The sequence below is a fragment of the Diplotaxodon limnothrissa genome, linkage group LG22 (genome assembly GCF_057381915.1).
Source record: "Diplotaxodon limnothrissa isolate DT_005_m linkage group LG22, D_limnothrissa_male_GT1.1, whole genome shotgun sequence".
In the NCBI taxonomy this organism is placed as follows: domain Eukaryota; kingdom Metazoa; phylum Chordata; class Actinopteri; order Cichliformes; family Cichlidae; genus Diplotaxodon; species Diplotaxodon limnothrissa.
The window spans coordinates 13196366-13265463 of NC_140616.1; the positions used below are offsets into that span (position 1 = coordinate 13196366).

The window sequence follows — 69098 nt, forward strand, 5'->3', positions numbered from 1 at the left end:
TCAGTCATTTTGGTGTAACTAAAGCTGGGCTTAGTCAACACAGGTGCAAAGCTGAAATGGCTGAAATTGGGTAGAAATAAATACCTTTCTGACACTGCTGTGATCTTTGAAAGAGTTGTAAATGTACCTGTTTTAGGTCTTAAAGTACAATCAAACCACCAATTTTTTTTTTAAATCACCTGGTTCCTTGAGAAAACTACATCCTGTGAGTCACCTGCATGTGGGGATTTGCCTACGTTTGGGCGTGATGCTTTTTCTGGGCCCATGCGGTCCTCTCGCCTCCGAAATACTTGTGTAGTAAGAGGGCTGTCCTGGCTCATGTGGAACAGAATGCGGAGGCGAAAGGTAGAAAGGTGCACTGGTGTTTCCTCAAAACTTTTTTTTTCTCTGTTACAATGGCATATATGGGCATTTGTTTATATAACTGTGCCTGCAGCAGCCCACGCCTCCCTCGCAAATGAGCACCGGCAAAGCAGAAAGCATTCACAGGTTCAAATAACTAAATGGAGCGGTTTGGGTTTTGAGTTGTTTTGAGCTAGATCGCTGTTTATTAGCCATGGTGCATGCTTGTTAATTACTCTCACATTCGCTGCAGGCATGCACTCATTTGCACAGTTGCTGTTATGGCCTCTGAGCAGCTCTACTTTAGTAGCTGGAGGTGAGGAAAGGTCTGGTAAGCAGTAGACAGTGAACAAACATGCTCTACATTTATTTGCCCAGACTGTCTGGAGTCTTCCAATCAGAATTCCTACCACTGTTTACCTTTTTAGTCACAACCAGCATCCACTCATCATCAAAATTCACAAACTCTCCTGGCCCTTTAAGTCTGCCATCCCCAGTAGGCGAGCTTAATGAGGGAGGGTAGTTGTTGAACAATGGGTCAAACTTGTCCCCAGCTTCTCACATGCTGGGACGTCTAATGGCTCATTTGATCACACAGCTGGACGTATATTTGGTATTTCCACTCAAAAGCACTCTGCTCAGACAGCAGAAGAAAAGAAAGTATAATCTATCCGAATAAACGTGACATAAATGTATTACTGAAGGGGTGAAAAGTTATGGGACAATGTATGCATAGAGGATGCTTGCTATGGGATACAGCATCCACAGCAACAGGAGAGCAGACAACATGTAGCTTTATGACTAAATGCAGGTTAATGGCAGGGTTACAGTGAACTCAAAGAACTGCCATTACTGTAGACAGTATGATATGATGATAATGGATAATGTACAGTAAAAGGGAGCCCGACTTGTGTTGTGTAACAAGTGGCTTTATAAATGTCGAACATGGCTCGTAATATGATGCACAGGATGTTGTTTTGCAGTGACAGTTTGTGTCACCCATGTGTAAAGAAATACAAACGCTGTTGTTCCTACTCATAACGCCAGCGTCACAAGCCTGTGTGCTGACTTCAGTCCAAAAAACAAATACAAATTTGCTACAGCTGTTCTCGTAACTCTGTGAAATGTCATTAAGTGTAAGTCGCTGAAGGGATTTGGCAAGACGTCCTACACACGCAAAAGAGACAGTTCAGACAGTTTCCGTGAAAAGAAAAGACGCTGCCTTCAAATGTAGAGTTTCAAAGCCCTTACAATTAAATGTGTGACACTACACAAAGAGCAAAAGTAGTTTACGAGCCAATTAAAGTCAGCTCGGGTTTTATTTATTGTTGTTAGACGCCTTCAATTTTATTTTATTTCCGGTGCTCTAAAATCCATACATTTAGTTTACTTACATGGAACAGTTATTAAAATTATTCATAATAAAAGCTGAAAACAGAGAATGTTAGGTATTTGTGAGTGGTGAATAATCTGCAAATGATTATTTAAAATTTAAAATTTTCTCCACAAAAAATTAAAAAAAACGGAAAAATAAAGCTTAAGTGATTCAAACAGTGACAAAATCCAACTTTGTCCCAGTTATGCGAAGAGTTATAAAGGTTATTTTAAAAAAACGTGTTGTCTGGGGGGGGGGTTCGTTTTTTTTACACTGTTTATGATCACTCTAGTCATTTTTAGTCTCATTCGGAATCCAGTATGTAGTTGCATCTTGATAGAGGTGCCATGTCTGGCTTTTTAATTGCATTCTGAAAATGTGCAAAACAGACCATATTTCCAGATTACTCATACAAAAAAACACATTCAGCTCTGAAGGTCACCTTAACCACAAAACTACGGGGTCAAGTTGGTCCCTTCCTGACTTGAATATGCGCCACACACACACCCCTTTAAATGTACTACTTTGTAAGTCTGTGGTGACTCCGCACTTAAAGAAGATTCCCATGCCATCACAACACAACTCAGCATGACTCCTCCCTCCCACTAACCGCGATGAAACTGCGGGACAGAATTTAAAAAATACAAAAAAGGACAATGACTGATGATCAGTTGTTGTAGCTCCTCTGCTTTACACTTCCTGAATCATGCTGTTTGGGCAGTCATTTATTTATTCCGATCTCTTTTTTTCTGTCATGTAGTTCTGCTAGGAGAGGAATCAAGCCAACATTACACCAACAGGCAGACACCCACATTAGGTTATCCCTTTCACACTTCGAGAACTACCCAGATCCACCCACATCCCCAGAGAGAGCGAGAGTGAGAGAGAGAGGGAGGGAGGCGAGGGGGGCGCCTAGTCGTGTGTGTGTGTGTGTGTGTGTGTGTGTGTGTGTGTGTGTGTGTGTGTGTGTGTGTTTTAGCGAGACAGACAGACGGAAAGAATGTGCGCGCCCGTATTTCCTCCTGCATTACCACACCGTCTGCACCACACCTCGACTTTTAATTGGTCGAGGAGATACCGCCGTTTGCATACATCATGTTCGATGCACGTGTGAGCTTGCAAAATACCCCCACATGACCGTTTAACAACTTTTACTTTTCCCTTATCTAAAGTAGGGGATCGTCCCTCGATGAGTTTCCGCCACAAATCAAATGTGTCTGACATTAAAAAACATAATCATGTTCGCTATATGATATTAAATGTCATAATATAATTAATATAATATTTATTATTGTAAAGCCACGTTTTTCAAAAACGTATCTTTCAATGTCCAGCGTTCGCGCACACAAAGTCTTGTGTTGCGTTCATGTTTATGTGAGGACAATTCATCTCTTTATGTCGTCCCCGTGGCTGCACACCTATTTCGTTGATCCTCTTTCCGGTACCTTTGGCTCTGCGTTGATATCTGCGTAGTTTGGTGTTCATAATCGTTTGTCTCTGTCTCCCTGCACAAATCCATCCCCTCTCTTCAGGCTCCCTCCCTCCTCCGTGCGCTGACATAGTCACTCTCACACTTTAGCACGCACGCGCGCACGCACACAAACACGTCTCCCCCGCACACTCCCCCCGTCTTGGTGCTGTCTCATTCACTTCAGTACTCCATCCACGCACAAACTCCAACTTGAAGCAGGGGGGGCGGGGTTGGATATATACAACCAAGAGCAGGCCACAAGCTACACTCAGACTGGACCCACTTGCAGTGCAAAGACCACAAGCAAGAAGACTCCGAAGCCGGGAGTAGAAGTACCAACATTTATCCTGGAGCTTAGAGCGAAAAGACAAGCGAGACCACGGCGTTTGGTTCTGCGGACTGTCTGCTGGAGCTCCGATACAACCAATTTGTCACTCCGCTATACACCAGTTTCTCTGGATATAGCAACTAAACAAAGTTGGTAGTAAACTCTTTGGAGTTTGGTTAGAGTCGCTTTATATTTCTTTGCTTGTGAGATTGGACTGCACTGAAACTTGGGATCGACCCTCCTGGGTCGGGCTGGACCTGGCGCATCCTTTTCGCGGCGTCAAACACTGCGAAAGTTTTGGCCAGAGCGCAGATCTCAAGACTTTGAGTCGGGTCAGACTTTGAGATATCCTCAGCAGCTGCTATCCGTGTCCAGATTCCAGATACCTGGGCGATCGGTTAGAGAGCCACTGACCAGACTTCAAAGAAAACGTTTTCAAGGTAAGAAAAGAGCACAAGTGTTTTTTGTTTTTTTCGTTCTTTCGTTGCTTCATCTCTTAAACGTGCCTTATGTGAGTGCGGGCTTGTTTTTTCTGTGTTTCATAACTTAACATGCTGTTAAGACACTGAACACTGAAAGTTACAAAGTGATTGTGTATGAGTGTTGTCCTCCGGCAGCGGAGTTTGTTGTCACTTGTAAGTCGCTGTCTGTGGTGCTGAAACTCTCGCCTGTCAGTGATCTGATCTGCTCTGTTCGTGCAAAGCGTTTCTGCCGAATCGTTCTGTTGTTGTTCTTTGTAGTTATTCAGCTCTTGTGTGTAACCCATGTTTGTTCCTTTAACAGCCCCTACAGCTGATCCGCACAGCTGCTCTGAACTGTTAGAAAGTTCTAGCTCAACAATCCTGGAAGGGTAGCGATAGTACCATGTCATGCCGCTCTGATTTTGGCAACAGGTTGTTTGACAGAAGTTTCTGGTATAGCTGTATCTTTTAGACTACATGGAAGATTTGGGTGTGGCTGTGAAAGATGTTAGAATCTTTTGAACTGTATAAAGCAGAACATTTAACTATTGCAGATGCTTTTTAAGTGATGCCCTCAACAGCTTACATCGTCTGACTACTCCATGTAGCAGGATTTCAACGATAACTAAGACAGAGACTTTGCACAGCAAAAAGAAATGTCTGCATCCCTGAAAAAAGCCTACAGACTGAGTTTATTTAACACACATGCACTCTGCAAACTGTGCCTCCAGGTGCCTAGAGTCCATGTGAGCAATCGGTTGAGTTTCGCTGTTTGATATTTTTACTGTAGCAAAGCCATCTCCAGTGGTCTAGTTTCCTGCACACGTGTGCAACTACTTGCAATGGGTGCAGCAAACAAAAAAGCGAGCAATTTGTGGATGAAGCACAATCAGTAATGGCTTCAGAAATTGCTTTTCTTGAGTTCGGTTCAGCAAAAGAGAGCAGCTTGCAAAGAAAAGACAGAGGTCGAGAAATACTGATTATCTGTTTGTTATCCTTCCTCTACTGCACTCAAACATACATACACACAAATCTACCAGTGAAGAAGGAGACAGATTCCATCTCAAACAGCATTCAGACAGAAAAGCTTAAGTTTCACATTTCAGTTGATACAAATCTAGATAACTAAACGTATCTGATTTCAAAGTGTTACATCAGATTAAAAGTAATTGGTTTGTCTTAATGGATTTTAATATTAAATATCTCTTCTGGGAGATAGTATTCTGACTAATTTCAACACTATCCTCTTTATCACATCTTAACCAAATCAGAACTCAGTGCTTACTACAACCCATGGAAATTATCATAACTTTCTGATTTACACAGTAATATAGTTCTTTATTTATTCAGGTAAAAGTCTCATTAAGATCAAAACTCTCTTTTACAAGAGAGACCTGGCCAAGACTCATGCAGATGTCTTAAACATCTGCAGGTGTTTCTTAACAGCCTGTGCAAATGTAACATTTCATCAAATGGATGCTTTTTTGCTTTTTGCATTAATAAGTATAATTGTTTCTTTGCACCTGACACGAGTAATGCAAAGCTTGCTGTATGTGCCATAGAGGAACTGTGTATGCCAGCAAAAGCAGACAGCATGCTGCGGATTGTTATTTTGCACTTTTTATGTGTTTCACACTGATCTGCAAAAAATAACCCCGTCTCCATAACGACAATCTGCCTGCTTTTTAGGCTGCCCGCTATGCAAAAATTTTGTTGACGACAGCAAATGGAAAAAGCAAGACGAAAGGGGCAGAAAGACTGGGTGTGGGGTGGATGGGGAGGGTGAGCAGGGAGGGGGGGGGGTGTTGAAAGAGAGCAACACAGACTTTTTCAAAGACAGCTGGACCTTTCTTTTCACTCTGTGTCTCATCCGATGCCCATTCATGGAGCTTCCGGTTGTTGGGAGGCGGGTGGGAGACACCCACCTACACAAAGCAGAGGTCTTTGCTGCGCTGCTCAAAAAGAGGAGAGGGAGGGTTAGCGAGAGGCAGGGATGGATGGAGAGAGGTGAAACGAGATGTGAGGAAAGTAATTATGAGTTCTCTGCCTGAAAAGTGCAGGTGCCTCTCAAAGTGACTGCCACTATAGGCATCAATTGTGTGGCTGTGTCGCTGCCCCACCTTTATGATTAACCCTATGGCAACATGTAGCCAATACAGGCTTTTACTGAAATAACATGTTTAGTATCCTGCATACACATATCTTACAATTCCTGATCACAGCTTATGTATTAAATGTCGCAGTGGATGATAGCTTCAGTGAGCTGCACTGACAACAATCAGTCAAGTATAGCTGAACATGAAAAAGAATAACCCTAAAAGGTGTTGCTGAGCAACAGTGTTTTGTCCTCCCGTCTGAGCTCAGGGAGCATCTTGGCCATTTCTTCTGTGAGTCCAGTCGACTACACAGACTTTGTAGTGACTGTGCACTGCTTCTCCAGGCAGGATTAGTCATATAGTGGCAAAGGTTGGAGTCTCTACAAGATAAAGCAAGTTCTGTACAAAGTATGCCTGCAGGATTAGTAAGACAAAATAAAGAAAAGTAAAGAATGCAGCAGATGTCTAATGTGCATGCATATAGCTTTTCAGCAGAGCAGAATTAAATGGTTCACTAGAGTGGGTTTCAGTGATTCACAGGTATGATATGTGCATGCACCTCGCCTAAAATGCATGCTTTTTCCCTAATTATGCACAAAAGACAAGCATTAGTCACCATAGCTGCATAGATCATTTCACTCACTGCAATGGTATGTAATGCAAAAGCAATTTTAGAAATGCCATAGCAGGATATGAAGTCACACACAGACTAACCATTTCACTTGTTTAGCATTCAATAGCAGGGGCGCATTGCACAAATGATGGAACTAATAGGCGTCTGTGGTTGCCAGTGGCAATGCTTGTATGAACGTCAGACTGACGCACACGATTCGCAGTACAGTTTAGTGTGTGGGAGGAAAGAGCAAAAGCTTGGAGATACCAGCTTGCTGTGAAGGACTGTAATTGCACTGCCTGAGTAATTATGTCCCAAAGAACAGGGCATTTTAGATCACTGAACATACCCCGAAACGCTGTGATACAGATCAAAGGCAGATTCCTGATGCATAAATATTAGTCTGACAATAGGGCCAATTAAAATGCATATCATGGAAGTGGAAGAAATGCATTGTATTTGAAGAAAGCGCCTCTCATGCATACTAATATGTGGTGTTTTGTTTTGATTAGTTAGATGTTAGTGCATACTGACAATTTTTTTCCTCTTCTTCATTTCTCTGTTTTTCTGCAGCTTCCTCTTTGATACAGACATGGCACATTGTCTGAATTGCTAAAACTTAAGCATCCAACAATTCTTGAGAGGGGTTGTGAAGATAAGTAAGAGATCTGAGTGCAGTAACTTGCAACAAAGAAGTCAAAGAAACGACCTGGTTAAACCAGAAATCACAGCTATATCAACAATATCCTCTATCTAAGCCGACCCAATGGCGTGGTCAGCTCTTACCGGCCCCTGTGTGGCCCTCGTCCTGCTCTTCTTCGGTTTGACCTCCTGCACTCCTTCTGGACCTGCCTCTCCCACCTGTGCTACCCTGGAACAGAGCCGCTTCTTTGGTGTTTTCACTTCCACGACCACCCTGCACTCCACACCATGCTCCTGGACCCTGCAGAATCCTGATCCTCGCCGTTACACCGTCTACATGAAAATCACCAAGCCCACCGAGTCCTGCGTGCCCCGCCAGATCCGGACCTTCCAGTTCGACTCCTTCATTGAGACCTCCCGTACCTACCTGGGCATGGAGAGCTTCGATGAGGTTGTTAGGCTGTGCGATGGTACAACCACTGTCACCTATCTGGAGTCAAGCAAGCAGTTCCTGCAGATGCGCAAGGTTGCTCCACGAAACGGCCTGCAGATTGTGAACGGTGAGAATGATGTCAGTGAGTTCAAGGCTGAGTTTCTGGTCGTGGGGAAGAGGAACCCAAGTATGCCTGCCTGCCAGATGCTGTGCCAGTGGCTGGAGAAGTGCCTGTCCAGTAGCACCCATGATTACCCCTGTGGCATCATGAACACCCCCTGCCAGTGCTGGGAGGTCCCAAAGAGGAAGCCAGGAAGCTGCTACAGAGGCGGTGTCTATGTTGAGAAATGCCTTCCCATTCCCAAAGACAATGGACGTGATGCTGAGATTATCAGTAAGTTTGTAACTTGAGTGTTTTGATTTGTGCTCAATCCCCCTTTTTTCCCCAAGTATGTTCTGGCTTGCTTATTATTTGCTTAGCAATAATCAAATAGGTCAGACTGTTGTTGGGGTGGTTAGATAATGTTGTGCAAGACCCCACAGCTCTGCATGCTTTCTACAACTCGTCTGTTAGCGTGTGTGTCTGAAGAGGAGCTAAGGTAATGATCCTCGTCTGCAGAGCGGGGCCATAGGCAGAGGTTGTGTACTTAACCATCGCAGAGTAATGAGGGGTAAATCAAAGGTGTTAGAGAAATTCGCCAGTGCATGTTCACACCTAAGTGGCAGGACCTCCTGAACTGCACACACAGTCAGCTCTTCATTTTATCTAGATGCTTGACAAGGAGGCTTAGTCTTAGGGGGAGATAGAGGGCATGTTTGTCTGTTAGCCCGGGGCAGAGAAGAACACAAAGAACTCGCAGCCAGCTGGCACCAGAAATCGAAGTGCCGCACTTGAGGTTGTCATAGCAACGCACCAGTCAGGCTAACACACACACACTGCTCTGCTGTGGTTCACACCATGTGGTTAAAAGCAAACATTCATCATTTCAAATTGAACTTGTATTGCTTATAAAGAATCGTCCTTGCTCATTGTCTTTACATAAAACATATATTACTCACTTCCTGTTCTTTTATTGGAAATGTGATTGAAAATCAGCTACATTACAACAGTTTAAGTTTCCAACTTTTGCTCAATATCTCTCTCCCTCTTATCTCTTCCTGCAGAGGGCTGGTCTGGTTGGGGCCGCTGGTCCGTATGCAGTCAGGAATGCGGTGGCGGAGTCCAGGTGCGCAGCCGAGCCTGCCAGCCTGATGATACCGCGTGCGAGGGAACAGTGGAGGAAGGGCGGGCTTGCAACTCTCAGGCATGCATTGGTAAGCCCAGCTCTAATTTAGTCATGCAACTGAGAACGATGGTGCAGATGATGCAGATTAAGTAGTGTAATGGCGTAATTTTCAAACTCTTTCAGGCAAGGAGCGCAACAAGAGCCAGGGTCTGCGGGCCATAATTGGGTTGAGAAGGGACAATGCTGATGATTCTAACCATGGAGTTGTTGCCACTCAAACAGGTGAGATAGCAAGCACTTGTTAACACTTTTGCACACTGTGATCCAAGCCAAAGGTGTTACTCAGGGCATCTAATTATCATCCTAACATTTCTGAGTGTTAAGGGGCTGTGATGACCCTCTATTATATCATGTTCATAGATGCTACTACAGATGAGTGGACCCCCTGGAGTGCATGCTCAGTTACCTGCGGGGAGGGCTGGCAGGGCCGAAGCCGTGTCTGTGCTACTTCCTCATTCACCACCCAGTGCACCGGACCCCTGCGCGAGAACCGGCCATGTAATAACACAGTTGTCTGCCCTGGTGAGTCCCTGGTTGATCCTCTTTAATGTTGCAGAAGGAGAAAAGAAAAAAAACAGAGAGAGCTGTAGAAAATTGGAGAGACACCTGACGTCTTTGAAGTGTATAATACAAGTAGAAGCCATTATCTCTTAATTAGGTTCCTTTATGCAACATCAATCACAAAAGTAAAGTAGATGACGAGATGCAGACAAGTTATAAAAACATCTCTGAGCTCTCACAAACTGAGATTTAGAGCCTGAAAAAAAGGGCTGACTGTCATCATCAAGGAAACTTCACTATCTTCCACCTAGCTGACTGCCCCACCTAGTGGAGAGTTTATAAAATGTTCCAGGACATTAAAGCTTACATTTTCATCCTGTGTTCTATAATATCCTTCATCAAAATACCCCCTTGTGTTACCTTTGTGCAGTGGATGGTGCTTGGGATGAGTGGACCCCCTGGAGCCTGTGCTCATCCACTTGTGGCCGCGGCTATCGTGATCGTACCCGCACATGCAAGCAGCCCCAGAATGGCGGAGAGCCTTGCCGTGGCCCCTCAAAGCAAACCAAGTTCTGCAACATTGCTGTTTGCCCAGGTGAGTCATGAACCTTTAGACTGTAAGTGCTTATTTAAGTGTAAGTATAAAAAAGACATACGTAATCCTCATCAAATAAGTTCTACTGGACTCATGTTCTTTTACTACCGTCCTTAAAAATCTATGACAACTGACCCTGGATATGCTATTTAACCCCCCTTGGCGAAGTGATTCATAGACGGGAGCTAATTAAGCCACTTATTGGTATCACCACCATCACAAACAGCGACTGCAGTGGCAGGTTGATATGACATCTGACGCATCAGAATAAAATCCTCTGTGGGCATTAGTCAGTAGCTTTATAACAACTGCCAGTGACTCATAATATGCTCACGGTCATTCAGCCACCTACACATGTACTGAAAAGATTTAACTCATTTTGAAGTCACAGCAGCAGTTTGTTAGTTTTTCCCTACTTTGTTCACAGCTGGTTTAGTCTGTGTTTTTCCTTCTATTTTTTAAATCAGAATAAAATCTCATTGCAGTTGCATTTTACTATCAGCAGATGTCTCTGTCGTCTACAGCTAAATCACTGCTAGTGTTTGAAACAGAGAGTTGGCAAAGTCATTTACTGAGAGGATTATAAATTCAATTTGAAACTGAAATGTTTAGGAAATTAAGTCATCCTTAGCTGCCTATTTGCTGTAATTTAATTCTTTATTTTGACCAAATTTTCTAAAGACCACGAGGAATATTACATCTATTTTATCATTTCAGGACAGCATTTAATAACAATTTTGATTCTTTCTTTTTTTTTTTTTTCAGGGTTATTATGCTCTTAAATATAAAAATAGGATGTGAAAATTGGTTTCTGTTGTCAGTCAATCTTCAATCTTAGTTGCATTTCTGAGTAATTTATTTAAAAATACATTACAAGAAAGATGGCTTCCGTGGTCAGTGTAATTGCGTGTGTTCTATTTAAGGAGAGTGGATCTTAGAGGGTGAAAGGTACATGCAGTCATGCTTGAAGGGCAGATTACTGAGCTCCAACTTTCTGTTTTGTTTAAACTCAAAAAAGTAGTTCATGTGAAATGTTAATGTACTGGTGACTGTGCTATGATGCCTCTGGCCTGAGGGCCTGTCACGTCTTCACAAAGTTATAACTTTCCGGCGAACGTGCTCTTCTGCCTCCCTCTAGTGGACGGATTCTGGAATGAGTGGTCTGCCTGGACTCCATGCTCTACCACCTGCTCCAATGGCACCATGCAGAGAACCAGGGAGTGCAACGGGCCATCTTACGGGGGTTCAGAGTGCCACGGCAGCTTTAAAGAGACAGCCGACTGCTTCCTGAAAGAGTGCCCTGGTAAATATATGTATATATACACATATATATATTTATATATGTTTATATCTATATATCTAATTCACTTAAAGAAAAAAAAGAAATGAATCAGGCATTTCACAGTACAGAGTTAATGCTGTAAAATATTTTGTGTGTAGTTGATGGACGCTGGCATGAATGGAGCTCATGGGGCAGCTGCAGCAAGACTTGTGGTGGAGGCAACCAGCAGAGGCAGAGGGTCTGTGAAGGGCCTTTCTTTGGAGGAGAACCTTGCCCTGGTGATTCTAGAGAGCATAAGCGCTGCAATGACAAGAGATGCCCTGGTTAGTGGTCTTGATACAATAAATAAACATAGTCTCAGTACAGCGCAGCCCAAATACAAAGAAAATAGATTTCCTATCTTATCTCACTTGATTCATTTACCTGTCAGAACCCCATGAGATCTGCCCCGAGCAAATCACTGGAGATGTCGTGTGGAAGCAAACCCCCGCTGGAGACCTGGCTGCCACTGGCTGCCCTGCTAATGCCTCAGGTAGAGTAACACTGATGTTTGATGTGATTTGTAGTTTTTATTTCCGCCCCTTAGGTGCTTAAACTATATAACCCCCCACTATGCCAAAAACAAGATTTTGCTTTCTCTTTACAACAGGTCTGATTCTGCGCCGCTGCACTCTTGATGCTATTGGCCTCGCCTCCTGGGAGAACCCAACTTACATCAAGTGTGTCTCCAAGAACTATGAAAACATTCAGATGCTGGTAAGCCCTGAAAAACATGCCCCAGTTAATTAAAATCCTAAATGCCTCATCTGTTTTTTGGGAGCGCAAAGGCTCAGACTAACCTCTTGACTCTCTGTTGTAGTCGAGGGACTACAACGCCAAAGCACAGATGGGGCGAAGCGTGGATGGGGTCGCTGAGGTGATCTCACGCCTGAGAACCTCCTCTGATAAAGGGGCAAGTTACAGCGGCGACATCTTGGCCATCATGGAGATCTTGAAGAACACCACCGAACTCTACAAAGAAACTAGGCTGAGACTGAGCAACTCCGATATAGAGGTGAGGCCTTAAGATTTGTTAGCAAGGAATTCAAAAAGCACCGGTGTTGGCACCTTCTTACACCTCTGCCTCTATTTAATGATCTGCAGAACTACGTCCAAACCATCAGCAACTTACTGAAGGAGGAACATCGTGACAAATGGGATGAAGCACAGCTGGTAGGTGATAAGGGGGTTCATACACAAGTGATTCACAGTAGATGCGAGCAAGCTGGAGAAAAAGAGTCTATTTTCATGACATTCTCCAGATGGGATTATGTACAAGAAAATAATTAGAATTATGGCTCTAACATCTAGAATTTCTCAATTTGTTTAAATATGTTCTTAAGTTGTTCTTACAACAGACCGGGAAGAACATATTCCCCCCTCCCACTTCCATGATGCTCTGTCAGTGTTCCTGCTAAAGCGAGTGATGAAACAACTCCTACTAATTGAGTTCCCAAAGAGAGACAAGACTTTTTAGATAGAAAAGTTCAAAAAGAAGAAAACTCCCACCGCATCTTGCAAACACGTGTTTGTGTACAAACTGAAAAACAGGAGGGTGGATTACTAAGGCCATTGCGACACAGAGAAAAGCACGTCAAGGTGACAGCAAGGGAGAGAGAGAAACTGAATCAGGGAAAATCACTACTCCCACTTGGCAATCTGTGAGCCTCCATCCCATCCTACATACTGATGGCTGTTGTAGGGAGACACAAGCTGTACATCTCATGCAAGCACACACCTTGCGCCCACATCGCTGCAGTTGTGCGTCAGAAACACGCAAGTCGGGCAGCCCTCCCTTCCACTGAGCAGGAGAGAGTGGACGAAAAAACCTCAGTATGAATCAACAGCCTGCCCATTTATGGCCTTAAGGAAGTTCCGAGGTTGCATAGCAGCAAGAAACATTTTTTCTCCTCCTTTTTCAGTCCACTGCAGAGCACTCTGAAAGAATAATCACAATCCTAACAGTCAGAGGGACAGGAAAACTAGATATGAACATGTAATTAAGGAACTGCGACTTTGCCTTTCTACACAATTAAATCCATTTGCACGCTTTTTATACAATCAAACTCAATCAACTGAATTCACCTGTTATTGACTCCTATCCTTCTCTCTTTTGTCTTTTTCTTAACCAGATGGGTGCCACTATTAAGGAATTCCTCCGCCTCGTTGAAGAGTTTGTGAGCATGATTGGGATGCAAATGAGTGGCTTTCAGGAAATTTATGAAACCACTGAGAATTTAGGTGAGCCCCAATTTCCTCTGCCAGCCTCTCTCTATCCCTCTCATGTCTGCTCAGAGTGATTTGTCCTTTCTCCACCCGGAGAGTCCATCAATCTTAATCTCGCCGCTGTGTATCTGAACATACAAACGGCAGCAGGCTGTCATCTTCATCAGCTCCAAAATGCTGCGGCAGTATTTTTAGCATAACATGCGTGTGGTGCCTTTTGCACAAACTTATCAAACTTTCAATTAGCACTACAGCGTGAAATACAAACGTCACACGCTGAATCACTTTCTGCAATTTGCATGGCTGTTTTGGCTCAGTGAAGGTGACATTCTCACAGAATTTAGTGGGAAGTGACTACTATGGTCAGCTAGCACTACACACGAAACTGCAGTGTCCTTGGCGCAGTTTGCATCAGTTCATTCAGACAGTTTTTCAGCTGTTGCAGTATAAAATAAACAGAGTTGAAATAGATGACCTCTGAGTGCTGTTTACTAACAAAAAGCCATAATGTCTAAATTTCTGTTCCTCTCAGTGCTGAGCATTCACAAGCGCTCTCCGGCTACAAGCTCCAACTTCACCTTCACTTTGAAGGGCTGGAGAGACACGTCTGACTGGGTCAGGACCTCTGAGGAGAAGGTCACAGTGTCCCGTGATGCTCTGTCCGTTGAGCAGTCAGGTGAGAATTAACAAACGTGTAGCGATATCATTTTTACATAATTTATTTTATGGGGGAGATCAGCCAACATGCAGCCTTGTGAACATGATTTATTTTTTTTGCTTGTTTTTTTCTAGATGGCAGCGATGCGATTGTGACTGGCATGGTCCTCTACAGAAACCTTGCATCCATTCTGTCCTTCCATAGGTAATACAATCTCTCTGCTTTTATGTGTATGAAACTGGCCTTCCATGAAATACATTTTGTAGCCACTAGATGGCGCCCCTTTGACTTTATCCTCCTGTATTTTCTTGCATTTATGAGTCATTTTTACTGCTAAGCCTTACATCAGACCATACCCGCGTTCGTTCTGCTGTAATGTCTCATTGAAATGTCCTCTTTCTCCACAGCAACACTACCCTCCTCAATTCTAAGGTGGTGACGGTAATCGTCAAGCCCAACCCAACTCTGCTGTCATCCCCCGTTGAGATCGAATTCCCCCACCTTCATAATGTGAGTCCCTAATGGTTCTCCAAACTAATGGAGCCTCACGAATAAATATCACCCCCCTCTGGCTGTTTGCTCACTACAGCGCACAAGGCCTGACATTTTACTGACATTTTCAGTGACACTGTGACTTTTACTTTACTTGTGTCAGTTGAAATTCATGGAAGATCACAGCACAGCCAAGTGGTCGGCTGCTGATGATGATGGTGAATGATGATGATGACAAATCATGCGTAATGATTAGCCTCTTGTGCTGATAAGGAGCTGTTTTTAGTTTCATGCATGCTTTTACAAGAGAGTGTAAGAAATGTGGGCAGGTGGCTGGCAGCAAGCTGTTGCATCTCACACATTTATAGTAAGGTGTCCCAACCCACGCGTTTCCCTTTTCTGTAGCGATTCCTCACACTTTCTTCTCCATCTGCCTCTTCTTGCAGGGCACCATAAACGAGACGTGCCTCTCATGGGACGAAAGCGAAACGTAAGTGGTGACTAAAGTTGTTTTTCTTCTTATATGTGCGTCTAACCATCACTCACATGAAGTCCTGCATGGTCTCGTCACCTGATCTGGTGCTAGCTGCTGTTTATCTCCTCACGTAGAGCTGACGTCCCTACAATAGCTATTCAGCCCCCTCCACTCCACGGGCACTACCCACTGTTAATCTTACTCTCACCGCAGAGAGAGCAATAATTTCTCATCCATTTTTCATGTCAATCACTTTGACAGCAACACAGAGGAATGCCACAACATGTTCATTTTTTTGAGCCCCATGCCTGAAGCTTTAGGACTCAATCAGCTGTCTTACACACTTACTGCAAAGCACACAGATGCGAGAAATGACAGCCCTAATGAGCCACACTGGTTGCAAATGAGTGACACTTCACTTTGATCTAACAGTCTCCTTCGTCACTTTAAACTAACCACATCCCGAAGAGGGAGAAATACAAAGGCGGCACCTCTAACCTCATTATTAGCATCACAGTGAGCTCACTGCTGCACCTTTAGGTCAACTGCAGAGTGTCAGCGTAAAGACGATGGACACTGTCCCTCTCCTTCCTCTCAGTTATGCTCATCCGCCACCGCTGAGGTTAATGTCTGTGGCATTTGGAAGTTTAGTTTTTTAAAGATGCTTACATCCATTTGAATGACTTGCCCTGGATCAGTCAGCCTCCAGACCCACTATGCCACTCTTGAGCAATACACAGGTGGACAATTTGCATATAGATAGACTTGTATACTTCAGAAAGACTGATAAGAAAATACACCTGCACCTCACATAATAACCAGAGTCTGAGAAAATGTAATTAACTCGTATATTTTCAGAGAGAAGGCATGTGCCTGTAGTCAAATTAGATTCTTTTTTGACAGCGGATGTGATTAATGGCAGGATAGAGACGGTGGAAATGGCAGAAGATGGAGCTCGGGATGATGGCAGAGTTGGGGGGGGGGTCGCTGTTTGCTTACAGAGCTGCATATGTCTGAGAGTGCTCTCATCGCAGGACATGGTCTTTTTCTGTGACATTAATGGGGTCACACATGCTTTTTAAGACCTGCCTTTCATCACAATTCAACATGCAACCTTTAGCCTATCACAGCTCAAACAGAGTGCACATTAAAAAGTGCAGCCCAGCCTACTTAGATGTAGACAGTCATAATAGTTTTACCCTGCAGCTGTCCTCCCATGGCAATCTATACCAGACTGGACCTGCTGGCTATAATACCCTTCTCTGTTTACCACCCAGTCAGAGCCTGAGGGTGCTGGACATTGCCTTAAAGTCCCCTGTGCTCTCTGGCATCTGACATGTGGTGCTGAGGTGTAGGTTTCCTCAAAATTGAGAAAGGATCACAATTCACATCGCCTCCATATTCCTGTCCTTCTATTTCTAAAGAGGGAACATCTTGTCCTTTGTCTTCTTATCCTCCATAAGTTGGACATCTGTTTGCCTTTTATCTCATGTCTGCTGAAGAAAGATAGTATGTAGCAAGAACTGTTGGAGATTAAGACTTTTATGGTCTTTTATCACTAATTATGTCACAGATGGACCCATCAAAAAGAAAATAACCTGCAAATAAGTTCTAAAATAAAACAGTTCAGTCGTAGTATGTTATAGAAAAAATTATTTATTCACATAAACGGTATTTGAATGCATAGATATGTTTTATATATACATATTTTCCCACCACTTATATAACAAAAACCATAATAGTAATCCATCAAGAGACATTCACACGAGAGATTTCTCTGATCTCTCCTCTCCTAACCCGTTGTTGCCTTCCCTCTCCTTCTCTGTGCAGTTCCTCTCTGCTTGGGTCTTGGTCTGCTCGGAGCTGCAGAGCGGTGCCCGTTCATTCATTCAGAACCAAATGCGTGTGTGACAGCCTCTCCACCTTCGCCATTTTATCGCACGTCAACTTCGACTCGGTAAGTTATCCATCTGATCATAAAATAAGCTTCTTTATTCCCTCCGATGTACATGTTAAGTGTTTAGTGCAGTGTGCGCGTGAATGCGGTGCAGTGTGAACGTACAGTGCTTGTTTTTCGAGCGCTTTGCTGTAGCGCTGCCTGCCAGCGCTCCTTTGTCTCCGTACAGGTGCCGCTGATCGGAGAAATGCAGCTTTTTCTGGGTTATGTATATTTAGCGGGGGATAACCGAGCAACATGTTGATGTGCGCGGATTGCGTTTAGATTTTGAATTCAAAACCTTGCGAGTTGCGTTTCGGGCGTGCACATTTTTATTTTGCTCGTGCTTGTTAATTTGATGATGATTTGTTTGCTGCAGCTACATAAATTATATTAAAAAAATAGAAAAGATATATGTTTTATCTGTAGTATGAAATACGTTAATGCCTAGCTGCTTGTATTAGAAGAAAGATCGCCTGCGAATGATTAATTCAACACCATAAAATGATTTTCTGCCCGTCGGACTGCATTTATTGTCCGATTATGGTTATGAATAATGCACGTTTGTCCAAACTATACGGAGTTAGTGCAGCTTGCATGCCCGATGCGCTGATTACCAAAATGTGCCCTTGTGCATCGCTTTATTTCATGCGCAAAGACAATGTGTAATTTTCCCCCTTTAGACTGTGTTGCCTCTAGAGCATCTTCCTCTCCAGTTGCCTTGGTAACGGCTTCTGCAGCGCAAACTCGGCCTGTGTGATTTTTGATAACTGAGATGCTGAAGGGGGGAACACACAGTCACATCCCCTCCTCCTCCTCCTCTCTGCTATACCCCTCAGGACAGAGGAAATGGTCTGTCCATCTCCGATCTGATAAACAATCAACAGATGTCCATTAGTCTGAGGAAATGTATAGTTTAAATACGCAAATTTTTCTTATTTCCTTAAGTGTGCAGGCAGGAGTAAGACAAACAACCAGTGAATTTGGTATGCAGTGTTTTTCTGCTGCTCAATCCCCACTGAGGATTGTCATTTTTTCCTCCCCAACCTGTTGTTTACATCCTAGATTTGATTTGCTTTGTTGTTGCCAGTCTAAATAGTCCCTCCAATATTTGTTACAGGCTACACACACACAAACGCACACACACACACGGCCCTCCCCTCATTCCCCCGCACCACTAAAAATGCAGCTGCGCCAATCATTTCGTCTGCCAATATCTCTGAATTCTCGATTACATCCATTCCCCTCCTCCTCCTCCTTCTTCTATGGCCACAACACCAAGTCTGAAATGCCAGAGAGGCGACCAATGAGAGACAGACGTCTGGTCATGCACTGATGCACCCCCCCCCCCCCCCCAATCCATCCTTTGATGTGCGCTGTGGACATTTTCAATAACATCTTCCTGCAAACTGTATAAACAACACAAGCGAAATGCACAAGGCTGAAATAGAGAGTAGCGGAAAAACAGCCAGACACTGCAGTATGTTAGCTCTCATTCGATGGTATCGTTTCACGAGTTCTGAGGCAGGTGTTTGAAACACCATGGTCCTGTGGGAACAGCCCACAGCTTGAACAGCCGATTCCCTCGACCACTACTTAGTGCTAGTAAGGAACACCTTAAAAATGTGCACGAGCTAAGATGTTCCACATTTAGATTTCTTCACAAGTAGCTGATGCGATTTGGTGAAGGGCAGGCAGAAGACATGCCTCATATGTAGGTCAAGCTGGCTTTCTAAATTCTAGTCAGTGGCCCATGGTAAAGATTCAACCCAGATATAGAGAATGAGAAAGAAAGGGGTCAGGACAAACTGTATGAACCCTTTTGTTCTCTTTGCCTGATTTAGTAAAGTCTGGGGAAAAAATACAATGCACTTCTATCTGCCATCTGTTTTGGGCCCCTTCTGATGTAGCTGGATAGATTTTGAAACAAATTTGCCACACTAAATTAGTCTTTGGCTGCCACAGGCTGGACTTCATGGTAGTGCTTTAATATCAGGGGGGGGAAAACCCTATGTGGAGCAAATACTGAGATGAAGAGGAACAATCCCTCAAGGCTCTGTATTGTACCATTTAAATTTGGGGGCACAGTGGTAAACGTATTAGAAGCTGTGCTTCTCATGTGCCCTGCAATACAAGAATTTATCACCATCATAAATCAAATGAAGGCCAAAGCAGACTCTATCTCCCTCTCCTCTATCAGGGCTAATTTGATACCTGCAGATTCATTTCATTTCAGGACAGTTTTCTCACTCTCCCTTTGCAGCTGTTATCCGTCTTTTCCCTGTCAACACATTATTAAAAATACAATCACAGCATTTGTCAAAGACAGATTTTTTTTACCAGTAATCACACGCTCTGTGGTGATGACAACTTGATCAGAGGTGTTAGATTAACTTAAACCCTTATTAAAGCCACGAGGGTAGGTGTTAGACAGAGATTCCGGGCACACAAATTGTGCGAAACTGCACAATTATCTTGTGGGGGCTTTGCAGGTGCGTTAGCCAAGCAGCAAGGGTGTTTTGAAGTCTCAAGGAGATGAGATTTGTGTACACAGCGGTGACCTATTGGCCCTCTAGGTGATTGAGCAGCAGGGACGAAAGACAAAAAACAATCCCTCCTCTGTTTCCCCCACCAGAGGTTCGGTGACAGGGCTGTTTGAAACATGGGATGGTCACCGCCGCTGGCAGTGGCAGGCACCAAGCTGCTGTCAGAGATCAGAAGGGCAGGTGGTGGCAGATTAATGCACAGGTGATAATGGTCCACCTGTTCACCCCTCCAGGGATGGATGAGGAGCTGCTGGTTGGCACAATTATGAACCAAAATTCGGAGGCACAGCTAACAGGGGAGAGAAAAGACGAGCGCAGGATGTCTGTCAGTGATTAGACTGTCGCTGTAGCAGCTCAGACTAATGACTGATTACGGCAACCCTACCTGAACTGCCCTGGGATTTGAGCAACCCCGTTCTTGCCTAATGGAGAGAGATATCTGTGTATTATTTTCACCTCATTTGCTGACTCAAATGCTCAGTGGAGAAATGCAGTGACCCTGACCATTTGTCTAGCTTGCTGCTCCATCTTTCTGACATGTCACCTTGCCTCAGCCGTGGCCTGATTGTGCCATTCAACTGTTTGCCTGTGGGGAGCTGTCTGCTATTCCAGATAGCGCATACCCAGAAGCTTAGTATCCTGAGTGTGTATGTCTGTGTGTGTGGCTTTTATTGCTGGTTTCTTCTCTGCATAAATGTGCATGTATGTTCATAATCAGCTCTAAGAGGCATGCGTGGTCTTGTCTCCTCTCTGTAGATCATGGACAAGGCACTGCTCCCGTCCGTGACTCTCATCGTTGGCTGTGGGGTCTCCTCTCTCACCCTGCTGCTCCTCATCATCATCTACGTCTCCGTGTGGAAGTAAGTATCCCTCCGAGCAATGATCAGCCATGCTAGCCTCTAATATTTTATGCCGTGTTCTGTGTTTTTCCCTTCCTTCTGCCCGCGCATTGCCAAACTCACTCTTTTTTCCTTCCACCTTTCCCAAACTCTAGGTACATCCGCTCAGAGCGCTCCGTTATCCTTATCAACTTCTGCCTTTCCATTATATGCTCCAATGCCCTCATTCTTGTTGGACAAACTCAGGCTCGCAACAAGGTAAGGCACTTTTCTAAGCAATCCTACCCTCTCTTTTTCAAATTTACTGCTTAGGGGATTGACACAGATTTCTCATCTTTCTATCTCTCCCTTCCTTCCGGGCTCCCACAGGTGGTGTGCACTCTCATCGCTGCATTTCTGCATTTCTTCTTCCTCTCTTCTTTCTGCTGGGTGCTGACCGAAGCTTGGCAGTCCTATATGGCTGTCACTGGTCGTCTGCGCAACCGCATCATCCGCAAGCGCTTCTTGTGCTTAGGCTGGGGTAAGCGTCTTCACGCTCGTGTCGCTCTCTTTTTTTTTTTTAAATCTGTGTTGCATCATTTGTTTTCTCCATAGCTTTTTATCTTTGATGATCTAACTTTTCTCCCCCTTTTCTGTCTTGCAGGCCTTCCTGCACTGGTGGTGGCTGTGTCTGTGGGTTTTACAAAAGCTAAGGGATACGGCACTGTCAACTAGTAAGTCTACTCTAAGCCTTCTGTTTTTGTCACTTCTCTTTACTCTAGAATTTCTTTTGAGGGGAGAGAAAACTCTTGTCTTAGCTAAAGAATTAACATTCTTCCTTTTCATTTCTAGCTGCTGGCTCTCTCTTGAGGGTGGACTCCTCTACGCATTTGTAGGCCCTGCTGCAGCTGTCGTTCTGGTTTGTATTCTGACTTTGACATCCCAATCCATCACAATACATAGCTGTTTGTAAATGCATCACCCATGATCACACTGTTTCATCCATGTATTTTTTTCCTGCACACAGGTGAATATGTTCATTGGTATTCTGGTCTTCAACAAGCTGGTATCCAAGGACGGCATCACCGACGTGAAACTGAAAGAGAGAGCCGGGTAGGTCTTATTGATCTTCTCAACACACTCGAGTATTGTGCTTATCGTCCTTATCAGTGCCATTACAGGTTCATTGATGATGTGCTTTGATATCACGCCGCACAATCAAACAACTGAAGTTGTTACTAATCTGCTGTTCTCTCCCGCTGCAGGGCATCACTGTGGAGCTCCTGCGTGGTTCTGCCTCTCTTGGCCCTCACCTGGATGTCTGCCGTCTTGGCCATCACAGACCGCCGCTCAGCCCTCTTTCAGATCCTCTTTGCCGTCTTCGACTCACTGGAGGGGTTCATCATTGTCATGGTGCACTGCATTCTGCGCAGAGAGGTAAGAAAACAAATCAATAAGACAAGGTAAAAAAGATAAAAGGGAATTGGTTTGATTTGGTTGTTTTTTGATCAGGTTACCTAACATAGAACATAGACAATGTTCTCAATATTTTCCCCCCTTCCATGCATTAGGTTCAAGAGGCTGTAAAGTGCAGAGTAGTCGACCGCAAGGATGATGGAAATGGAGACTCTGGCAGTTCCCTGCACAATGGCCACACCCAGCATATGGTAAATTTCTTGGCTTATTGCCTTTTTAATGTCTTGAGTGCCTCTTGAATTTACCCTTAAATGAATATATGCATACATTAAACACTGATAGAATGTTTTTGTTCTTTTATCAGCCGTCTGATAGTGAAAAGGATGGAGATTCAAGCAGACAAGGTGAGCCCCTTTTTACATCAGCTTTTTCCTTTCTTACCCTTAACCATTTTTCCATTTGCATTTCAATATAAGTGAGCCTTGCACTTGCAAAAAAAAGAGACCATTTTTATTGGACCAAATTCCTTAGACGTCCATTATTTTTAACTCTCGCTCTTGCAATTCTGCTTAAAAGGAATGAAGAGCTCCTCCGAAGAGAAGATGCCTCCTCCTCAGATGCCCCTTCCCATGGGCTCAAGCTACCACACCCTGCCATCCAACCCCAGTAAAGGTCACATGCAGGCGGTTCCTGAGTACTCCAGCCACACCCTTACCCTGAAGAGAGAGAAAAGCCGCCTGGCAGGAGGAGTCGACCCATCCTGCGGAAAACCTGTGTATGTCTGCGAGGGAGAGCTCTTCCAGCAGCTGGACGCCGATCTCGCTCAGGCAGAGGGTGGTGTCTCTGATGGCAGCGGTTACGTCCTCATGCCCAACACTACCTCCACCCTGAGGGCTAAGCCCAAAGATGACACAACAAAGTACAACATCAGCGTGGAGCAGCTGCCGCAAGCCAGACTCATGCACCTCGGCGGGCCCTTTGCAGAGCCTCAGGCTGCCTTTGGAATGAAGTCGATCCCCCCTGATCAAGTCAGCGTGTCATATTCAGAGAGAGACTCCCCCATCCAGAACATCCACAACATGTCCAGTGAGTCTCACATCACCCACAGCAGCCTGGAGAACACCTTCGAGTCCATGAACTCAATGATGTCCAAGAGTGAGACCATCTCCACCCTTTCCATGAGCTCCTTAGAGGTAAGAGAAGATGGAATAGTTGCTTTAGTCTCCTTTTGCAGTTTTCTAATAAGTTTCTAAAACCAAACTGACCTTCTTCCTCTCGCTCGTTTTCTCACAGAGACAGAAATCTCGTTATGCTGAGTTGGACTTTGAGGTAAATATCATTTGGATATTGTCTCTGAAAACATTAGGAAAATGACTCGTATAATAAATGCAATGCAACAATATACTAATTTCATTTTTTTACATGTACTCTAGAAAATAATGCATACCAAGAAACGCCACCAGAACATGTTCCAGGACCTTAATAGGAAGCTGCACCATGCTGAGAAAGACAGAGAGTCTCCTGCTTCTGACAGCAAGGTAAGAAATCATGATGTCATTGTTGTAGCTGATCTCCATGCACATTATGTTTCAGGAATTGAAAAACACAGATAAATGGGAAATGCAGAGGCAATGTTATTGCTAAAAAAAAAAAAAAATTTACGTGGTGTGAAAATGACCTTTGTGGAATTAAAACAATGTACAACATAGTGTATTGTGCTATGGTTGTAAGTGCCTTGAGGTCATTTGAATAAGGATGTATTTTCTTCCTTCCTTCTTACAGTCTGTGAGATGGAGTGTGTCTTCAGGAGGAAGTGACAAAACGAACCACAGCGTGAGTGTTTATATACAACCTCACACTCTCAAAATTTACAACCTATAGTCAAGACACACTATCATAGTGTCCACATGCCTCAAAGAGGAGTCATTTTCGCCAAATGACAAAAATGACTTTCATTATCAGAAAATCACCTCTGATGAAGCCCATTTCATTTCAATTAGATCAGGAATTGCCCGGAGCTAACGAGTGACAGCAACACTAAAGTGACCTCTCTTTTGTCCTCCTACAGGACAAGCAGCAAGGTCCTCTGGAGAGGCCATGGGAGGGAGTCCGGGGAATACCGGCATCACCCCCTGCATGGGTGCGCAAAGACCTGGAGCCCTTAGCTGCCTCGCCTCTGGAGCTGCACTCTGTGGAGTGGGAGAAAACAAGCACCACCATCCCTCTGGTGGGGCAGGACATCATTGACCTGCAGACAGAGGTCTGAGGGGGAGGAAGGGGGCTAGCGAAGCCGCCTAATTTCACCTCGATCACCTTTTTTGGTTTGGGAATGGGATCCTGCATGGATAGTGTAGGGGAAGCCAAGAAAGAGAGGAAGTGAGAAAGTAGGTCCCAGAATCAATGTCTTCAAACCCTCAGCCAGAGCAGGAAAGAAGGAAGAGAAGGAGGGATGGTGGAGTGGAAGTGATGTTAATTGTAGCTTCAGAGTGGACTTATCAGCATCTCTTATTAGAGTGCTGTAAAGGTCATAGGGGTAGTGGAGTGATCAGTGGAGTCCACGGACCAGGACTGTCTGTGGTTCCATTAATGCTTCACTGGGAGTTTCTTGAGCGCCACAGCCTGGGTTTCAGAGCTGTGGTTGACATGTCTGTGCTTCTTTTTCCTTCTCAACTTTGGAGAAAAAGTGAATCATTTTGAAACGGCGCGTTCTCCCTGCTTCTTGGGAGTAACAGCCGGAACTCCTGGCTGATTTTCTTCCAGCCAAAAAAAAACCTTCCAAAAAACAGGACAAGGCAAAAAGAGCATATGGGACCAGTTTCATGCTCCAATACTCTGATGGGCGCATACATTTTGCTTTTGTGAAGTGGGTTACTTTATTGTTTTTATTAATCTTTTTCTTTTATTTATTCAGCTTGTGTGTTTGTTTGTACTGCTTTACATCTGGAACTGCAACTCCAGAGCTGAAAATGACTCTGTGCTGAGAACAAAACACACTCCTCTATTGGAGAGCTTAATCACGCTGATAGAGTTTCTCACTCTTGTTATCACCATGGCTATTATAATTCCAATTATTATTGCTGGTGTTATGATTAGCATTGTTTCTCTCATTATTGAGTTAATAGCATATTTTGATTTTTATTCCTTCCTCATGAAGTGTCAGGCACAAGATTTATTGCTGTACTGTGACCTATGACATTATTCAAAAAAAAAAGAAGAAAAGAAGGATTCAATGCACCCATAATGTGTTCGGAGCCCATATCGACTGCATCGGGACAAACAATGCTGAGTGGTGATGGAGGTGGTGGTTAGTTACCATTTGCTGGTTTCCTCCAGTATTCTGCTTCGATACCAAAACACCAGCACCAGAAAGAACACAGACTCTCAAGCGGGAAGAGCAGTGCACTCTGGAAAATGCTGGATAGAGATGTGAGGAGGTGGCTGGGGACACCACCCTCCCCTCACAGCTAGCACAAGATGCAGGCTCTTCCATGTTGAACATGTGGATTCAAGGGTTCAGAAAGGCCTTTCATCATCGCCCTTTTGTTTCTCAGCCTTGCAGGACTTTTGGACAGAACAGGAGGCTCCTGGCTCTGAAATGACTTCCAAGTTCAGCGTCAGGTCCTCAAAACTTCAACACATTTGTGTTTTCAGCCATCAGTGTGATATAGTGCAATATGATGGGCGCTTGATGCTCAAGCAAGACTGATAATATAATTTATATATAATAGGCCGAGATTTTTTTTTTACTAATGTTTCAAAATTTTTATACCATCTTCCTCATATTTACTGAGCATATAGATGCTTTATGAGAATACTGTATAACAAATCTGTATTAGTAATTCAAAGAATTTATTCACTAGAGATCTGTTAGCACAAGGCTCCATATTTGGAGCTCTCTGTGACAGGTAGATGATAGTACTGAGAAAAAATGAGCATTATATAGAATGAATGATAGCCTATGAATATCACATAACTGTGTTCCAGGATGTTTGTTATTACTCTCAGCTGTGTAGCGGTGGGTAATTGAACCTCATGTCTTCTGTAACAGTGTTGGTAACTCAACAGTATGTACTACCAGTCAATTCCCCTGCCCCGTCAAAATTTTCTGCCCCACCCAAAGCCCAATTCATACCTCGAGTTACTTGTATCGAAAACCCGATTGTACTTTCTCGTCACGATGTTTTTAATGTTCTGTTTTACCTCCTGTAAATGTACAGTTTTCACAGCACAAAATGAATGTGACTTATTTCTAATAAAAAATATCTTATATTACAATACGTGAAAGAATGTGGCCTTTAATTTAGTTTTTGTTATTTATTTATTTTTTTTCATTTTTACGGGTAACAACAGTGTGATGTTAAAATACAGTTTTATCCTCTTAATATTCACATTCGCAACAACTTCTACAGAGTCTCGTGTGCCTGCTGTCACGTAGCAGTTCCTAAAACCCAGAACGAAACGCAAAGGAAGCTAAAAATAGAAGTTCAAAAGTGAGAAATTGTAACTAAGAAAGGAAAAATGCTGCAATACTACAAAGAAAGATGGAATACAGACAAGTAAATTTTGAACTCCTGCCACATTAAAGCCTCTGGCAAACATTTCACTCTTTCTCTCACTTGAGATGTGATTTGCAGAAACATAAAACAGCAATCTCTTAAGATGATAGAAGTGCAATTTTCCTCTGTTCTATTTTCATGCTTTGCAGGAAGGCAAATTATTACCAGGAAAAAAATATTTTTGAAGTTGAGTAATGAGAAAACAAACAAATTTGACAGGCGCTAGAATATGATTCTGACCCCTTTAAAAATAGGAAATGTGCTCGGCAGTTTAAATATAGTTTTGTCTACTTTTGTCTGCAGTATTCCCGCTCTGATTTCTCTCCTGCCCGTAATCAGTCCTTTGGTTTAATTGAGCCAGTGCGCTGTAATTCTGCTGCAAGGCATAAGCAAAATGAGATTTATATCATCCATTTGTAGAGCACTGCTCATTTCGTGAGGTCACCTGCAGAGCAGACTGGATTATGAGCAAATGGTACTTTACTGTAGGTGCAATTTTCGCTGCATTTTAATGTGTGTTATCAAATCATATGATGTGCACCATTACATCGTTGCTTATGGATCATTTTTGCTTTGTGGAACACTTTGTGCTAATTTATTATCTCGCCAAAAGTCATCTGCATAGCGTATGTGCAGTGTGCTAATGATGATTCACACTGCTGATATAAAGACTGTTTTGCAGCTGCTGTGCACTGTGACCTATTGGTGTTATATATATATATATATATAAAAAAAAAAAAAAAAACACCCAGCACGCCCCTGCGGGCGGTTTATCCTTCAAGCTCGGGTCCTCTACCAGAGGCCTGGGAGCTTGAGGGTCCTGCGCAGTATCTTAGCTGTTCCCAGGACTGCGCTCTTCTGGACAGAGATCTCCGATGTTGTTCCCGGGATCTGCTGGAGCCACTCGCCTAGCTTGGGAGTCACCGCACCTAGTGCTCCGATTACCACGGGGACCACCATTACCTTCACCCTCCACATCCTCTCGAGCTCTTCTCTGAGCCCTTGGTATTTCTCCAGCTTCTCGTGTTCCTTCTTCCTGATATTGCTGTCATTCGGAACCGCTACATCGATCACTACGGCCGTCTTCTTCTGTTTGTCTACCACCACTATGTCCGGTTGGTTAGCCACCACCATTTTGTCCGTCTGTATCTGGAAGTCCCACAGGATCTTAGCTCGGTCATTCTCCACCACCCTTGGGGGCATCTCCCATTTTGACCTCGGGACTTCCAGGTTATACTCGGCACAGATGTTCCTGTACACTATGCCGGCCACTTGGTTATGGCGTTCCATGTATGCCTTGCCTGCTAGCATCTTGCACCCTGCTGTTATGTGCTGGATTGTCTCTGGGGCATCTTTACACAGCCTGCACCTGGGGTCTTGCCTGGTGTGATAGACCCCAGCCTCTATGGATCTTGTACTCAGAGCTTGTTCTTGTGCTGCCATGATTAGTGCCTCTGTGCTGTCTTTCAGTCCAGCTTTGTCCAGCCACTGGTAGGATTTCTGGATATCAGCCACCTCCTCTATCTGCCGGTGGTACATACCGTGCAGGGGCCTGTCCTTCCATGATGGTTCCTCGTCTCCCTCCTCTTTCTTGGGTTTCTGCTGCCTGAGGTATTCACTGAGCACTCGGTCAGTTGGGGCCATCTTCCCAATGTATTCTTGGATGTTCCTTGTCTCATCCTGGACTGTGGTGCTGACACTCACCAGTCCCCGGCCCCCTTCCTTCCGCTTAGCGTACAGCCTCAGGGTGCTGGACTTGGGGTGAAACCCTCCATGCATGGTCAGGAGCTTTCTTGTCTTTATGTCAGTGGCTTCTATCTCCTCCTTTGGCCAGCCTATTACCCCAGCAGGGTACCTGATCACGGGCAGGGCGTATGTGTTGATGGCCCGGATCTTGTTCTTACCATTCAGCTGACTCCTCAGGACTTGCCTGACCCTCTGCAGGTACTTGGTGGTTGCAGCCTTTCTAGCGGCCTCTTCATGGTTCCCATTTGCCTGCGGGATCCCCAGGTACTTGTAACTGTCCTCTATGTCTGCAATGTTGCCTTCTGGTAGTTCAATCCCCTCAGTTCTGACTACCTTCCCTCTCTTTGTTACCATCCGACTACACTTCTCCAGTCCGAACGACATTCCAATGTCATTGCTGTATAGCCTGGTAGTGTGGATCAGTGAATCGATGTCTCGTTCACTCTTGGCATACAGCTTGATGTCATCCATGTACAGGAGGTGGCTGACAACTGCTCCGTTCCGTAGTCGGTATCCGTAGCCAGTCTTGTTAATGATCTCACTGAGGGGGTTCAGGCCTATGCAGAACAGCAGTGGGGACAGAGCATCTCCTTGGTAGATCCCGCACTTGATGGTGACTTGTGCTATGGGCTTGGAGTTGGCCTCTAGTGTTGTACGCCACATCCCCATTGAGTTCCTGATGAAGGCTCTTAGGGTCCCATTGATCTTGTACAATTCTAGGCATTCCAGTATCCAGCTGTGGGGCATTGAGTCATAGGCCTTCTTGTAATCAATCCAGGCAGTGCACAGGTTGGTCAGTCTGGTCTTGCAGTCTCGGCTGATTGTTCTGTCTACCAGTAGCTGGTGTTTTGCACCTCTGGTATTCTTGCCAATTCCTTTCTGTGTCCCGCTCATGTATTGACCCATGTGCCTGTTCATCTTAGCCGATATGATGCCTGACAGGAGCTTCCATGTAGTACTGAGGCAGGTTATTGGTCGGTAGTTGGAGGGGACCGGTCCCTTCTTGGGGTCCTTGGGGATCAGGACCGTCCGGCCTTCAGTTAGCCATTCCGGGTGTCTCTCGTTAACTAGCAGCTGGTTCATTTGTGCTGCCAGACGCTCGTGGAGTGCAGTCAGCTTCTTCAGCCAGTAGGCGTGAACCATGTCGGGCCCTGGTGCTGTCCACCTCTTCATACTGGAGACCCTTTCTTGGATATCTGCCACTGTGATGGTTACTGGACCCTGTTCAGGGAGGTCGCTGTGGTCTGCCCTCAGATCCACTAGCCACTGAGCATTGCCGTTATGGGTTGCATCCTTCTCCCATATGCTCTTCCAGTATTGCTCCGTCTCCAGCCTTGGTGGTGCTGTTCTCTTATTGTTCCCTTGCCACTGAGAGTACACCTTTGCTGGTTCTGTGGAGAACAGCTGGTTTATTCTCCTGCCTTCTATCTCTCTGGTGTACCTCCTCAAGCGGCTGGCCAAGGCTGTGAGTCTTTGCTTGGCAGTTTCCAAGGCCTCAGGTATGGACAGCTTGCTGTATTTCTTAGGCACCTTATTTATGGTATATATATATATATATATATATATATATATATATATATATATATATATATACACACATATAAATATTCATGGGTGTTAGGAGGTTGCAGAAGAAAACAGACAGAAAAGATCTATAGAAAGCTATAGAAAGAAAAGCGATGGATTGGGAAAACAAGGAGAACAAAGGGGGGAAAGGGTCTGCTGCTCCATTTCAATCGGTCGCTGTCTGAGTTAGGGCTTGCCAGGGACACAAGTTATACACTCACACAAGCAATTTTAATGCAGCTATAAAGATTAGATGATTGCACATTTCCTAATACCCTCTGTATAGGACACAGCCTGTTTCTCCTAATCAGCCATTTAAAAAAGAAGCCAATCCAATCAAAGTCACAATAATTATATGCAGATGCAATGTCTCTCCCAATGCTAATAACATCCAAAAGCTGTCAGTGGTTTCTCATACACACACTAATTCTTTCCCTAATTCTCATTTCAACCCCCAAATGACATGAAATCCAGTATCAATTAGCACCTTGCTGGCTAACAGCGAGATCCTGGCTGTCTCTTAATTGAAGAGGTTACTATAGAAACAGAGGATGCTAATCCTCAAGATGGAGAAAGAAGAGAGGGTCTTTAGGCCTCCCAAGAGAAGTAAACATCTTTTCAACAGTCAGTAACATCTTCTTATTAGCTGACAGCAGTACATTAAATTATTATAATTAGAAAGTGTGAAGCAGCAGAAAAGTTAACACTAAAACCCTTCAGTCTTTTCCAGTTAATATCTTTATTAAGCTTGAGGAAGTAAAAGATCTATGAGCTTGATTATCTTTTTCTTGTCTTTTCCCTGTAATTCAGTTTGAAAGTTAATTTAAAATGTTTCAAATTATTATCCGTGCACATATGTTAGTCACAAACAGATATTTTGACTCATCACCAGTTACAGCAGGTATATTAACAATTGCTGCACTCCGCTCCTTTTATGTGTGCTGGTTCTCTGTGAACGTTTACTGTGCTACTTAATGGAGCTCAGCCATTATTATTATTATGCTTATGTTTGTTTTTGTTTTTGTTCTTTTTCTGCTGCCATAAAATAGGTCTGTTTACATAGACTTAATAGACAGCTATACTAGCAAGCATCCTCATGCAATGAGCCGCACCACAATTATATGTTTTTAGTTAAATCTGCAAAAAAAGATAACACAGGTATAACATTTTGGCATCAACAAGGTGATACCCAAAGAGCTATTAGCTGAAGACTCAGCATATCTGGGGGAGTGGGGGCGGGGATCTTCTTTGGTTCAAGCCAAAACACAGTTGAACATCTTTACAAAATTACCATCATGATAACCCTGCAATGCCACCTGTAAAGTGTCTAATTCACTTCATTCTTCATTTTTCAGTATAACAATGATTCCAACACCGCCAGTGCAGTAAAAGCATGCATGGATAGAAAAGCACACAATGTAAAACTATCACTGAAAGATTTGCCTCGCCAGAGCCCAAATCTCAGTGAGGCATCATTTTGACAGAGAACAAAATAAAAGGCAGCCAATATCCAAAAAAGAGCTTTGAATATCCTTCAAGAAGCCTGGAGAACAATCGTGAAGATTACTTAAATAAATTATAATAGAGCTTGCTTAAGAGAGTTCAGTCTGCATTGAAGAATAAAATTGGCTACACCAACTATTAGCAGCTATTTCAAGCTTGTTAGAATAGTACAAATTCTGTTGTTGCCTTTATAGGCAATATTATATAACCCCAATTCCAGTGACGTTGGGACGTTGTGTAAAATGTAAATCAAAACAGAATACAATGATTTGCAAATCCTTTTCAACCTATATTCAAGTGAAGACACTACAAAGACAAGATATCTACTGTTCAAACGGATAAACTTTGTTGTTTTGTAAATCTTCACTCATTTTGAATTTGATGCCTGTAACACATTCCAAAAAAGCTGGGACAGGGGCATGTTTACCACTGTGTTATAACTTTTAACAACACTCAATAAGTGTTTGAGAACTGATGACACTAATTGTTGAAGCTGTGGAGGTGGAATTCTTTCCCATTCCTGCTTGATGTACAACTGCAGTTGCTCAACAGTCCGGAGTCTCCATTGTCGTATTTGGCACTTCATAATGCGACACATATTTTCAATGTGAGACAGGTCTGGACTGGAGGCAGGCTACTCTAGTACCCGCACTCTTTTACTACGAAGCCAGGCTGTTGTAGCACATGCAGAATGTGGTTTTGCATTGTCCTGCTGACATAAACAGGGACGTCCCTAAAAAAGACATCGCTGTACGTACCTTTCAGCATTAATGGTGCCTTCACAGATGTGCAAGCTACCCATGCCATGGGCACTAACACACCCCGTACCATCACAGATGCTGCCTTTTGAACTTGCGCTGATAACAATCTGGATGGTCCTTTTCCTTTTTGGCCCACAGGACACGACATCCATGATTTCCAAAAACAATTTGAAATGTGGACTTTTCAGACCACAGCACACTTTTCCACTTTACATCAGTCCATCTCACATGAGCTTGGGCCCAGAGAAGCTGGTGGCGTTTCTGGGTATTGCTGATATATGGCTTTTGCTTTGTTTGGTAGAGTTTTAACTTGCACTATAGATGTAGAGCCAAACTATGTTAACTGAAAATGGTTTTTCGAAGAATTCCTGAGCCGCCGTGGTAATATCCTTTCCAGAATGATGTTGGTTTTTAATTCCATTAGAAAATTCTAAATAAATAGTTTTGCACACTCTGGGCAGGGTAAGATTACACCAATAACAAGTGGATAATCAATACCCTGCATAACAAACACCGATGGCAACACCAAAACTAAAGAAAGGCTTTAATACCTGCGCCTATTATTGATGCCACTATTGGCATAACTGTCATTTGCATGACCTTAAAAGGTGACATTTTATCTGAGATAAAACAGTAATTACATAAACCACTTCACAGTTGGACTCATTGAACAGTTGGATTAAATCCCTGGAGCCAGTCAGTGTCTTTCAATTAGTGCTTCCTCAACCTGTCAACATATTGTAGAGCAAGACAGTCAAATTGCACCTGCTCATTCACCCTGAGAAGAACATTAGCTTCACGTCTGTGTAACGTTATGTAATGTAATGTAATTTCTGCAGGTGTGGAAACACCTGCATCCTCCACAGTAAATTGTTAGATGTATTGTGGTATTCCAAATTATAATTTGAGATCTGGTAAAATTAAGCAAACTCTGCCTAGTAATAAAATCATGTCATATGAGCAGAAACTGTTATTATAATAGACACCGTGTTGGATCTGTTTTCTACATTTCTGCAGAAAATACTGAATGTTCAGTTTTGTTGGACGTTTGTATATTGAGTTCCTTTGTTAATCTGTATCTTTAATTTAGAATATGGGCTTTATATTTCCATAATTCATTGTCTAAATATGTATTATGTATCTCAGTATTTACAATATAAACTGATAGATAGAAGAAATCAGATTTCAGCAATGATTCTGTTAGTTTAAACGCACTGTGTCATGCTGTTTGTTACAAAATCTGTGCCAGCTTTAAGTCATTAGTGGGGAACAAAAACTCTGCTCAGAAGATTAGCTACATCCATTGTTTTCAGCTGTGGCACAGCATGTCCTTCAGCTCAAATGACACTCGTGTTATCCAGAGCGTAACTGATCCAAAAGCTTGACTGTGAGACGCTTAAACTGTTGGGTTTTTCTGCTTCTGATAGCAGAATTTCTCTTGAATATGAATGTATATTTGAAGCAATTCCATACCACTCAGGAAATCAGCAAAGAGAGCCAGCATGAGGAGAAGTGCTGTAGAGGTTGATATTATTATGGTCTCCCACTGACCTCAAATAAGCACTTCAACCTGCCCATACAAACACATGCACACATCTGCATCTCTCTCTCTCACACACATACTTTCTCTCTTTCTTGCACTTTCCACTCTGATTAGGGTTGATAAAGGATCACTGTGCATTAAAATATGCCTACCTCCCATGTGGTTCCTTTACTGCTTAATGGCAAAAGTCCAGGTGTGGTGGATTACAGCTGGCTCGTGCGTCATAGCTAAAGGCCACCATTCTCTTGAGAGTGGCTTCATGGTGGGCTACTTTCAGATGGTGCGCCAACCCCAGGGCCAACTAATGAGGCTAATGAATGTCTTTGGGACTGGTGGAAAGAGAGCTTAAATATTACAGTGAATATTGACCAGGCTACTCAGCTAGACTGTGGAAAGGCACTGGTACTCCTTTGTGAAGAGAAGATATATATTTTAGTCATGCTAATTGCACCTACAGGTACTGACTGATATTAAAAGGAATCTTGGTGATGTTGGTGTGTCACAACAGGATATCCCCATTTCTTTTCTTGTGAAAATGTTTACAAATAAGATATATACAAGGAATATTTAAATTTAAGGAAGATTATGATGTGACTATTGAATGGATTGCCATAAGTAACTAGTTTTGATCAAGGCTGTTATCAAAAGAATAATTTTAATTGTACATTACTGTGTTCAGTACTGTATGAATTGACGTCCTGCAGTAGTCTGAGCAGCAGGTGAACTACAGGAGGATTTTGGGTCACCTGATTAAGCTCTAAATATGCGCTTAATTACAAAGGAAACATTTAAAGCTGGTCTAAGGGATGAAAGCTGAAGGCTCTGCTTGTTTTTTTTAAGAACCACAAATAAGCCAGCAGTCCTAGATGAAGTGCTCTATTGGGGCGTGTAACGGTGGACCTAAGAAATACCAGCCGGAGCGACTTTGACAATGCAGAACTTTTTATTAAACTCGGGGTTGTACGTGGACACATATGCTCCCGCGCTCTCTTTCTCTGCTGTCACCTCCGTCTCCGTCTGTCACTGCCAACATATAAAGAGACACAATCACTGTCAGATCCCAGCACACCTGTTCACCCCGCCCCTGCGCCGCCCCGGGAGCTCACTGCGTCACTCCTCCTCTGCAGCTGGCCAAGGACCACACCCACGCCACAGGGCGATATGGTCTTTAAGATAAGATGGAGTTTGATCATTTAAGAAAAATGTTTAAATTCAACACTGAAGTTAAAAGGGGTCAATGAGGAAAAGCTAATATTGGAGAAGTATGGGATGCCTTTCTAGTCCCTATCAGCACTCTCACTGCATTCTGGATCAAATAAATTACAGTAGTCCAGCCTAGAAATAATGAATGCTTCAACAAGTTTTTCAACCCCTAAGTAATGCCTTGAAGAGCTTTTTAATGTTGCAGTGTTGTATGTTTTAGAGAGATCTAATGCTGTTTCTGCCTTTTATTCAAGACTGAATGTGTAAATAGAGACTACAAACCTCTCAATTGTTTGTTAATGGTGCGACAGCGGTTAGAAAGAGTTTGTGCTGCTAATTCAATGCTAATTCTGGTAGTTAGTGTCTGCAACTCTGCTTTGCCAAAAGACCTTGAATGTACATCACACAAAGAACCTCGACCCCTTTATCAGTCCTGGTGGTCACCATGGCAACAGTGTCTGCATCCAGGCAGTTCATGAAGGCTATTAGAAACAAGGGGTTTCTGCATCAGTAGCCCCTGTGCAATAGCTAAGCTCAATGCACTCGAAGGAAACTAATAAGTCTGAGTTCTTGTGCAGAATTTATCTGGGATTATTTTTACAGAATATCAAAGCTTACAGTTCCTCGGAATAGAGTTATGATTATGCAGCAATATAATAGTCATTTAGCAAAGCCTAACTGCATACACTAATATCGATACAGGCACACTACAGGTAATTCAGATAACCTCAAGAATACTTTAACAAAATCAAAGTTTCACATGATGTCAGATAATGAATCTACATTTTAAAGGTTTTTTTTTTTTAATTAAATCTGCGAAGGTCAGTGGGCATTTAAGGGAAATGTAGGGTACTCGTGGGTCTTGTAGTTCAGAAGCATGCCAAAGAAGCCCTATTATCTCAACAAAACTTTTCCCCAGAGGTGTGAATGAATTTCTAATTGAAGTGCTGTTTGGTGAAATTATTGATGCACTGCTAAACAGGACATATATGATATCCAAACATGAGATTTTGTAATAAGCCCTGCACCAGAAAGGCTGTTAAATGCAAAGGTGATGTGAATTCTCATGAAATGTTATGCAAAATTAAAAAACTGCAAACATGCTAAACGGATATCGTGGCAAAATTGAAATAAATGTCCATCGATGCAGAGGGTATGAAAAGAGACTGATCATGCAGGAACATTGTGCCACATCTTGTCTTCTGCATGACCTTACTTTGTCTTTGCTCAGGTTAGTGCTGTTGCCAGGATACAATTTCCTATGGCAACACTTGAGCCGAGGAGGTGAACAGCAGTGAAAGGATTCAGGTAACCGGCTGCTTTGCATCCTGTGGACCGGAAGCCCATACATAGACATATGTGCACATCCGCACACATAAGCAGCCCTCAAAGTTCAATTTGATTCAGCACAGCGGCTGACATTTTTCTCTTGCACATAAAATGAAATCAGACACAATTTGGGCAATTTTACGTTAATCTGTTATGCATATTAAAGTTATTTATGTCTAATATACTGAAAATTATGTGGTCATGGATGTGCTACATGTTATGTCTAACAGAATTAGTCACTTCTTTGTGTCTTGTGTGCAATAATGATCACTGCTGCACAGAAATATTCACTCAGTTTCTATCCTCACTTCAATAAAATGAAAGTAACACTTATCATGGTGGACTGCAAGAGTAGATGAGATTGTTTGCGTGACTGTCGTGTGTTCAGTATATATATGAGCCTTAATAATGGGAGGAGCTGCAGCACAGCTTAAAGTTTGAGAAACTCATTCCCCTGAGAGACTTTAAAGCATTGCCATATTTATATAGTCATGTTTTAATTAGTTGGTAGTGTGTGTGTGTGTGTGTGTGTGTGCGCATTGTTGTTTGAGTAAATAAATGTCATTGTGGTGTTGTGCCCTAAAATGTAAAGCATCAATAACTATTTAATTAACTAACTAGATATATGAACAGCAGCTTATTGTATATTCATTGCAACAGACAGCAGATCCTCTCCGTTTATATGAGTGCATACTGCCACCATTCGTTGGAAGGGCATTACTACCTCAGCCGTGCACATCCTGTTACTAATTCTGAAGCGTATTAATATTGAAAAGCATGTCACTTAATTGTCGGATCTAACCTGGTAAAGCAAAATGGTCCCCTTTGCCCCGTCCTCCATAGTTGCAGACCAAGGCTGTTTCACAGAATAAAGTGTCTCAACAGGTCTGCATGTTTTTCTCTTTTCTCAAGCACGTCCACATCCTCATGGTCATCACTGAACTTAACGGTTTCACAGGAAGCAACACGTCATTGCAAAAGCACCACGCCAACACTTGCTCATTGACCCTCAACTCTGCTGGATTCAGATGATGAAAGTGTCAGGGATGCTGAGCTTACACTACTCAGTGCTGCGATGAGCATTGTCGGGTGGGGTGAGGTGGTGAGCGGGGCCTCTTCATCAATGGGACTCCATTATGACTCATCTGTACTAAACACCTACAACCTATCCTTGCTGTGCAAAGCTTCCCTTTGTCCTGCCGAGTGTGTCTCATCCAGCACTTGAGAGATGAGGACTCGCTGTCTATATTTTATATTGTTGCAAAACACATAACTGCATCAGACGGTAAATTCAGTCTTTCACAATTTATGATATGTTTTCCCACTTATGTGCGTTAGACTTGAGTCCAGGAAAGAATTTATTATGTTAGCGTAAATGGACTGAGTGAACCTGAATCGGAATTCTTGGTTGAATAGGGGGAATGAATTTCCGGTGACAAACAGTCCTCAGCTTTTCAGGGGCAAAAACCGACTGCAGCCTCAGTTCAGTGTAACTACAATTACAAGCATAAACAGTTCATGTCATTGTATGGAAAATTCTAATTGTGTTGAGTAACTAGAAAACTTGCTTAGGCTGCATTATTCAGTTTCATAAGAACTGTCCCTCCTGCATATAAATGCACTCTCAAAATTGTCCAAAAGATGGTAACATAGAGTAAATGGACTGGTTCTTATGAAGCACTTTTCTGCTCAGCTTGAGCACTTAAAGCAGTTTATACAACATGTCTCATTCACCCATCATCTAATCGAAAGGAAAAAAACATATTTATCAACATGTAGAGCACTCCTTACGTTGTGGTACATCTTATCTCCTGTGGTACATCACACTCCCATGAATGCACCGGGAGCAGCCAGGGATTCAGTATCTTGCCCCAAGGATACTTCGACATGCAAACTGGAGCAGCCAAGGATCAAACCGCCAAACCTCTGATTTAGTAGATGACCTGCTCTGCCCGCTAAATTACAGCCACCCCTCAAAGCTGACCTCCTGTGAGGTCAGCTTTTACAAGAACTGGGAAATTTATCCACCAACAAAGTTCAAAGTGCAGTTTTCTGTGTAACTGGTAATGTATTTCTTTTCACAAGCTCTCCTATAACACATGAGAGTATGCCAAACATCAAATTAAGCCAGCCTGACTTCTGTTTGACCGTAATCTCAGACAGTCATCACCTCCTGTACCCAGCAGTCACTGTTCTGCCTTCTCATATCAAAGCTTATGATTAATTCTTAGAAAATAAACTTCAAAATAATTCACCATTATATATCTGTGAAGAGAAAAATCAGTAAATCTGACACTACCTGGCTTTGTGCAGCAGTAAATATGTCTAAATATTTGCCATCGAAAAAAGCTAACTCAGCGAGGAATTCATAAAATACAACAAAAACAAACCAACATGATCCCCTAATTTTTTTAAAGGTCTCTTTAAAACCTTTTGTTTTCAACATGTTCTTTCTAATCAAACGTTTGACATGATTTGTTCTATTCAGTATGCAAATTTAGTCTATGGGGTTTTTGTTTTATTTTCCAGAATAGCTGCCAGCATTTTGACTGTTATAAAAAAAGGACACTTATTAAAAATTGTTCATTTTTAGTATAATTGTGTCCTTCTGAATACAAATCAATTATGCATAGCTTTAGGCCTTGTTGAATTTCATTTTAAATCTCTTTTTTACCCTCTAATCTCAGCCCAAATTGTTTTAATCTTCCTGCCAAGTACAATGAAACAGTTTTCCTCTACCCTCAGTGCATTAACTGCATATCTCCAGTATATTTTTATTACAGCAATTAATCTTGGCTTGGGTTACATATACTTGCATTTTCTGCTAAGATGTGTACCCACTGCCTCCTAGTGTATCCGTTGGATAATAATCAGAACATTGAGTTCATTCTTCTCTGATCATTCTCTTGTAGGCAAATTCATGTGCAGACTGTCTTTGTCTTGCTGCATGACCCACTTTCTCTTGAAACTGTGGCCTGGAATATTTCCTTTAGAATTTGCTGGTATAATTTGGACGTCACTGGTTTGTCAGTAATAGCAAAGCAGGTCCAAGTTATGTATATATACACCACCACGTTTCACAGTTGGAGTACCTGACAAGATGCTCACTAAAACCCCACTGTGATCCCATTAGTTCCTTGTCAAATCCCTAGCAGATCCCGTTCCTCAATAAATAAATTGTAATTTATCATGTTTTTCTCTCTCATCTTTTAATTAGGTTCTGCTTATCTCTGCGTATCTGCTTGTTTTTGCAGTTATGTTGTGCTGAGGCATCCAGCACACACCCTCTCTTCTTGGCCAGAAAAAAAACTTGAACTGAAATAAAAGACTTTGTTCTGTTTTCAAAATCATCTTTGGCTGATGTAGATAAATATCAAGGAAATGAGAAAGGACACCATCACAAAATTTAATATATAGATATACAGAAAATACTAGCTTAATTTGGATTTTACCATACCATGATAATTAATCCCATTAATATCTGTGAAACAAAGTTGACTTGGATTGTTGAGTGTTATGTGCTTTGTATATGAGAAGCTGTAAATAGGGCAATCAGCTGTCCCTCTTTAAGTGGGACTGCACAGTGTTGGCACTCCTGTCCCACATCTTGAGATCACATCCTACATTTTCACTTGCTGCACAGGACACTATTCTAAAGCCTGGCTCTTACTCAGTGAGTGTAAAAGGAAAAACTTTTTATTTTTATTCAGACGTATGTTAACCTGCATAATATTTTGCCAATTAGTGGATGTTACAAGTTACCAAAAAGGCTCAGCACTAGTAACGTGCACCGCTGTGTTTGTCCCACATTAATTTGTTGGGATTTGGTCATCTCAGCTGTAAATAGAATATCAGTCCTCTACCTGCAAGATGGTGTTTTCTACAGGCCTCCAAATCTGCTGTCAGATAGCAAACATCCAGATATTTTAGGAAATTTAAGCATCCATCATTTGGGGTTAACGTCAGCTGCACTCCATAAGTCCATATCCAGAGAGCAATAAAAGATATATATCCTTAAAAATATGAAGGATCGGGCTCAAGGTCATCTAGATGTCTAGATATTGGAATTTCAAATGTCTCTTTTTATTTATTTTTTTTATATTCATTTATTTTTAGAAAATTATTGTCAGTAAGGATTTGAAATTTTAAACTTTTCTGCAATTCCTATCACCTGGGATTACATCCAGACAAATCAGAAATGTTGTGGTGTGAGGCATTTGAGAAACTGGACTGATCCACTTGAAATTACATTTAATGTGTATGCACGCGATTTGTTTCTTAGATCTTATGCAGATGACTTCTGGACTGAAAAGCTAAAAAAAATCACCTGAAAGTGCTGAAACAAGCTGAAATACGAAATTTAAGATGGAGCCATATGGACGGAACTGCTGCACTTCTCCCCCTCGCCGGGTGGTGGCAGCAGCAAGCGCGCATGTGCCACAAACTGTATTCTCCACGCCCATACAAGGCGTTTACTTCAAATTTCCGCATTTTGTGCTAAAAGGACAACTAGTCGCACTAAACTTTTCTCTGTTTTGGTGCAGTTGTTTTAGCTGTTATTTGAGTGGCAATGGCGAGACTTCTTCTGGGGGCAAACCTGAGGAGATGCGTCGCCTCTCAGATCAGAATGGCATCTGATCAGGTAAACTTTGGTGGGTTTGGTGACAGTTTTGGACGTTAGCAGCTAGCTCGCTAACGTCTGCCATATCAGTAAAAGGCTCGCGAGGAAGCCAGGTGGTCAAAAAATGCGACTTAATTGGTGGAAAAAGCAAACAGTGATGTTTGTAAATAGAGACGACAGAAGATCCCTCATGGCTGCAATGAAAAACACGCAAAATGATGTATGTGCAGTTTTATTTACCCCTAAACACTTTACTGACTCACTTTTTTGCGACATGTCAGTTGGTTTATGGCTATATAGACTAAGTATGTGACATTAATTGTAACGCTGTTCTTATGAACAGGATAAAATAAATATTTTATCCTCTTTTTAGTTGTGTAAATACCTGAAATCACCAGCATTTATGTGCAAAACTGCTGAAATGTGGCAAGCCCCTTATCTTGGAAGGAAAAATTAATTAAATTAAGCTTTATTCATTGTTTCAAACATATATTGTTGCTGAAAGGAGTCCGTGAAAGAAGTGAAAAATCTAACCTTACTGTGTCATTTCAGTTGAAGGTTGGCACACCTTATTCAGACTCCAATGAAAATGGTCAAAGGTCAAAAAGATCACTGTAGTCTATTCCACATTCTGTACACTCAGTATGAGCTGCTGCCTGGCACACTTCTACTACAACATCCAGCTGCCTCCTTTAGAGGTTGTCACAGCAGATCGATTGTCTCCAGCTCATATCACCCCATCCCTAAGCATCTTCTTCTTTATTATATTCATGAGCCTCCTCTGACATCTTCCTCTTTTCCCTCTGCCTGCCAGCTCCATCTTCAACAGCCTTTATCCAATATATCCACTATCCTTCCTTTACACATGTACAAACCATCTCAGCTTTGCTTCCCTAACTTTATCTCCAAGTGCTCGAAATGTACTCATTTCTAAACTTGTCCAATCTGGTCATCCCAGTGAAGATCTTTACATCTTCAGCTGAGCCTTCTGTCATTTTGTCAGTGCCACCATCTCCAATGTGTCAAGATTTTAACTTGTGATGGATGAGCGTATACTTGTGGGTCAGATGGAAAATAAATGCACTTGTCTTGATTTACAGAAATGTTGGTCCTAATATAATAGCACTTGCACTTTGATGTCTATCGTTTTGTTTTTTTCTTCTAGCTTGGTGAGTTGGGCAAGGGAGCTGGGAAAGGTGGTGGTGGAGGAGGCTCTGTGAGAGAGGCCGGAGGTGCATTTGGAAAGAGAGAAGTAGCGGAAGAGGAGCGATACTTCAGGTAAATATTCCCTGGGATTTTTATTTTTTCCCCACAACACTTTCACCCATTAACTTTTTTTTTTTGTTTGTTTTTTCCGCTTGTAGGCAGAAGGAGAAGGAGCAGATGGAAGCACTAAGGAAGCATCATACGGAAGAGATTGAGCACCACAAAAAGGAGATTGAGCGTCTACAGAAGGAAATCGATCGCCACAAGGGCAAAATCAGGAAGCTTAAACATGACGACTGAACCTTGTTATTTCTCTTTAGGAGCCCAGACGTATCAAAAGGTTAATGGTTATTAGGCATTGATTTTTGTCCAGCTTATGTAAAGCTGAGGTCATGTTAACACTATAACTTCAAAAACAATAAAATAAAATGATTAATTTTCACATGTATCCAGAATTAATTGCCTCTCCTTTATTGCCTAACTTTTTTTTTTTTTTTTTACTTTGAGCTTTGATTTGTTTTTTAGAAAAAGGAGGCTGATCCTGTATGTAGAAATGTGGCTCCCATTGGATTAAAGCGGTGCCAGTTATAGTTCATTCTCCGTGGTTGGATAGCTGATGGAGGGCTCGTTTTTGATCCCAGCGCTACCCGCTTAGTTTGAGTTGCAAAGCCCTTTTGAGCTTGGCCCCGGTTATCGCCTGGTTTGGTTGGCGTTAAGCTCAGCTCACTTCATTGCTTATAAGCGGTAAGCATACGTCTTAAACTTACTATAAGCTTCAGGTTGTCCGATACGAGCACGCCCGGCCTGGCCTGTCAAAACGAACATACTCGGCGAGTTTTCGTCCACATCTCGCGATGATTTCGAAGCAGTGGCGTTGTTCCGGCGAGCCGACGACGAGACCGTATCTGTCTGGAAATTTGTCTCGTGGGTTAGACTCAAACATATTCCGCGCATTTAGACACTATTTGTATGTCCGATAGGCTAGTCGTTTCACGTTTTAACACCCGTCGGAGTTAGTTTCCTGATTCGCTCTGGTGAGTTTCGCTAACTGTGTGTTTGCCCGTGTACGGGGCGCGCGTGTACTTGATTTGCGAAAGGTGTCTTTCTGCACGGCGAGGCCTTCGTATGTAAGCTCGTTAGCCAGCTAGAAAGCTAACCATCATCATTGTTTTGTTTTTTTCCGCAAGGGCAAGATAACGTATTCGGGGATCCCTCTTGACTAAAAATGCTGTAAAATCTATCCAGCGTTGTCTACTTGTAGAAGAGGGTGTTGTGGGGTCAAAAACATATGGACGTAAATACATAAAAAGAAAAGCATTCATTTCGCTGGCTTGCAAGCTGCATGTGAAGGGGGGCGGGACTGAGGCTGTACGTGTTTTCTTGAAGTGACCAGGTTGTTGTTGTGCAGTACATTATAACGTGTCGACGCCAATTATAGTTATTAAATTACATTTATAAGAACTACAGTTCCAGTGAGTCCTATTTTTTATTTTTTTGTAATTAAATAGAAAACATAAAGCTTGTAAATCAACTTGATTAACTGCACTTGAGTTGATGACATACATAAAGATTGAAATGTAGTTTAGGATCGTGGATCTTTCTTTTTATTGGTCTGATTTTAAGTAAAATAAACTCTTAAAAAGAACCATTAAAATGTATTTCTTTGCTTTGCTGCTGAAGGAGAATGGCTGCTGCTGAGGTAAACGGTAGTTCTGCCCCGGCAAAGGAGGAGGAAGAGCCTATGGATGTGACCACAACACACACAGAGAACTACCAGACCCTCCTTGATGCTGGGCTGCCCCAGAAAGTAGCTGAAAGTCTAGATAATATCTTCCAGACAGGTGAGTGGCTGTTTGTTTATTTCCACTAAAAGAATAATGTATAGCTGCTTTTCTGTAGCTGAGCCTGATGCTGAACGTCCATTGTACCCGTAGGCCTAGTGGCATACGTTGACCTGGATGAAAGGGCTATCGATGCACTGCGGGAATTCAATGAGGAGGGAGCGCTTACTGTGCTGCAGCAGTTCAAAGAGAGCGACCTGTCCCATGTACAGGTATCCACATAGGAGAAAATGAATAGACCCATGTCTATTTGCCCTTGACAGGAGTTTTAACTTGACACAAATTGTTGCAAATTGATTATCTCATTTGATTTTGTTTTTCATTGCAGAATAAAAGTGCTTTCCTTTGTGGAGTTATGAAGACCTACAGGCAGAGAGAAAAACAAGGAAGTAAGGTACAAGAGTCCACCAAGGGCCCAGATGAGGCAAAAATAAAGGTAAACAAAGTCATTTGGCTAAGCTCTTTTGTGTAGCGGGTCAGATTGAATGTCATATAAACACGCCTCTGCAGCCGCAGTTCAGTTAATGTTTGTTTTGTGTGTGTGTGTGTTTCAGGCCCTGTTGGAGCGCACAGGATACACCCTGGATGTCACTACAGGCCAGAGAAAATATGGGGGTCCTCCACCTGAGGATGTGTTCAAAGGCACTCATCCAGGCAGTGGAACTGAGGTAGAGAAGTGATTGACAGATTAAAAAATTGTCTGTCATGATTTCCAAGGCTGGGTTTTATTATTTGAGTAAGATTGAGAAAATATAAGCTAAATGTCATTCATAAAGACTAAAAGCGTAATGTTTTGCAAATCATTACGCTCTCTCACATTTCTTTCCCCTCTGTCCTCTCCTCAGGTTTTTGTTGGAAAAATCCCCAGGGATTTGTATGAAGATGAGCTGGTGCCGCTCTTTGAGTCTGCTGGTCCCATCTGGGACCTCAGGTTAATGATGGACCCTTTATCTGGTCAGAACAGAGGTTATGCCTTCATCACATACTGCAATAAGGATGATGCACAGAAGGCTGTGAAGCTTGTAAGTAATGTCGCGGGAAATATCAGTCCATATTTTAACAGCTTGAGGAGAAATAGACTTAAAGGTTTACTTATTAGAAAGTGTAATAACTTGTGCTTCACAGTATTTTCAGCTCATTTCACTCATTTGTTAACTTGTCTGGGGTTTTTTTGTTGTTGTTTTTTTACAGTGTGATAACCATGAAATCCGCCCTGGCAAGTACTTGGGAGTTTGTATATCTGTTGCAAACAATCGCCTGTTTGTCGGATCGATTCCAAAGAACAAAACAAGAGAAAGTATATTGGAAGACTTTGGCAAAGTGACAGGTTTGTTTCTAACATGCAGGTTTTTGTTTCTTAGAGACTCATTTAAACAAATTATCAGTGCTTAAAAATGATTGATAAACACACACAACAATGGTTGTGAAAGTCAGATGTTATTGTTTACCTCACAGAGGGTCTCCAAGAGGTGATATTGTATCATCAGCCGGATGACAAGAAAAAGAACCGTGGTTTCTGTTTCCTCGAGTATGAGGACCACAAGTCCGCGGCACAGGCTCGCCGTCGCCTGATGAGCGGCAAGGTCAAAGTGTGGGGGAACCCGGTCACTGTGGAGTGGGCTGACCCTGTAGCTGAACCAGACCCAGAGGTCATGGCTAAGGTTAGTGATTTTAGTGTCCCATTGTTTAATACACATCAGGCATGCTCTGCATTCCAGTGCGACAAACATACTGTTTCCTCTGTTGTTACAGGTAAAGGTGCTCTTTGTGAGGAAGCTGGCAACAGCAGTGACTGAGGAGCTTCTTGAAAAGACCTTTTCCCAGTTTGGAAAGCTGGAACGAGTGAAGAAATTGAAAGACTACGCTTTTGTCCATTTTGAAGAGAGGGATGCTGCCGTAAAGGTGAGTTTCTCGTGCTTTGGCCAAACCTTTTTGCTTGTGTGACGATTCCGTGAGTTTCTTTTATGAGAAACTGATTGTTTTGTTTGATTAGGCAATGGAGGAGATGAATGGGAAGGAACTGGGAGGAGAAGAAATTGAGATTGTCTTGGCAAAGCCCCCAGACAAGAAGAGGAAAGAGCGCCAAGCAGCTCGGCAGACTACCAGAAATGCGGGGTGAGTCAGAGACATCTGACTGGTCAGCTGACGTCTTCTCATTTAAGGAATCAACTGCTTGAAGTGATATCTTCTTCTTTCCAGGTATGATGACTACTACTACTATCCACCTCCACGCATGCCTCCGCCGGGCCGAGGCAGGGGCCGTGGTGGCCGAGGGGGCTATGCCTATCCACCTGATTACTATGGCTATGATGACTACTACGATGACTACTATGGCTACGACTATCATGACTACCGTGGTGGCTATGAAGACCCTTACTACGGCTACGAAGACGTGTACACCATGAGGGGCCGTGGTACTCGTCCCAGCAGGGGAGGTCCACCTCCTCCCAGGGCTCGTGGAGCTCCACCGACACGAGGCCGGGGTGGCTACGCCCAAAGAGGGCCACCCCTCGGTGGTCCGAGGGGTGGCCGAGGAGGGCGAGGTGCCCCTTTCCAGCCTCAGAGGGGCCGCGGTCCTCGCGGGGCCAGGGGCAATCGCGGCGGCAACGTCGGCGGAAAGAGGAAGGCAGACGTGTTTAACCAGCCTGACTCCAAGCGCCGCCAGACCAACAACCAACAGAACTGGGGGTCCCAGCCCATCGCCCAGCAGCCCCTGCAGCAAGGGGCCGACTATTCTGGTAACTATGGTTACAGTAATGACACCATGGAGTTTTCACAGGATTCTTATGGGCAACAGTGGAAGTAGATGCACCAAAAGGTATTTGGCAACAAAAAAAAAGAAAAGAGAAAAAAAAAAGAAAAACAACAATAAAAAAACAAAAAAACAAACAGGAGATTGGCCACAATGTTTTTGATTGACTTTTTATTCTTCATCCTTCGTGGAAAAAAAAAATCTGTATATATCTCAGAAAAAATAAAAATAAATGGACAGACCCCAGAATTGGCTCAAGATGATTGGCTGGAAAGCCTTTTGGCTGAAGAAATGAACGTAACCGTTGTGGTGAATCATTTCCTACTCCTACGGTTACATTGGGACACGTGTCTTTAAAAAAAGAAAAACACTCAAAAAACGCTTTTATTGTTACTTTTTGTTCCTGGTTCTTTTTAAAGCCAACAATGAACATTTACACACACAAAAAGAAAAAAAGTGGACATTTCCTTCTCAAAAAGTCTGAGACAACATTAAATAATGAATATTGCCTTGCAGGAAGTTTCTGTCCATGCCCCTTTCCTCCCTTCTCCTTCTTGTACTCCCTTTATTTGTGGTTTCTCATAGTTGCTTTAGGGACTTGCTTGTAAATAAATGCATATGGTAGAGCTTTCTTACGTCATTTTTTTTTTCTTTTTGTTTTTGCAACGGTGGAGAAAAGAATCCACAGGAAGGAAGAAAAATCAAAGTTTTGTAATGTTTAAAGTGTATGCCTAGCGTTTCTAGATATAGACAAATTGTGTTTTTTTTGTTTTTTAAACTGATACCATAACTTCCTATGTTTTCTTTAAACTTGCCCAGTAGAATTTGGTTTGGCTTACCTTAAGAGCCATAGCAGTTTGTTCTCTGATGTTCTTTGTATTTATAACTTTTACGTTTGTTCCGTTTCAATAAAACTCAGCTGAGCATCAGTCAATTGTCAGATACTCAAATTCCGTGTTGTCATTCAGTATTTGATTTGATTTTTAATCTCAATTCTCTCATTTGGATGAATATCTTCTTTTCCAAGTCAAATTCTTTCTCTCTCAAAGGTTAATCACAAACGACTGAAATTGCGCAGTCAGACAACGGGACGAGAATTCGAAAGGTGTCTGGATGATACAAAAGCAGGATTTATTTTTTGTATTCCTTATTCTTCAGACTGCAGTAATATCCTGCACACTGAATTCATGTTGTGAATGTTGCAGCAACAATTAAAGGGACCGCACTGTAAATTGGACTCCTTGCAATTACCCAAGATTGTTCCTGTCTGTCAAACGGTGAACAACCAGCCTACCGTCACTTAATGCTGTCGTTTATGACGAGAAGATGGAAAGCAATTTACTCTTGTGAAAATAATGCAAATGCTTATTGAGCTTTTTATTGACCGGTATAACATTTAATAATTGGAGAGCAGTGGGTAGCTAACACAGGATTTTCACAGGTGTAAATTTCCAGCACCTCCCAGCTCCAGTGTTTTGTTTTTTCCCCTCTTTTTTTAGGGCTGACATCTTATGAAACTTAAGCTCTGTATCCACAAACTTTCAAGACAAGGACAGTTTTGGATAATAGTAGAAAAAAAATTATTCACACGTCTGTGGTCCTGATACTGACCTCCTTACAACATTTAGAGCAACACATTTGACTTGGAATGGATTTTCTGCAGCTAATTTCCAAAATCTGCACATCATCTCATCGTCTTTTTCTCTCCTTTTGAAGACCCCAAGGATCTGACCATCCAAATTTCCTAAAACGCACCTCCAGCTATAGCAAGCGATCACCTGTCAGGATCTGTTTAGAAAACTTTTTGTTTTGTTTCTTTTAGCCATTGCGTTTTGGTACCATGGTGTCATTGTATTTTGTTTCATGTGTCTGTCCTCTTATTCCAACCTGCCTAGGTGGAGAAGCATTGAGAGCGGCACCGCTAGAATGAGGAACTCACCTGAACGGTACTCAAGGGTGAGCTAGCCTTGCACAGAGTACTGTCTCCTCTTCTCTAGCTAATTGTAATCACTGGAGAAACACTAGCCCTAATTATACACTATGCTTTTATCATCTCTTTGCTAATATACTCTGCTGTGAATCAACGTTTTTTTCCTTGGGTTTTTTTTTTTGGGGGGGGGGTGATTTTTTTTTTTCTCTCTCTCCTCTTTTCCAGGCTATCAAGAAGAATCAAAAATTGATTGAAGAATCATTGAAAATAATAATTCAAACCGGCAGATTTCTGGGGTTTAGAGAACATGGGAATAATGGGTACTTCATTCACAATTATAATGTCAATTTTTCATCTAAAGGTCAATGGGAGTCGTGCACAAATTTAGACTGATTAAACAGCCAGAAGGGCAGCCAGCCAAGGAATTTGGTAAGCATTTGTAAACCTAAAAATATGCAAAACACCTGCTGCCTGTCTCAGCTTACTGCACCAAAATCGTCTGTTGTCTCCACGCGTTCTTTAATTTGGGCGGTGGGTGCGGAATGGACACTTTTCCCCTTCTGTGCCACTAGAGGTAGCAGCTCTGCACCAGCACTACCAGTGGTGCATTGTTTCCTTTGCCGATGCTGCACTTATTGGCTATTTTCAGAGCTGAATAGGTGTTAATTAGGGGGTCCATATTTACTAGAGAAGTTACTTTTCATATTTATTCAATCCGATTTTGAGCTGCTAACTTAAACATCTGTGAGACTGGCCTGTGTTTAAACAAAGGCTGCACCTCTAAACTGATGTCTTTACCCTTTACCGCCACAAGATGGCAGTAGAAGGGCTACATTATTTGTGTTTCACAGGTAAGCCGGGGATGTAGAGCTAGTTACTGACACACACACATTTTGATTAAAGTGCCTGCAAATGCTGGAGTTTCCATAACAGCCTCTCATGTCAGAACTGTGTCTTTATATGTTGCCTCTTGTCACCAGGCAGTAAAGGAGCTGCCCCCATCCATGTGAATGGGTTCACAGAAATGGAAAGGACTGATTGGTAAGATTGTTCATTATCAAGTAATACTCAGAAAGACTAAATATGATTTTATTTTTAGGTTAGTTCATGTTTTAAAACAATGTTGGATGTCCTAGTTCTAAACTTCCCAGAGCAAGTAAGTCTTATAAGGTTTTCAGAATAAAAATATATAAAGTTATGGATTTTGTGGATTTTATAAATGAGCATCATATGACTCTCTACAGTCATGTGCAGGGTTTGATGGTTAATGTTTAAAAATCGATCAACCAGGATTTCTTTTAGCAAGCTTTTTGTGTATGTTTTCTAGGGACTGCTATCCCTGATGATAAACCACATACCACAAGATGAGGAAGGTGCAGAGGTCCAGAACCCAGGGGGGCACATCAGCAACGTTAGGCTCAACAGAAGTCAGAGGTCAGAAAGTTTTGCAATGTAGTAATCGTATAAATGATCCCCTTCTCAGCTGGAGCAATGTTATGCATCAGAGATGTGAAGATTTTATAGCGCTTGATTTTTAAATAAATAAAAACATGTCCTTTTTTTTTTGTCTTTGGACAGAAATCGAAGAAAAAGATGGACACGTGACCCACAGCTCCATCAGAGGCCTTTGGCTCCGCCTAGTAGGCTGCCACTGCTCATTCATCCAGCTCAAAGATTTACTGCTGGAAGAGGGAACGATCTATGTATCGGACTGTTTGATACATGTTATTGCACAAATAAATTTGCAGCTTTGTGTGTGCATATTTTTTTTCTTTTGTATAAACACAATATTATACCATTACAGCATTTCTGAGATCTCATTAGAAATCACTGAGTGCAGTAAACTATAGCTGACTGTATCATAGCACATTTCCAGTCAAACCAGTGGAAATGGGCAATAGGAGAGTGGGCATATGTGGCTCACTGTAGACCTCAGCCAATCAAGCTGACTGTACTCAACTCACTGCCTCACATCACTCAATACAAATAAATACAGGAAGCACAAAGTTGACCTAAGCAAAGGAAATTTCATGCCTTAAACGTTTAAATAAATATTGCATAAGTCACATAGGATGTCTGCACCATGGCACTTATAAGTATATATTCTTAGACGCTCAGTCAAGTGTGATACATTGAATACGCAGATGTGAACGACAGTGGGGGCTGGTTTGGGGAAAAAGGCTGAAGACGTGTTACAACAGAGTCCTGCAGCAGCTTAAAGATTTTAGCAAAGCGTCGTGAAGGAGTGACCGCTGTTTGTAATCCTTCGTCGCTAAATGTTAAATGTTGGTTAAAAAAACGTCGAAGCGGAAGTAAAGTCTTCTAGTTCCTGTCATGTCAAAACATGCCAATGCAATGTTTTTAATTTGAAAAACTTTAAACCTTTCTAACCCAGCACATTCATTCACTTTCATATTTTTTCAATATTTAAAATTGTTATAAAACGTGTGCTTACGTTACGTAGGTTTATTTTTAATCTGTAGTCACGTGATGTCACGACGTCACATGTAAACCCGAGCGAAGATGGCGACCGCCGAGGGAGAGTCTTCTGTGCATAATGTGTCGGATGAATTATTTCAAAATTTTTACACTGAGGTAAAGCAGATTTAAAGTTAGATTATTCACTTTAAAGTATCGGTTGCTGTCTTTGCACCGACTGAAGCCGGTTATTGAGCGATTACCGCGTTTATCACCTACGAGGCCTGCTGACATCAGCTAACGAGAAGCTAACGTTAAACGAGATGTTTGTGAGCAGCTTCAGTCTTCTGTTAGTACGAAAAAAAACACTGTTATTTGGGCTTATTTTATTCATTATTATCAGCAGCTAGTACTACAAGCCATGTTACCTAAACTATGGCTTGCTTAATAGGAGTTACTGCGTTGGCGGGCCTTTTATGAAGCTGCTGCTGGGTCAGTGTACATGTTGACCTGTATTTATTTAATGAGGATAGCTTCCTGAAAAAATTAAGAGCATCCTTCTCGTTCTTCGTATTTCATTCTTCGGAGCTGGCTGACATAATTCAGAAGAAAATAAAAATGTATTCCGGAAGCCTTGTTTGCCAGGACCTTTGCATTGTGAAGTTTTTCACTGTTTTGTTTTGCTGCTATTCATTTTTAAAGGTGAAGCAGATCGAGAAGCGAGACTCTGTGTTAACCTCCAAGCAGCAGATTGACAGACTGCTCAGACCTGGCGCATCATACTTCAATCTCAACCCTTTTGAGGTAACCTAGTGCACTAATGGTGTCGTTTTTGTTTTGTTTTTAATTATTATTATCATTGTTAAATATGCTACCTATCAATGTATGTATGTAGCATTTTTAATAATTCATTCACACTTCACTTCTAATTAACAAAGGAACTGCAATAATGTATATAGCTTTTAGGAACTTATGTAATTGATATTTATACTTGATGCTTCCTTATTATTTTCATATCTGTATCTTATTAGACCTAAATCAAAGAAGAGGAAACAATTTTAAAATGTACCCTTTTAAATGTTGTGCTGATCTTAGGAATCAAATCATGTTTTTTTTAAGTGACAGTCTTCCTTCATTCTGTGCAATAATTTTGATTCCTCATACTACTCACTCAGCCAATCTGAAAGGATCTGTGATTGACCAAAGTTACCTGTCAGGGACAAACTTTTCCAAAGCCTAATAACAGAACCCAAGAGTTATTATATTTTTCAAAGCTCTAACTGCTTATGATGTATCAATGCTATGAGATCCAACGCTATTAACAATTGTCGATTTCAAATCTCTTTCAGGTTCTGCAAATTGATCCAGAGGCAACAGATGATGAACTGAAGAAAAGGTTTCGGGCGGTAAGGAAGTGTTATGGAGAAGAGGCTTTTCAGTGACTTCATTTTTACAGACATGGCGTGTTCTTTGCAATGCTGTTTTTGTTTTTAATTTTAAATCTCTTTTACTTGGCAGTTGTCCATTTTGGTCCATCCAGACAAAAATCAGGGCGATCCAGACAGAGCGCAGAAAGCGTTCGAAGGTAACAATTCTCACGTACATCACTTATTGGCTTGTATTTTTGTACAGCTCCAAGTTAATTAAAATGGGTTTTATTGGCTATTTGGACACTCAATAAACTCTGGAGGAAAAAAAACAAAACCTAAAAACCAGTTTCTGTCTCATTGTTGTTTTTGTACAAATTAAAATAAAAAGTATGAAAACAACAATTTGACTTTGTTAGAGCCTCTGTGATACAGTTATCTGCTAATCTTACATTAAAACCACTCTGTAATCGAGCCTTAATGTTATACTATGTCCAGCTGTGGACAAGGCATACAAACTCTTACTGGATCCAGAGCAGAAGAAGAGAGCCTTAGATGTGATTCATGCAGGAAAGGAATATGTGGAGCATATGGTGAGTATTTTCCACCATGAAAACAAAATATCTAATGCCCCCCCCCCTTTCCATGTTACTCAGTTTCATTATCTGGACTTTTTTAATGCGATGTTTCTTTATATTTTAAAGGTAAAAGAGAAAAGGAAACAGTTGAAGAAAGAAGGGAAACCACTGGATGTAGAGGAAGATGATCCCGAAATGGTAAGTTCTACTGAGGTACTGAGACTTTTATTATAATTTTATTGTAATTTCAGAACCACAATGTTTTAAAGGGAAGGCATGTGAAGAATAGTTCTGTCTTTATCACAAATTACTGGACTAGCAAGATGTAAAAAAGAGGGATCGTGCTAGCACTGCAAACCAATAGCAGAATTTTGCTCCAGGAAAGACATTGAAGTAAGTTGTCCCGAATTCAATAAATGTTGAGCAATGAAACAAACCAACAGAGGCCCAGAAGAGTGCAATCAAACAATGAGTTTATTAAAACACACACACTCCTTCCTCAGGAGTATGCAGCATCACATCATCACACACAGCATCACACATAGATTGTGAAGACATATCTGTTGTGTAAAACCTTCTTTAATAGACTGAGCATCAACTCTGAATGAGCACAAACATGCAATGTGTATAAAATAATTATAGCTGCACCTGTAATAAAAAGGTTAATATGGTGGCAATAGCTTTAATAAACATCTTTAATGCAATATCAATGCTGTAGGATATATTATTAATGCAATGTTAATAATGCAGGTTATATTGTAGCAGTAAAATAATTTCTGTACCTCCACAAAGTGTAACTTAATAGGGGGGAGAGGCTTTTAAAAAAACAATATTTTGGGGCAAACTCTGTAAACCTTTATTTTTTAAATCTGATTTGACTGATGCGTGTAGTTTTTATGTGGCAGACACCATTGAAATTAAAGTACTTTGAATAAATGCCCAGCAGTGTTACCAAAAGGCAGTGAAGGTGAATGAGTTTAAATACCTGTGATCATCTATCTAAAGTAACAGAATGGTGAAGAGCAGAGTAGAGGGGGTGATTTGTGACAGAAGGATGAAAAGGAAGGCTTTCAAGATGGTAGCGAGATCTCCTATGATGTATGAAAAAGCACTGACAAAAAGACGTCCAGAGGACCAGAATAGACAGGATTAGAAACAAGTAGATCAGAGGGACGGCTCGGGTTGAGCAGTTTGGAGACAAAATTAGAGAGGCAAGGCTCAGTTGGTTTGGACATGTGCAGAGGAGGGGTAGTAAATATACTGGATTGAAGATAGAGTTGCCAGACAAGAGGGATGAGCACAGAAAAGATTTGTGGAAGTAGTGAAGGCTTTATGTGACAGAGGATAATAGGAATAGAGGTAAATGATCCACTGTGGTGATTGCTAAAGGGAACAGCTGAATTCACAGTTAGTTCAGAATTGCCAGTTAACCTAACCTAACATGCAAACGTGTCAGCCCTGGTTTAGTACTTGGGACCTTCTTGCTATGAGGAAACAGAGCTAACTACTGTACTTCATATCATACATGTGTTTTTTATTTTTCTTTCTCTCCAGTTCAAGCAAGCAGTGTACAAACAGACCATGAAGCTGTTTGCAGAGCTGGAAATCAAGAGAAAGGAGAGGGAAGCAAAGGAAATGCATGAAAGGTAATTGGTGGGATTTTTAAGAACTTGGTTGCTGCTCTGTATGACTAAAACATTCACCCGTCTTTACCACTTGGTAGTTTGTTTTAGAAACAGAGAATGTTTTCATTCATAACATCCTGGATTTCTCTCAATTTACCAGGAAAAGGGCGAGAGAAGAAGAAATCGAGGCAGCAGAGAACGCTAAGCGACAGCGAGAGTGGCAGAAAAACTTTGAGGTGCGTTCTTGTATGCCAGTTGTTACGCATCTGTAAATAGAAACACGATGACTGTGCTATTTGGATTTCTTAATTGAAAAATAATATTTTTATTTTCTTCAGGAAACAAGAGATGGACGTGTGGACAGCTGGAGGAACTTCCAGGCCAAAGGAAAAAGCAAAGAGAAGAAGAACAGGTCCTTCCTAAAGCCCCCTAAAGTCAAAATGGAACAGAGGGAATGATGTAAAACTGGACTTCACTCAATTAAAATCCACTGTTTAAATGAAAGAAACACTTCTGTGTATCCTCTCCTTGTTGTCTGCGGTCATCTGTGTAATCATCATCACAGCCATCAGCATTGTGTCGTAGGACAACATCCCGACCCCGACAGCTGTAGTTTTGTACTTGGCTTTTCTAATGTACATATTTATGATGTGGAGCTGGAGATCATACCTGCCCCGGTTAATAAAGAAATGATGCATCTTCCATTCGTGTGACAGAGGGTGGAAGCATGGTTTGCTGTCATTTGCTTTCTTGTTCTCCTTGTTTTGTTTTGTTTTTTAATAAATCTTTGTCTTAACAAGCCTACTTCACTGTGGTCTCCAAAACTGTTAAAACTTGCAGAAAAAAGTGAAATAACTAGATTATGGGATACAGATATCTATAAGCTATGTGGCATCTATGCTTCTTATTATCTGGCTGTCATTGATTCCTTTTATAAGTAGAATATCAACTGGATACAAATTTACAAATGTGTTGTTGGAACAGGCATTCTTGTTGAGAACCTACATCTCTGTGCATGTCTTCTGTGTATTCATAATGTAAATTTAAGCAGCTCACCATTTTACTCCCAAGTTATGTTTTGGAGAAAATAAATTTTAAAAAACTGCTTAGTTTCTGTTTTGGCTTTTTTAAGGACAAAATGAAAAAAAAAAAAAAAAAAGACTGAAAATGAACAGTGGGAAAATAAAATAAAAGTTTAATAATTCAGTTTTCTCTGCAGTTGTACTCAGCAAACATCATGAAACAATGGTGATAGCTACAGTCTATAATTTGTAAAACAAACATCAAAATAAGAAGCAGCATTGTCTGCCAAAGGAAAAAGAATACTTCAGAAAATACAGAGTAATATAAATGTTTCCCGTCCTCTTGGGTTACATGGTGAGAGCCAGTCTCATTTTCTCCATCCAGTCTCATTTGCAGAAAAATTTGCAAAAGCATGCGGCTCATTGGAAAAAATCTAAACGTCTTTACGCGTCCCATCTCACATGACTTTGCACTGATCTCCTGCACCTGCACCAGGCGCCGTCACAGCAGGGGATGCATTAGTAGCCCCCATCAATCCATCCAGACTGAGGCCCTGAAAGGCTCCAAAGAAGGAGTCGTCCTTGGCCGGGGTCGGTTTCCTCCTGGGAGCGTTGCTCCGCTGCAGGCACAGGTGTTCAGGTTAGATAATGACACGCTGATAAGTCAGTAGCATTTGAATGTAGCTGCTCACTTACCCGTGGGAGGCAGTGATGGCTCCTGAACTGAGTTTTCCTGACAGCCCTTTCAGCGTTCTTCTTGGCCAGCATGGCTTGCTGACGTTTCCTTTGGCAAACAGCAACATTTAGCGTGGCACATGGGCGAGGAGCTTATTCATGTGAGGAAGAGTCTTATCCTCACTAAGCCAGGTCTGTCTGGCCAAGAGTCTTAGCTTGATGACAAGATAGTAACTGAAAATCATTGTTTTCTTAAAATACAACAGCAACTCTAACTCCTGTTTATTGTATTGCAAAGAAAGCTAAAAGTGATCGTGAAAAACTCCACACACCCTGGCAAAACCACATTAAAAACTGAAATTCAATCAATCACATGAATGCTTCTGTTTAATTTATTTATTTATTTTTACCTTTCCCTCTTCAGTTCATCCTGGTAAGCTCTGAGCCAGGAGTCTGGCACTTTTTGGCTGTTGCAGGGAACGCTTCTCCTCCTGCTGAAGCTCCTCCTGCGGGTGAAGCTGCTTCTGCGGACAGACTGGCTCCTCCCGGCGCCCCTCTTGGCGGTGCTTTTCCCCGACACACAGCTGGTGAACTGCTTCAGGGGAGCGCCCAGTGACATTAAGGAATCCATTTGCGCCGTTTGTAGATGTCGCTTGATTTATCAGGTAGACTTTTCCGAGTATTTAAGGCAATATCAGCATGAAGGTGCGCCTCTTTGTTTGGGATAAATATTCAGCAGAAGTGAGGCTTTTATTGGAGACTGTAATCTGCAAATAAAAAGTACAAGCAGAGAAAACTTTAATACCTCTATATTGAAATTTAAAAAAAAGAAAAGAAAAAAATACTATCCATCCTTTATTTGGAAAAGTCTTTGTCTGTGTCCATCAAAAAGAGACACCCTAAAGTCACAATTTTACAAAACATGTTGCACATGGTTTAAAGAAACAATGACTGACCTTTGTGCGTTCTCCTGTAGACACAATGGGCTGATGATATCATTTGTCAAAGCTGTAAAGCAAAGGATCCATTTAATGCTCTGCTGCCAGCACTTCAGCTTGTGTACCTGTAGACACCTCCGCTCTGCAGCGCTCTGCTCTTATGTGGATTTGACTGATGACCTTGCAGGTCTCCAAATTGGATTAACTGAGGACGCAACAGTCGCTTATCTCATTAACAACAGAGTAGCTGCAAACAAATCTGCACATGCAAACAGATGCTTAAAAAAATTTACATCCAGGGGACTGACGACGACTAAGCTACACTTAGTTGAAAATTTTCATTGTCAATTTTAGCAGCTGATGAAATTATTTGGAAACAGGGTCAGAGGAAGCCTGACAGATGGGAGCTGATCAAGTGGAAGGCGGAGGATGACGCTTTTATGACGCACAGAGGACGACTTCTACCCAAAGACGAGACAGTTTCATTGACTGGAAGGATCAATTTCATTCACAGATTCGCTTCATTCACAGTGAACTCAGACAAATTCAGGTCTAGAGAGAAACAGCATTCACAGTGTCTGAAATCCCAAACCATGCACTATATACTCAATATTTTTACTACTGTTCATGTCACTTAACCATTAACACGTGTTAATGGTTATCCAACAACCTGTGCGAGACCAAGCAATCATTAACAAATTGGCACCTTATTTTTAAACACTATAAAGATTTACCATAAAGATTGAGCTGCCAGCTGTGCCTCTTAAATCCTGTTACTGCTGCACTGCTTTTATAGATTTATACGCTAGTGTAGTATCCAGTGCCACATACTCTAATATTTACCTGGAAATGGTATGCATTTAAAGTACTGCTACACACTGCAATTATATACACATATTAAGGGTAAGACTCTCATTATTGAAGCATACTAAATACTATATTAGTGTGGAATTTCAGACAGTCTCAGCCTGCCCACACCACCATGAATCACCTGTGTTTGATGCTACAAGAGTGCATTTCTACCATACAGATTATTTCCATTCTGCATATGAAGGTTTTTACATTTAACACAAAGAACTGGACATTCCTCAGGTTGTTAGAAAACGTGAGAAAATGACCAGAAAACCTACATCCCACATCTTTGTATGTCAGTCAAGCACAGTTTCGATTAAACAGATTCAGTTTTATCATTTTCTCTTAAGGTTAATGCATAGCAGGGTTTCTATTCGGTCTGCTGTTGTTTGAGAAAGAATGGGGACAGCGAGGTTAATAAAAGTACTAATAAAAGTACTGACAGGTGGGGAAGTCTACATGACGATCCATCTATACACCTGTTGCAACAGATCTTGTGCTCAGCTCTCTTCTGCTCCTCAGGAGGTGACAGCTGAGCGTAGATTTAAAAGGGTAATGACAGAGAGATTAGTTAACAGGATAGGACTGGTGGAGGAAAAACATCCGACAGTCGCTGCCAAAAAACCCTGTCATTAGGGATTTTTTATTTTTATTTTATCAGTGTATGCAAAATGCCTAAAACTATTAAACAGTTAAGATACTTGGAAACCAGGATGAAAATTATCCCATTTAAAAAAAAAAAGAATACACTTAAAAAGACCCTGACTCTAGTGATAGTCTAAAGTGTGGCTGATGATCCAGAGAAGAGTGCCCCAGAATAATTTGCTATAAAATCAGACTTCAGTAATCTGAAAATGCGCAAATGATAAAATCTGATATGAATGAATCGCATGCATCTCAATTAAGATGAAAGCTTTTAGTGCCAGTGGAATCCAAGAGACAGTTTGCAGTAAAAATGTGAAAGATTTAAAGAAATTACTTCAAATTAGAAAATAATACTCACCATTTTCCTTTTGTTCACTCAAGCATCCAAAGACCTGTGTGACAGCTACGCAGGTCATCCAGCAGAGGCATCGCTGAGGTAAGAAACAGAAATGGTAACCACCTTTAATTTTATCACAGGCCCAAACGGACACAGCGGAAACCAGAAGCCTTTGGCAAGGAGGACTTTAATTCTACACAATAATACATATATACAGTTTTATACGCTTTAATTTCATACAAAAAAAACAAGTCATGTACAGGTTGGCGGTGGGGACTATGACCTAGAAGAACTCATAATAAATACCATCAACAGGGGCTGTGTGCTTAACCTCGATAGAGAGACGTCAGGTCTAAAAATGTCAAACATGGAAAAGGCAGTTATTGGAGTTTGAATGAGTGGGAATGTTCCCACAACTAATGCTTACGTAAACCACTGAGCAAAACATAAACGCGTCGCCCACTCCATCCAACAGACACACACTCTCACACCCAGAAATCATTGCATGACAACATATTTATCATATAAGAGAGGCAGCAAAGACCCATGTAGGGGGAGTGTCCCGTCATTATTATCTTCTTACATTACTGGTGAATAGTAATAAACCCACTAATTTATGGCAGATTCTCCATATAGGGGACATTTCTTTTATAAAACAAGAAGTCTATGTGCAGGTCTTTAATTAACAACGTAGACAAGAAGTTGAGACACTTGCCTCTGCCACAGATGTTTGCAATACTTTCCAATTTGAATGATCAGATGTTTGTATAACAGAATCTCTTCTCCATGTCTCCTTTTTTTACCCTTTCCTTTCACCTCAGAATCGGAAGACTTTTTCATCTCCAAAGCTGATTCTTTTTTTGATGACAGACTCTGGTAGCATTTCCTTATTTTCTTTACATGCTGGTTAAAATAACAGGTAAACAGAAAGAAGGGTGGAAGGTGTTTCAGAAGTCTAAAGGAAGACAGGAGCTGCATAGTGGGCTACTTTGGATACAAACAATCTTCCATTTAAAGATTTTTTTTTTGCCTCTGCCGAGGTGAGAACTAGAAAAGACTTCACTCTTTCCCCCACATCTTCTGTGGCTTATTTTCAGTCTCTGCTGCAAAAACATGCCTCTTGTGGCTACAGAGATTGACGCCAGAGGAGCGAGAAGTTAAGGTGTCCATGCTTTAATGACAGATGAGGCCCCAATTTATTCAACAGTTCCCACTGCTCCACACAGAAAGGACTGTAAACCCTTCATCATTCAGTCTTTGGAGGGTTGTGGGTCACCGGCTGATGTCCCGGTTGCCCTCCCAGCTCTTGGTGCCTGCAGCCTCACTGATCCCTAAGTTCTCAAAGAAAGGGTGTTTTAGAGAGTCAGCCAGTGCAAGCCTCTTGGAGGGCTCATACTCCAACATGCTTTCGATGAGGTCAAACAGCTGGTGGTGCTCTTCCGCCTCGGACAGCAGATATCGCTGAAAGAAGGGGAAAAAAAAAAGAAAAAGAAAAAAAGTGGAAATTAGTGGCAATAAAAAAAAAAAAAAAAAAAAACTCCAACATGAAATACAAGAAACATCTGTTGCATCATACAGGGAACTTTTCATCCCCACTAATCATCAAATTCATGCCCTTCTCACTCACTCCACTTACCCGTAATGGTTTGCAGTTTTCTCTAACATATTTTCCCGCTGAGGAGCTCTCATCCCAATCAAGACGACCACGATAGAAGTATTTCTGCTTCCTGAGAGAGTAAGATTAGTTTAAAATGTTGCTTTAAAAATATGTTTGCATCAGGCACATTTTTAATTTTTTCACATTTTTTCCTTTACTTGTGTTTTTATGTTCTCTTACCGAGTTTTACGAATCATCCTGGAGGGCACTGGTCCCAGGATTCTTTCCATCATAGCCAAATGTTCCCTGTTGTCATGAGTCTGCAAAAAATATAAGATAAGCAAGAATGAGAGGGGAAAAGACTCACACAGAAAGGAAGAGAGTGATTCAGTAGATAATCAGAATTTAACTACTTCAGGTTCTGCTGTTGCATATGGTGTCTTCGGTTTTAGAGAGCTCACCAGTGGCAAGGGTTCATTCTTACCAGCACTGAATAATTGTACACTTGCATTTACAAGGACCCATTTACATTAGAGCTTTAACTAATAGTAGAGATTTCAGCAAATAAATCAGTTTACAAAAAGTAAATAAAAGGCGTATTCTGCTGAAACAAACTGTGTGCTGCCGTGTACCTGAAACAAAGTGAAGCCCAAGTAGTACTCAAACAGGATACAGCCAATGCTCCACACATCGCAGGGATGACTCCAGCCCAGCTCTGAAACACAAAAGTATAAGTACACTAAACCACCACAGGATTACAAGAGGACAGGATTACCACCTTGTGATTGTAAGCTTCCCACAACCAGCCACGTTTTAATTTACATCCATTTCTGGCCAGATTCACTCAGTGTTTGCAGTGATGACTGGGAATGAATTTAACAGGAAAGACAGACACACACACTCTCTACTTCTAAGTTTAGGCTTAAAACTTTCCTTTTTGACAAAGCATATAACTTGGGGCTGGACCAGGTAACTGTGAATATTGAGTATCAAGCCTGGTTCTGCCAGAGATTTCTTCCTGTTTAAAGGGTTTCTTTTCCTCCAAAAGTTTTTCGTTTGCACCGTCACCAAAGTGTGTTTTTGGTCATTTGGTCATTAACAGACCAGAAATTATATATCAGCACAATCTCTGTTTCTATCTCCCACTTATAATGCCCGGGAACGTGTTTTTGAACAACATTATGTTACAGTCAGTTGATCTTTTATCATCAATTACTTATCAGTACATTATTGAGTTTAAAGCAACATGCACACTGGAAAGGATTCGCATGCTTGCTGAAGTCACACAAAAAACATTCAAATGATCCAATTTGTTTTTGATGCGAGTCATTTTGCACTCCTTACATCAACCAGCCCCAATTTATCTCAGCATAAACTGCTTTCAGTAGATACTTATTGTACCACTGATGATACACTTGTGTAAAAGTGAATATTTCACATACTTGAATATCACATATCATAAATCCCATTTGCTTTTCCTAACAGAGCAATCAGCCTGTGCCTGTTTGAACCCGTTTCTCTTTTTTTTGTTTGTTTGCTTTTTAAAATAACTTCAAAGCAAACTTTTGGTCTTCCAGGCAAAGCATATTGTGTCAACTGAAAAAGCCACAGCTGCTCATGTGACTGGGCCAAAGATTTGTGGATATAATCACAAAACCATCTACTGCACATCTATAGCAGTTCTCACCTAATATGACCTCAGGGGCACGGTAATGCCGCGTGGACACAATGGTGCTGTGGTGCTCGTGGTCAAATGTGGCACTGCCAAAGTCCACCACGCGTACTGCCGTGCTCTTAACAGTCCGCTCCTCTCGTTTCTGGAAGATGACACGCATGTTTTTCAGAAATGCCCATCTTTCTCTCAGGAGTAAATCTGCAGTAGAGAAGCTTAGCTTTTTTTCCCCTTAAAATATAGCAACACGTGTTTTCATATCTATTCATCATAACTGCCAGCAATAAGTAACAGGAAAACTTTCCTCCACCTACAAGAAAGGTGATACATTTTCATAAAAAACTTTTTTTTTCTTCATATGTAAAATGAACAAAAAGTAGCCCTTGAGTTTTGGAACCAACCTGCCTATAAACAAATATGATTGTTGGGTTTTTGTTTTGTTTTTTTAAACTGTTTTCCTTGACTCTTACCTTCTCTACGTTGTAGGACATGGTGAAGTCTGAGTTGACAAACAGGATGTTCTCAGGCTTGAGGTCTGTATGTGTCAGCTTATTGTCGTGGAGAACTACGGAGGTAAAAAGCAACCTTCACTGATTAAGTTATTCAAAATTGTCAGTTACCTTGCATCACTTTATACAAACTGTCTACTCACCATTTATTACAACATATAATACTAATCATAATACTAATAGAAAAGCATCAGAAAAGCACTACTAGAATATCTCAGTAAAACCAAAATGAGAACATTAACAACAGTAAACAAGTTAAAGGGCTTGGTGAGGATATGTAGCTTTTATTTACTAAAGACAAACTTGATAAGTCAGTGGGGCCAACACCCTTTTTGCTATGATGCCCTCCTGTGGTAAATGTCTACCACAAACACCAGATGATTTGAACAAGTATAATCATCAAGTCAAAAGCTAAATTACAGCTCAAGTTATAAGAATCAATGTCTTCCCTTTTCACAGTATTCCTAATTCCCATCCAATTTATCTGTAAATTTCACAGACCATAAAGATACAACTTACATTTCACAGCAAGACAGATTTGGTAGGCCATGTGTCTGACGTGACCAATTGAGTAGGGCAGGTAGTTGTTTTCCTTCAGAAAGTCAAAGGTGCTCAGAGCTAGCAGCTCAAAGGAGATGCACATGTGACCGTGGTAGTCAAACCAGTCATACATCTGTACACATAAACTGCAAGACAGACAAAGCATGGGAGGTTCAGGGAGTGAGCTGACAAATTCACTTCAATCACGTAAACCAGCTTAAACCTCGGAGTGAACACAAGACACTAAGCAATACAGGTTTAACCACAGTGCCGTATGACTGAGTCAGAACTCACAATTTGTTATCCGGATCCTTTTCATTGATCTTCTCCAGTACATTGATCTCCAAGCGAGCTGCTTCCTTGTATTTCTCCACATTCTTGATAATTTTCAGAGCAACGTGGGCTCCTCCCCTGTAAAACACAAGAGATTATGAATACAAACACTAGCGTGATGAAACACACAACATGCCTTAATTTTTTTTTTTTTTTTATGTAATCCCTGTGTGCAGCCCTGAATGCTAAACACTAGCACTTGTTTATTTATAGATTCAAGACAGAGTAGTTAACCGCCTGGCTATGAGAGCAAAGGCTCCAATTATCAAGTTATTTATAGGACGGGGGAAAAAAATAAAAAATAAAAAAATAAATAAATAAATAAATTATATATATATATATATATATATATATATATATATATATATATAAAGTCACTGCAGCAGTTCCAGCTGGTTGGAAGACATTAACCCATAACGACGGTACATCACGATCTTAAGGCCCTGGGCATGAACATGAACTGATGGACATTTCTAGCTCTGTCACAAGAAAATAAATCTTCCGCAGGGAGAGAAGCACAAATAGCCCCTGTTCACATGAGGGGCTCACAGTCACAGGGGACTAAAATACTCTTGAGCTGATTTTCAGTATACATCACAATGTGGTGAACAGAACCAGAATTAAAATCAGAAATGTCTTTCTGCCATGTCTGGTGTGATAATGTGACTCTAAAATTACCGATAATGAACAATCTCAACAAGTTACTTGAAACATAAAACACTGTTTACCTTAATAAAAAAAAACTATGTAAATCCTTTGTGCTGTCATTGATTCACAGTGGTCCGTAAATTGTATTGCACAGGTACAGCAACAGACATAGCGATAATTTAAGACTAATTATTGTTCTTATGAAATTTCAGGCTGTTCATCATCACTATCTCTGAAGAAATTCTGGCCAATCAAAAGCCTACAAACAATAACACAGTGAGACATCAAAAAAAGAAAATAAAGGTGCACAGCCTGGAAATCAGTTTTCCTTATTCACATGTAAAAGTAGAAACAAACTTCTCAAAAACCTTCACCCTGGCATGAGTTTTTCAAAGGTCATGGCAAAATGGATAGAAAAGGCTATTTTTTTCCCAAAATACATGTGGCTGTAACCATAAATAAAAGACATTTAGAGAGGTAGTTTCTTTCTCCTACAGAGGGTTTTATGCAATACCGGTACTGGTCCACCCTGCTCAATACAGGCTGCATGTTGCCCATGTACTAAAAATGGGTTAAACACCTCTGATGTATCCTAATATCACAGCCCAAAACAAGCACGGAGAGGCTTTTGTTTCTTGTTGCTGAGGAAACAACAATTCCCTAATGAACTACTAAGACACCCAGAGACTGAGAGCTCACACACCTGCGATGGTCAATGCACCGCATCACCCTGCCAAAGGTGCCTTCCCCCAAAGTGCTGACAATCTCATCTGCAACACAGTACAAAGAGAAAAAAAAACAAGAGAGGGAGAGCGGGGGGGGAAAAAAAAAGAAGCATTAGAAATGTGGACTCGTGCAGGAATACACAATGCAAAAGTGTAGACAGGCGAATCAGTGCTAGCGCCCATCCCCTTTCCGAATTGCTGCCTACTGAGTCTGGCAGGCTTAAAACGTTGCGCGTAAGGCTATGGTAACTAAATGGTGTTATGATGTAAACCAAAGGGGGCAAACATAAAGCACTCCCTTCCTTTGATTACCAATTTGCAGTCATTGAACCTATTAGAGTGCATCCTTTTGTCTTTGCCCAAAACGATACAAATGCTGTATAAACTTGAAACATTAAAAATAATATGTATTGTAATCATTCTCAAATGAAGCGTTTAATGTAAAGAAAGTCTTAAAATGTGCACTGGTTGTTCTAACCTTAGTGAAATTTGCTAAATAAGTGATGTGACCCTGAAACCATCCGAGTGAAAAACATCTAGCTTAAGTTACAGATTTAAAACTGTAACTGAGTTGTAAGCTAAAGCGCAACATAAACAAACAGCTGCAAATTGGATTTCTAAGTTTAGGAAAGTCAAATAACCTGTGAAACATAAAGGAAATGCTCCACAGCTTAAAAATCTTAGAAAAAAAAAAAAAAAAAAAAAAAAAAAAAAGCAGATTGTATCTAAAGTCCCTCCTAAAATCTTCAACATTCTTGCAATCCACCCTGCTATTTCAGCTAGAGCGAAGAGCATTCTAGCACGGCATCATCATCATCATGATCATGATCATCAGGCACTCCCCATGTCATGTAAATGCTCTATGCTTTAATACTCATATGGAGAAGGGTTACGATAGAGTAGTGGCAGTGAGTACATCTCTCTTGCAGGACGTCCCCACTCCGACAGATCAGGTGCCCTTCCTCGTCGTCCCTCACACTCAGTGCACGCGTCCGGCTGTTGCTCCGCTGTATTCACACCCAAACGGCCATCAGCAGGTCACAACACGACCGAAGGGGACAGGGGGGGTTTCAGGGGCAGCCGCAGCCACGGCGTCAGGTGGCACAGGTGGATGAGGAGGGAGGAGGAGGGTGGTAGTTGATGTAGTTGTGGTTGTAGGTGGGTTTCATGGTCATTGGGCGATTCACGCATGACACCACGTGAAGGAAATATATAACGATAGGGATATAGTGCAAGGGAACAAGTCAAAGATCACATGTTGTCCTCTGCTCCTCTCCCGCCCCCCTACCTTTAAACCACAGCTGCTTACAAACAAGGAAGCAACTGGCACATCCATTCATCAACGCAACAACCAATTAAAACAATAATATATATAACTACTTCAAAACTTTGCAACAAGATGAAAGATAAAATAACAACGCCATAAACATTCAAGCAGGACTTCTTTAAAGATAATCCCAGCAGTTATACTACATCAAATTCAAACCTTTTCCTCATTTATGTTCATAATAATACTTAACAGGTGTGATTAACCACACCCCACACAAAAAGAAATAACTAGAGCCAACTCATTTTAAATGCCAATAAATTTTAATAAAAATCTAATGCACTATGGTTGGCAGAACATTTTCACTTTTTTCATCATTAAAAATAATAATAATAATAATAATAATTGCAAGAGCCAAAACAAAAATCACAAGGCTTTCTGCCCTCTTATGAATAAAAAAAAATAAAGTAATAAATTACAGTAACAATTATCGGTGACAAAATAGTGGCTGAAGTACTAAAAAGTGTCTGTATAAAAATGAAAATGCTCTACCATAAAAAGGAGAAAGAATTTTTGAAAAAAAAGAGCCAATTAGAGCCAAACCCACCTATTCACAAATATAATAAAACCCCTGTGACAGAACAAAAATAAATCATAAAGGTTTTACTACTTACCAAATCTAGGGGCTGTAAAGAAAAGGTTAGGACAGGACAGAGGCAGAGAGAGCTGAGTGAAAGAAACAGGAGGTGGAGGTAGAGGATGAAGACTTAAAGCACAAACTCAGGTCTGGCTGTACTCACCGAGGAGGATGCGCTATAGGACCTGGTTCTACGCCGCCTTCGTTTGTGCTTACGCCTGCTGCCTTTCCTCCGGTACGACTCTTCTTGTTCACGCTCCCTCTCACGGCCGCGTCTGTAGTCGTACATGTTCGGCGAGAAGTCACGTGGATAGTAACTTTCGGCTGCTCCATGTGGCTCCCTGTCTCTGTCGCGTTCTCTGCTCTGATCAAACCGTCTGTATCCCTCACAGTATCTTCTGTCAAACGGTCGTTGTTCCACTGACCGATTGTCATAGCTGCGACTGAATAAGTGAGCAGAGAAATATCCTGAAACCTTAGGACTGGCAACCAATAATAAAGTGAAAGAGGGTTAAATATAACATGAAAGAGTAAAAGCCCAAGCTAATTTGACCATAACGCACCTCCGTGACCGTACATAGCTTCCTTCCTGTCTGTGTCCACGTCCCCTCCTGTCTCGGTCTCTTTCTCTGTCACTGCTGGAGGAGTAAGTCGGCGTTCTTCTGTGTCGATGTCTTCGCCCTCTGTCTCGGTCTCTGTAACGATCCTGGTAGCTGGCTCGACTGTCTCTTTCCGAGGACGAGTATCGTCTTGTGTGAGGCATCTGGTGTAAAAAGGAAACAAATTAGCACAGAGTACCAAAATATGTTTAAGGAAAGTCACTCCTTAAATTCAAATTATTGGAGCAGCTGATCACTGCCAAACTCATGGGATTTGAGGGACTAAATACCTGCACGTTTCTCGTGTGTAATTACAGACCCCCCCACAATACCGTAAAGTTCAGAGTTATTCCCCAAAGGCTCAAATCAGGACTGTGTATATCAGCACAGCTTTTCCACATATGGGTTCACAAAGCAAAAATCGGTGTTACCTTACTGAACAATACTCCCTTTACTTTTTATTTTTTGACCTTTCGCCAATAAAAACGTATTAAACCTTAAGTAATTTGAACTCCGCACAATCCAGAAGTCTCGCGAGTCTTCTGGGTTCCCTGATTTAACTGTCGTTATGTTTTAAGAATTTAAATTGAAAGTAAAAAGACAATTTCATAACAAACTTTATTGTCAACTTGGAAACAGGCACTTTTAGCATCATACGTTCAACTGCATGACAAGTGTAAATATTATTTTTACTGTTTAATTAAACTACCCTTAACCTAGAACTAGACATTTCTGTAAACGTGGTTATATAGGAGGCCACCCTCAGAACAACAGTTCAACTTTCCTTCATGCCTAAAAAGGCAACAAAATTTTCCAAAGGACCTAAAACTATGCGCAAAACTATTGCAACGGGTCTGAAAATACTGAAAATAAGAAGAACAGCGTTCAAATGAGATGATATAGCTATAATAACCCTGTTGCATGACCATAATAAACTTGACAACCCCCAAACCACACAGCGGTGCATCAAACCATTGCAAAGCCATTAGCACTGTAGTCAGAAGTAATTATTAGAGCAAATGAGTTCAGTTGAGCTTTATCCAACGCAGAGTGAAAGCACAAGTAAATGCCAAGTTAATAAATTGGTCGTGGCTACTCATTAAGCGTTGCCTATGCTGTTTACACACATTCCAAGACGATGCAACACTCGTTAAACGTAAGGCTAAATTACCGTTAAGGTCGTTAATCTCTGCATGGATTAGTAAAATTAAGCATCTTTAACACTCCAGCCCATTTACTAACAGCACCAACATTTCAAAGCCAGGAGAGAAGTAACTAATCAACAAGCGACGTAGTATCTATTAGCATGCACTGCTAGCAACTAGCTAATGTAAATAATTTGACCGCCATCTTAACTTAGCTACGTTCGTCAAGCTAACTTGCTACTTACGCTAGCAGCCGCGCTAACTGCAGAATCGCTATGTAGCTTATTTAAATAAACACGGTGTTTACCGTTTTAGCAGCGAGCCCTGTACGTTTATCCCACAAAAAATCCGTGGTGGCGTTCCACTTTTCTCCTCTACCTT

At 41.7% G+C, this 69098-nt stretch overlaps 6 protein-coding genes and 1 long non-coding RNA gene across 8 annotated transcripts in view; 5 read left to right on the plus strand and 2 right to left on the minus strand.

Annotated features, from left to right (window-relative positions):
• The first annotated feature begins 7452 nt into the window (after positions 1–7452).
• LOC146609542 (adhesion G protein-coupled receptor B1-like) lies at positions 7453–24297 on the plus strand. The gene is made up of 31 exons (XM_085345796.1): positions 7453–8155; positions 8926–9075; positions 9171–9269; positions 9408–9569; positions 9979–10143; positions 11282–11446; positions 11584–11748; positions 11856–11957; positions 12075–12181; positions 12285–12479; positions 12569–12637; positions 13597–13705; positions 14223–14366; positions 14483–14552; positions 14756–14858; positions 15287–15330; positions 17146–17272; positions 20554–20657; positions 20792–20894; positions 21006–21156; positions 21280–21349; positions 21468–21534; positions 21643–21728; positions 21881–22052; positions 22187–22282; positions 22396–22435; positions 22608–23224; positions 23325–23360; positions 23465–23569; positions 23814–23864; positions 24100–24297. The coding sequence occupies exons 1-31, from the start codon at positions 7453–7455 to the stop codon at positions 24295–24297; spliced, it is 4575 nt and encodes a 1524-aa protein (XP_085201922.1).
• A 16411-nt stretch (positions 24298–40708) lies between these two features.
• atp5if1a (ATP synthase inhibitory factor subunit 1a) lies at positions 40709–42512 on the plus strand. The gene is made up of 3 exons (XM_085346306.1): positions 40709–40880; positions 42025–42137; positions 42224–42512. The coding sequence occupies exons 1-3, from the start codon at positions 40809–40811 to the stop codon at positions 42363–42365; spliced, it is 327 nt and encodes a 108-aa protein (XP_085202432.1). The 5' UTR covers positions 40709–40808; the 3' UTR covers positions 42366–42512.
• A 435-nt stretch (positions 42513–42947) lies between these two features.
• On the plus strand, positions 42948–47607 carry LOC146609544 (heterogeneous nuclear ribonucleoprotein R). Its single transcript, XM_085345755.1, has 11 exons — positions 42948–43099; positions 43746–43906; positions 44000–44118; positions 44235–44342; positions 44461–44574; positions 44752–44928; positions 45098–45233; positions 45362–45567; positions 45659–45808; positions 45900–46021; positions 46106–47607. The coding sequence occupies exons 2-11, from the start codon at positions 43750–43752 to the stop codon at positions 46710–46712; spliced, it is 1896 nt and encodes a 631-aa protein (XP_085201881.1). The 5' UTR covers positions 42948–43099; positions 43746–43749; the 3' UTR covers positions 46713–47607.
• A 101-nt stretch (positions 47608–47708) lies between these two features.
• LOC146609545 (uncharacterized) lies at positions 47709–50316 on the plus strand. 2 transcript variants are annotated; one of them, XR_014905067.1, is made up of 5 exons: positions 47709–48614; positions 48950–49017; positions 49569–49629; positions 49916–50022; positions 50167–50316. It is a non-coding gene; the product is annotated as an uncharacterized LOC146609545 (long non-coding RNA). The 2 variants fall into 2 exon arrangements; XR_014905066.1 differs by having other exon boundaries at positions 48950–49629.
• Positions 50317–51106: 790 nt separating this feature from the next.
• On the plus strand, positions 51107–55626 carry dnajc8 (DnaJ (Hsp40) homolog, subfamily C, member 8). The gene is made up of 9 exons (XM_085346037.1): positions 51107–51183; positions 51709–51810; positions 52356–52412; positions 52525–52591; positions 52872–52966; positions 53078–53149; positions 54506–54597; positions 54737–54812; positions 54915–55626. The coding sequence occupies exons 1-9, from the start codon at positions 51112–51114 to the stop codon at positions 55032–55034; spliced, it is 753 nt and encodes a 250-aa protein (XP_085202163.1). The 5' UTR covers positions 51107–51111; the 3' UTR covers positions 55035–55626.
• Positions 55627–56056: 430 nt separating this feature from the next.
• Positions 56057–56904, minus strand: LOC146609547 (uncharacterized). The gene is made up of 3 exons (XM_085347042.1): positions 56684–56904; positions 56295–56382; positions 56057–56218 (listed from the first exon to the last, which is right to left on the minus strand). The coding sequence occupies exons 1-3, from the start codon at positions 56902–56904 to the stop codon at positions 56057–56059; spliced, it is 471 nt and encodes a 156-aa protein (XP_085203168.1).
• A 2275-nt stretch (positions 56905–59179) lies between these two features.
• The window catches only part of clk2a (CDC-like kinase 2a), a 9992-nt gene continuing 73 nt past the window's right edge, over positions 59180–69098 (minus strand). The window contains exons 1-14 of the mRNA XM_085345732.1: positions 69025–69098; positions 67537–67736; positions 67137–67416; positions 67011–67022; positions 65986–66076; positions 65048–65114; positions 63658–63774; positions 63343–63509; positions 62785–62879; positions 62330–62459; positions 61275–61357; positions 60883–60962; positions 60682–60772; positions 59180–60506 (exon numbers count right to left, since the gene is read on the minus strand). The exon at positions 69025–69098 is cut by the window's right edge and continues 73 nt beyond it. Coding sequence (XP_085201858.1) covers positions 60318–60506; positions 60682–60772; positions 60883–60962; positions 61275–61357; positions 62330–62459; positions 62785–62879; positions 63343–63509; positions 63658–63774; positions 65048–65114; positions 65986–66076; positions 67011–67022; positions 67137–67416; positions 67537–67736 — 1602 coding nt within the window. The 5' untranslated portion in view covers positions 69025–69098 and the 3' untranslated portion in view covers positions 59180–60317. The remainder of the gene's footprint in view (positions 60507–60681; positions 60773–60882; positions 60963–61274; positions 61358–62329; positions 62460–62784; positions 62880–63342; positions 63510–63657; positions 63775–65047; positions 65115–65985; positions 66077–67010; positions 67023–67136; positions 67417–67536; positions 67737–69024) is intronic.

Bases quoted from the DNA above. Each gene is read 5' to 3' on its own strand.
- LOC146609544 (XM_085345755.1), top strand. From the start codon at position 43,750: ATGGCTGCTGCTGAGGTAAACGGTAGTTCTGCCCCGGCAAAGGAGGAG. The intron at 43,907-43,999 runs GTGAGTGGCTGT...TTGTACCCGTAG, and splicing joins AGATAATATCTTCCAGACAG to GCCTAGTGGCATACGTTGAC. The intron at 44,575-44,751 runs GTAGAGAAGTGA...TCCTCTCCTCAG, and splicing joins ATCCAGGCAGTGGAACTGAG to GTTTTTGTTGGAAAAATCCC.
- dnajc8 (XM_085346037.1), top strand. From the start codon at position 51,112: ATGGCGACCGCCGAGGGAGAGTCTTCTGTGCATAATGTGTCGGATGAA. The intron at 51,811-52,355 runs GTAACCTAGTGC...AATCTCTTTCAG, and splicing joins TCAATCTCAACCCTTTTGAG to GTTCTGCAAATTGATCCAGA. The intron at 54,598-54,736 runs GTAATTGGTGGG...TCAATTTACCAG, and splicing joins GCAAAGGAAATGCATGAAAG to GAAAAGGGCGAGAGAAGAAG.
- LOC146609542 (XM_085345796.1), top strand. From the start codon at position 7,453: ATGGCGTGGTCAGCTCTTACCGGCCCCTGTGTGGCCCTCGTCCTGCTC. The intron at 14,367-14,482 runs GTGAGAATTAAC...GTTTTTTTCTAG, and splicing joins TCTGTCCGTTGAGCAGTCAG to ATGGCAGCGATGCGATTGTG. The intron at 22,283-22,395 runs GTAAATTTCTTG...TTCTTTTATCAG, and splicing joins ATGGCCACACCCAGCATATG to CCGTCTGATAGTGAAAAGGA.
- LOC146609547 (XM_085347042.1), bottom strand. From the start codon at position 56,904: ATGGATTCCTTAATGTCACTGGGCGCTCCCCTGAAGCAGTTCACCAGC. The intron at 56,383-56,683 runs GTAAAAATAAAT...TGTTTGCCAAAG, and splicing joins GATGAACTGAAGAGGGAAAG to GAAACGTCAGCAAGCCATGC. The intron at 56,219-56,294 runs GTAAGTGAGCAG...CTGTGCCTGCAG, and splicing joins GCCATCACTGCCTCCCACGG to CGGAGCAACGCTCCCAGGAG.
- atp5if1a (XM_085346306.1), top strand. From the start codon at position 40,809: ATGGCGAGACTTCTTCTGGGGGCAAACCTGAGGAGATGCGTCGCCTCT. The intron at 40,881-42,024 runs GTAAACTTTGGT...TTTTTCTTCTAG, and splicing joins TCAGAATGGCATCTGATCAG to CTTGGTGAGTTGGGCAAGGG. The intron at 42,138-42,223 runs GTAAATATTCCC...TTCCGCTTGTAG, and splicing joins GAAGAGGAGCGATACTTCAG to GCAGAAGGAGAAGGAGCAGA.